The 70,830-nt window shown below is 52.1% G+C and overlaps 3 protein-coding genes across 7 annotated transcripts in view; all 3 read right to left on the minus strand.

Moving 5' to 3' along the window:
• Window positions 1-10,402: 10,402 nt before the first annotated feature.
• Window positions 10,403-29,449, minus strand: ACKR1 (atypical chemokine receptor 1 (Duffy blood group)). The gene is made up of 2 exons (XM_084613337.1): window positions 29,372-29,449; window positions 10,403-14,160 (listed from the first exon to the last, which is right to left on the minus strand). Exons 1-2 carry the CDS (start codon window positions 29,393-29,395, stop codon window positions 13,234-13,236), a joined length of 951 nt encoding a protein of 316 aa, XP_084469463.1. The 5' UTR covers window positions 29,396-29,449; the 3' UTR covers window positions 10,403-13,233.
• A 3,510-nt stretch (window positions 29,450-32,959) lies between these two features.
• On the minus strand, window positions 32,960-35,803 carry LOC311512787 (uncharacterized protein). The gene is made up of 2 exons (XM_084614156.1): window positions 34,654-35,803; window positions 32,960-33,371 (listed from the first exon to the last, which is right to left on the minus strand). The coding sequence occupies exon 1, from the start codon at window positions 35,694-35,696 to the stop codon at window positions 34,686-34,688; it is 1,011 nt and encodes a 336-aa protein (XP_084470282.1). The 5' UTR covers window positions 35,697-35,803; the 3' UTR covers window positions 32,960-33,371; window positions 34,654-34,685.
• A 29,777-nt stretch (window positions 35,804-65,580) lies between these two features.
• Window positions 65,581-70,830, minus strand: part of CADM3 (cell adhesion molecule 3) — a 146,466-nt gene continuing 141,216 nt past the window's right edge. For all 5 annotated transcript variants that reach the window (XM_084613750.1, XM_084613751.1, XM_084613752.1 and 2 more), the window contains one exon: window positions 65,581-70,830. This exon is cut by the window's right edge and continues 8,449 nt beyond it. The gene's annotated coding sequence lies outside the window, so the exon portion shown is untranslated.

Below are 70,830 nucleotides of genomic sequence, written 5' to 3' on the forward strand. Positions count from 1 at the left end.
TTTCAGTAAGTTATCAATGTTCCCCTAAAGCCCAGGGCTGCTCTCTTGCCATGTCCTGGTTTGCATATTACATTTTTAGAAAGACAAGGGGGATGAGGTAACATCTTTTCTTGGACCAACTTCAGTTGGCGACTGCCAACTAGGCTCAAAACAAGCCAATTTTCACTTGTTTTAAGTGGGCCTGGCTTGTAATTTCTTTGAGTTGCTTGGTTTTGGGCTTTCCCAGCTCTTTAAGCAGCTTGTTGTTTCTTGCTTCTTGTTTTGGCTTCCTGCTTTAAGTGGCTTATTGATTGTTGCTTGTTTGGGGCTTCCAATCCGGGAGTGGCTGCTGCTTTTTTTTGAATTTCCCATGGAAGAGCATGATTGGCTCCCAGTTGCACAATGCCTCCAACCAAAAGAAAGGATATGGAGGAGACTGATAGTCCCCAGGGCCAATGGGGAGAGGCCAACGCTCTAGGTCAGCTCTATTGGCAAGGCACTGCAGGCCAATGAGGGAAAGGATTCAGGGAACCAAGAGCCGCGGGAACCGACTCTCACTCCATCTGCTTTGGTTGGATCCCCCTCTCAGCACCAAGCTGCCAGGTACCCACTCGCTCCTCCATGCCAACACATGCTTAAAAAAATTAGGGAACTAACCAGACACTGCGCTTTACTTTGGTGTTCAGATATGTGGCTTTCTATTGCCTTCTTTCCATCTCCCTGCATTGGTATGTTGCCTACCTACCATAAACTCTTTGGGGGCAGGGACCGGGTCTTAATACCCTTCTAAAGAGCCTGGCATGTTGTTGATGCTGTACTGACAACTTTCATGTGCTTTAGCATTTGTGAGGGGAGGACTGCATGTGGTGCGGAGGAAGGGTCAGAGTTCCCTTTCGACTGCAGTACAGGAGGTTTAGTTCAAAGGAACCTATCTGTGGGAAACTTGGATTAGTGCTTTTGGCAGGTTTCTAAATACAACTAGAAGGGGCCAATTTACTTCTCTCCCCACAACCCTGTTTTTTAAATTAAAACCATAGCACCTTATCTGCAGGCCATGTGTTTACTTAGCACTTCTAGAGTGTGGGGAGAGAGAGGCGTGAGCGGTGGGCGGGGGAGCGGCCAGACAGGCACGAGGGGTGGGCGGTTGGGAGCCTAGGGGAGAAGCCAGAGAGGCACAAGCGGTGGGTGGGGGAGTGGCTGGAGAGGCGCGAGGGGTGGGCAGTTGGGAGCCTGGGGGAGAAGCCGGAGAGGTGCAAACAGTGGGCAGGGAGTGGCTGGAGAGGCGCAAGGGGTGGGCGGTTGGGAGCCTGGGGGAGGGGACAGAGAGGCACGAGTGGTGGGCGGGGGAGCGGCCAGACAGGCGCGAGGGGTGGGTGGTTGGGAGCCTGGGGGAGGAGCCGGAGTGGAGACAAGAAGACTTTTTTTCAAAGTCTTTTTTCAAAGTTGTTGAAAGAAAAATACCCCCAACATATTGAACCTATCCCTGTTTTCTGCAGTCTCTGTCTGGCAGAATGGTTACAAGTTCATAATATACCTTTTTGTTGTGTGTACTCTACATTATTGCTAAAAATACATTATGGAATTTTTTCAAAAACACCCCTTTTGAAAAAAGAAAAGGAGGACTTGTGGCACCTTAGAGACTAACAAATTTATTTGAGCATAAGCTTTCGTGAGCTACAGCTCACTTCATCAGATGCATCACGAAAGCTTATGCTCAAATAAATTTGTTAGTCTCTAAGGTGCCACTAGTACTCCTTTTCTTTTTGCGGATACAGACTAACACAGCTGCTACTCTGACCCCTTTTGAAGTGTGGCTTGTTTGGGGCTTATTTGTTGGGAGTGAAAATGGATCGGGCTTGTTTTGGGCTTGTTTTGAAGCAGGATTGGCTTGATTTTTGGCCTTGATTTGCTTTTTTATCTCGTGAGATTTGGAAACTCTTCTGAGACAAGCTTTCGAGCCACACAGAGCTCTTCTTCAGGTCTTACCCTGCTTCAGATCTGAGAGAAGAGCTCTGTGTAGCTGGAAAGCTTGTCTCTCTCACCAACAGAAATTAGTCCAATAAAAGATATTACATAAGCCACCCCCCCGCCCCCGTCTCTCTAATATCCTGGGACCGCACATTACAACTACATTGCATACACAATCATTTTTTAAAAGTTTATTTAAAAAAACTCCAAACTTTATTTGAGATGAATAAAAACTATGTTAACCAAAAGAACAGGAAAAGATGACAGTTTTAAATGGGGGGGGGAAGTCAGGAAAGGAGGGGGAAGGTCTTTGGACTGTTTCTTCAGGTAACCAAGGCAGAGGCTGCAGCCTTATCACTGAACTTCCTGCGCTCAGAAAGCCAGGGCTTTTGTCCTTTAAAAAAATCATTTTTTAATGTAAAAACCATCAGTTGTGGGTTTTATACTATACGCTGGATTGTAAAGCTTTCTTTACAATTTACAAGTGATAAGTCTTTAGAGCAGGTTTTGGTTGGCTGGGGTTTTTTGTATTCTGGGCAATTTATTTAGGCATAACTTTAAAAAGCAAACTAACTCTGTTTTTGAAGAGCTCCTTTAAACATTTTATTTTTTAATGTAAAACGTTTCTTTACATGAAGATTTTGTATAATATTTCTATTCCCAGAAACTTGTTTCTTCAAAATTTCTTTTTTGCAACTGGCAGGATTTGGTCCACATGGACTTGGTGGTGTCTGCTCACTCTGAATCCAGATTTCTTTCCACCTATCTACAAATATCCTGTGTCCAACTTGACAAGGTGTGATGAGTCTGGGACATCCCAAGGGCAGATGCGGTGAATATTAACAGCTCATGTCTGGAGTCACTGCTCTATGTATGGGCATGATGGGGCATGTGACATGGGGGAGTAGAGTGATTCATTCTAGACAGGTGCTCCGGCTCCATGCTGTCCCCATTCCTCCTCTGATTGTGGACACTGCTCCCGATATAGTTCTTAGCCTATAGGACTTCAGCACTGATTGGGCTTTTCAGGTGATGTCATATCTGCAGTTCAATTCCCCTTCAAGCACAAAGATGACATCACCAAGGATGCATTATGTAAATTAGATGGATGGGGAAAAGACATTGAAACCCCTTTCCCATAAGTTAAAAGGGACACAGTCAACTCAAAAATCGCTTGGTAAATTAACTCCTCTCTGTACACAGGTTACTAACAGAGTTGGGCCCAAAATTAGATTCAGAATTAAATTGGAAGAAGGATAAAGGAGTTTGAGGCGCAAGTGGTGTTTTCGTCCATCCTCCCCGAGGAAGGAAAAGGCCTGGGTAGAGACCGTCGAATCATGGAAGTCAACGAATGGCTACGCAGGTGGTGTCGGAGAGAAAGCTCTCTCCTGCTTTTGGATGCTATTTAATTTTACATTCTTTGAGCTACAAGAGGTGAGATGCTCCAAGGCTCAGGTTCGCATGCTAGGGATGGGGAGGCAAGTGCACATGGCTGGGCAGGAAGCCAGCTTTTGGGGCAACTGTTTTGAGACGCCCAAGGGGCGTCTGCTGCGTAGGAACCTGTACTGAAGATAACAGTAAAGGCAGCGGCATGTTACTGCTCAGAGACAGGGAAAAGCCTGTCATAATTGACCGAGGCTGCTATTAATCTCCGCTCAGTGGTAATTATTGCTTCTTCCTCTTTTCTTCCCTTTATTACTTTCTGAGTTGCTGTTAACATGATTTGAGTCTGAAGCATAAAGCGAATTGTGTGTTTGGCAAGTTTAACGCCCACATTTAATTCTCCAGTTCCCCCTAATTACACCCTATTGCACATCTGCACAATTATACCTTCAGGAGCCATGGGGAAACTGCAGCTAGTCCCCCGTTGCAGAGGAGACAAAGCACTGGGCATGTGAGCAAGGGCTGGATCCCAAGCCACTGAAGTCCCTGGACATTTGGACGTTAGCGCCAGTGGGGCTGGATCAGGTCCTCAGTGCTGTGCCAAAGGCCAGTGCCTGCGGGAGCAAAAGCAGCAGGGTGGAGGTGAAGGACCAGGCCCTGGAGAGGCAGCAGTAGAGCCCACAGCTAGCAACACATTCCCCAGATGCGGGCCAGATTTTTCCATCAAACTGTGAATTTTGAAAATATTCATCTAGCCCCAATCAGCACTAAGTGGCAGCCCCTCTAACCAGGAACCAAGACCCAGCCCCATCGGCAAGGAACTGAGACCCAGTACTTCAGTTTATCCTGCATATGTTTTATTGCTACTTTATTTATTGTTTTATTGGGTGTGGAGGGGAGGTGGGGGCAACAGGATTAAGTTTGCTCTCAGGGCAGACCAAGAGACATAGGTGGATGGGTGTTGCCTAGCTGTCTCACTGAGGCCAACCCATGTCTATGGAAAACCCAGTCACCAGGATACAGACACCTAGCAACCAAAGACCCAGAGGCAGGAGGATTTCCCTGCCTCTCAGCAGGGAAGCTGAGCAGAGACCCCAGCTCAGAACAAAGGACTTGGAGGCGTGAGGGGGGAAGTAAAGATTTGGCTTCTGGAAGGAGCCTGGCTCTCTCAGCTGGGAGAGGACTGAGGAAGGAAGTCAGAAAATGGGGTTCACTATATCTTGGCTTGTGAGTTGCTCTGGGCTGAGCAGAATGGTCCTTGCTTTCACCTTCCTGTGTCTGCGCTGACCTAGGGACTTCCTATGCTGGGTTCCAGTCATCTAATAAACCCAATTGTTCTGAAAACGCTGCTTGAGGGTCACTGCAAATACTGGCTGAGGTGGGTTAGTTCCTGCAGAGTGGGCAAGTCTCTCCCAGGAGACTGTCTCTCACTGGGCAGAGCTCACGACTGGAAGCAGGAATGCTGGAGCCCAGGGGTTCAGTCTCAGGAGGCAGTGAGGCCGTGTGGTCAACCCTAAAGGACAAGTGAAAGCTCTTGGGGGTCTGGCCTAACAAAGGGGTTCCTCCTAGATGCTGTTGTAAAGCAGGGCACATAGCACCAATCCTGGGGTCCGTGACACTGGACCTGGGTGTGGAAGATGCTTGGAAATGCAAACAAGTGTCATCGTCCCAGCTGTGATTCTGAACTGCTTTGTCAGAACTGACTGCTCCATCCTTGGCTTTGACTCTGGGTCCTTCATCCAGCTGGGGAGCCTTCCTCTTTGTCTCACTTGCGTATCCTTGTGGTGGTGCAGAACCAGGGCCTGCTCATCCTGGTTGGGGCTTCCCTGTTTACTCCTGCCCCAGCTCAAAGGACAGTGTCTACCTGCGCAGAACAATGCCTGCATGGCCAGGTGCCCCACATGCTCCCACACCTCTGGGCACACAGCTACGAGGCTGGGGTGTGGGATGGGGTGAACTGTCAGCTCGAACGGGCAGGGCCTGGAACAGCTGGTGGGACTCCTCCTTCTGTGCCTTTGTCCAAGTACCATGTTATAAACCTCCCCCTTCTGCACGCTGCTGGCTGGGTGCGATGGGGTTCAGGACAGGTTGCTGGGAGGGGGGCGGAGCTGGATCTCCTTGTCCCACGCGCGCAGGCTGCTTTGCCAGCACAACTCATGCACTGGAGTCATACCCTGGACTGAACCCCTCCCACCAACCTCCGACGTCTTCATCGGGATGATTAACAGAGAGAACTTGGGCTCCCAAACTGCACTCCCCGGAGAAGCTGATCAGTCCTGAGCTGGCATCAGGCAGGGCTCAGCTGTGTCCTGGCATAGGCTCTGGGCAGCAAAGATTCCAAAGTCAGAGGTTACAGCCGGGACTCCAGAGAGGACTGGCAGGCGGCAGAGGAGCAGGCCTAGCTGGGATGGGTGAGGTGGTGCTGCTCGTATCCACAGCCAGAAATCACCAGGGAGGTGACAGGACACCATCTCCCCGGATGCATCCCAGCAGCACAGCAAAGCTCAGGTATGTCGGGCATCCAGAGTCACTGGGGGAGCCCAGAACCAAAGGGCAGGGCCAACCCAGCTGAGAGAGCAGCACCCCCTGCTGGAGTGCAGGGGGTAATGGTGGCCAGGCAGCTCAAAGCGCCAGGCATGTTCCTCTACATCCCAGCACACAGTGCCCACCCAAAGCGGGTGCCAATGAGACTTGCAACAGGTGGGTGGGGCGCATGGGTGCCTCAAGGGCCCACTCCCCCCAGACGGACAGACAGACAAACAGTTGTGTATGGGGACAGATAAAGCATCACGCTTATCACGTGTGCCCCCACCCTACTCCGAGCCGCCCTTCGGCCCATGGCCCCAGCCAGCCCTTCCTTGCACATGGGGCCGTTGTTGGCCAAGGAGGGGTAGAGAGAGGTGCTGTCTGCTTCACCTATTGCCAAGACCCTGCTCTGCCCACCACCCTGAGCCCGCAAACAGCACCCTGCATGCCCCTGCCCCCACTCTGGCACTTCAGTGTCTGGCCATCCCACTCCCTGCAGATATTTGTGCTCAGCTATGAGATTGGCTTCTGTTTCTGACCCCCACAGTCACCTCCGTGGAGACAGACACAGCTGTGGGTGGTCCCTGGGGGCTGCAGAGCCATGGTGCGGCAGGCCGGAATGGGGGGCCAAGGCCTGGCTTTGAGACTGGGGAGTGTGGGTGTGCTGTATCGTCCTCCTGGGAACGGACACAGCCCATACCAGATGGAGTGCAGGGTTCCAGCGCTCATGCCTGCCTGCAGCCCAGGGCAGGGCGGGAGGGTTTGCCTAGGGGCCCAGGCCTTGCATCGCGCCCTCAAGCAGTGCTGGACAGAGGGAGGAGCACATGTGACCTTCAGCAGAGAAATCCTAGGGGGATGGGGGGACACTGCAGTGTGTGACCCCTGCCCTGCCCCACTGAGCCCAGACCCCACAGCGCCCCTCCTTCTCTGGGTGGGGGAGGACGATTGGTTGAGTTTTAGGAACCATCAGTTTGGTACTGAGCCAGTTCTCTCTGCTCAGATCAAACCCTCATTGGGCCTCGCTCACCCCGGGGATTCCAGTCCCCATCGAGCTGCCCTTGTGCATCCGGGCAGGGCTGGTGTCGGCATAGCTCACCCCGGTGCATCATTGCACTGGGGACTGGGACCCCTCTGAGCCCTCCTGCTCCAGCCCTGGCCAGCTCTTGGGACAGGCACCGTCATACCATCCCAGACGCCATTGTGCTGCCGTGGTTGGGGCAGTGACGGGGGAGGGGTGGGCAGGTACAGGGTGGGCATGGTTATAAATAAAGCCAGCCCACACACTGTCCTGGTACAAGCCCATAAGGGTAGAAGGTGCCTGCACTGGCGGAGGAGGAGAGCACCTGGCAGAGGTGACAGTAAGCCAGTAGGCCCCGGTATGGCATATCGGCAAGAGCCGGTGCACCGTACTGGGGTGGATCGGCTTCCCCAGGCACAATTTAAAGGGCCTGCAGCTCCCAGCAGTGGCTGGAGCCCCCGGCCCTTTAAATTGCTGCCAGAGCCCTGGCTGCCGAGCCCTGGGCCCTTTAAATCGTCCCCAGAGCCCCGCCGCCACTTTCCCAGGGCTCCAGCAGGCTCCGGGGACGATTGAAATGGCATGGGGCGGTAGTGGCGACCAGAGCCCCATCCCCGGAGCCCCATCCCTGGAGCCCTGGGGAAGCGGCGGTGGGACTCCGGGGACAATTTAAAGGGCCCAGGGCTCCAGCCACCGCTACCGCCCGGGCCCTTTAAACCACTGCCAGAGCCCCAGGCTACCACTGTTACCTCGGGAAGGAGGAAATAGGCACTTGCCGGTACAGGGTGGGCTGGGTCTGGCTCTGACCTCCCCCAGCCCTGCCCCTTCCGCCTGTGGACCGCCCCTTCCAGGGGCCAGAGCCGGCCCCAGCACAGCCCATACCGGTAAGTCCCTAGACTTACTTTCACCCCTGGCGCCTGGACTCCTTGGTGCCTGCCCAGGCCAGCTGGGGTCAGGATGAACCCAGAGCTGCTGGCTGGCAGGGCACTCCAGCACTGCATCAGGAACGGGAATGTGGCGTGAATTGAAATGCACAGAGCCGTCACTAACAACCTGAGGAGCTGGGCACAGCATGCTTTCGAGCTGCAATTCTGGTTAGGCTGCCTTACATGCTGTATTTGCATATTGCAGGCTTAATATGCGGCCTGGTAAAATACTTTAGAGAGAGAATCAGTCACAGACTAAAGAGAACAGGGAGGTTTTAAGGTGGCATTTGAAGATTATTGAGCTAATGTCTTAGTGTTGGGGGGGGCATGCTCTCTTGCCGCTTTCCCAGCACAGAGTCACAGGGATGGGGGTGTCGGGGGATACACACAGCCACGGGGATGGGGGGGATGCACAGAGCCATGTGGACGGGGGGATCCGGGGCGGGATGCACAGAGCCGTGGGGTTGGGCCAATGTGCAGCATGGGGGAAGTGGCTGGCGGAGGAGAAGCTGGGCTGGGCCGCAGGTGGGAAGAGGGAAGGCAGCTCAGGCTGGATTTGGAGCTGGTTGTGCCTGCTCAGCCTGGGAGGATGTTTGGGACCATCCAGGGATGGAGATGCAGGGAGCCTGTCGCCAGGGGAACAGCCCCCGTTACCCCAGGGCAGGACCCAGCGAGGCTCCTTGTGGCTTCACCTGTGAGGCGCTGAAGCTTTAGCTGCTGCTGTAAGTTGATGCAGCAGTGGCACTTTCCCTGCTCATTGCCAGGCCCAGCAGCCTCGGAGATTTTGGAGATTGTCTGATTGACTCATGGTTTTTGAATGCTTGGGGTCAGCCACGCTGGGTGACCCATGGATTGGGTGCTCCCCAGCCCCTGATCCCTGAGGTCAGGGGTTGGCCATTGGGTTATGCTAAGACTAGGGGTGGGGGGGAAGCTGGGACCTTAACCCGGACGAGGGACTGCAGATTCTGGTATGCCTTCCCCATGCTGGAGTGTTGCCTCCTGTCTCCGCCCCCAGGGAGATGGCTGCCGGCACACAGATGGAGTTGTGGTTGTACGGCTGCCTGCAGGCAGGCATTGGGCAGATGGCCGTGGTGTGAACTACAGAGGGGTCTGGCTTGGCAGAGGGGCTGCAGTTTAGTGTGGTGGACTGGCCAGTGAGCAGCCCCCTGTGGGGCGTGCCCATCCACAGGAAGCCCTCGCGCATTCTCAGGGACTGTGGGGGCGGGGGGTACTTCTTTAACCAGCCAGTCATAGTGCCCTAAGCAGCCCAAGAAATGGGAGTTTTAGGACAGGGCCAGCCTGTGGGGGCAGGGAATGTCACCCCCTGGGGGAGAAGCCCCTCATACCCACAGCTTATCACCTCTGCTCTCTGCACAGACCAGTGAGGGGCAGGAACATGGGGGAGGTGGTCCATTGTACACGTAGACCCCCGCTCCAGCCCTATGAGATCTCACCCTGGGGGGGGGGCATTGTACTCTTAGACCCTTCCCCACAGCCCCATGAGGCTGCACCCCAATGGGGCTCCCAGCAGGGTAAGTTCCCTCTTTCCCTTCCCCACCTCATTCCTTATCCACATCCCACATTGTGCTCATGCAGCTTTGCCAGCGTCAGCCCTGGGTTGTGGTTCCTGGTTCCATAGCTCCTCTCTCCCCTACACCCCTGTCCCCTCTCCCTGTCTGTCTGCCCCACTGGACCCCTTCCACTCTGTCCTCTCACCTCCCACCCTAACCCCTTCACCCCGCCCTTCCTCCCTAACACTCACTGCCCTCCCTTCTTCCCCCACATATCTGGGGAGAGCACCTCCACTGCTCAGCACCTGGGGGCTCAGGGGAAGATGCACTGAGCTGGGAGTCTGGAGACCTACTGGTTGCTGAGAGGATCTCTGTGCATTCCACAACTGAGCAAGGCCTTGGAGCCCTCTCCATGAGGGAGGCAACATTTTTACAGAGCCCGTACCCTGTGGCAAAATTGGACATAGACCCTTGGTCAGGAATACAACAAATCCAAGCCCCAGACTCGCTGCCATTCAGAAGGCATTTGCCGTAACTGTGTACTTGGCTACTCTGTTGGAAACCACTAGACAACACTTCCCTGCCAGAACCAGGAATAGATTATTATTTATTGTTTGAATGGCAGAAGCACCTAGAGGTGCAGTTAGGAATGGAGGCCTCATTGTGCTAGGTACTATGCACATCATGGGCTGCCCCAAAGAGCTTACAATCGATGTATGTGACAAGAGACGAGGGAGGTTGTGATGTTCCCCTCTGGTATTGTCTGGACCAGTGATCTGCTAGGTCACTCCAATCCTTGACTCTGGGAGCCAGCCTTACCCTGCTCTGCTGTGAGAACCCCCACTCCTGGGCTGTTCACGCACAGCCTCTGGCATGTAAGCTGCTCCTTGGATTGTGCAAATGAATTACACTAGCCAATACCTCTGGTCCCAGACACAAACCTAGAAACCTCTGTCTTGCAGTGTCCAGTTATGCCTACTGGACGTTACAAGCTTATATGAGTTCATCAATTTAACAAAGAAATTGATATGTACCAAGCTTCTTCTCCCAAGGGGAGTCTCTGACATGCTTCAAACCAAACGCACTGCTTCAGGTAGGATAAACAAACAGATTTATTAACTATAAAGATAGATTTTAAGTGATTATAAGTCAAAGCATAACAAGTCAGATTTGGTCAAAGGAAATAAAAGCAAAACTCATTCTAAGCTGATTTGAACATTTTCAGGGCCCTTACAAACTTAAATGCTTTTCACCACAGGCTGGCTGGTTGCCCTTCAGCCAGGCTCTCCCCTTTGATCAGCACTTCAGTCGCTGGATGGTGGTGGTGTCTGTAGGTGTAGGTGGAAGAGAGAGAGAGCATAGCAAATGTCTCTCTCTTTTATCATGTTCTTTCTTCCCACTTGGCTTTGCCCCACCCCCCCTTCAGAGTCAGGTGAGCATTACCTCATCGCAGTCCCAAACTGACCAAAGGAAGGGGGGTGACTCACTCGAGAGTCCAACAGATCCTTTTGTTGCTGCCTAGGCCAACGTCCTTTGTTCCTATGAGGCTGGGCTGGGTTTGTCCCATACAGGCCTTGATGAGGTGTGAACTGCCCCTCTGGTCTTGGAGAGTTTTTCCCTGGGTTTGCTTTAAGCCGTGAGAGTACATTTTCAGCCTCATAACTATAAACATGAAATTATAACCTATAACATTACTATAACATTAATTACTATAACATCAATGCTCAGTACATCATGAGCCTTCCGAAGACACCTGACATGACAAACTTTGCATTGGATACCTCACAATCATAAGGTTGAACATGGGGATGCTGGATGTTCCCCCGAGGTACAGAGCATCACAGAGGTTACACAGACAGCTCCGGGAGCACAGCGAACAGGGACTGTGCAGCAGTCACAGCCCAGCAGCCGCCCAGCTACCGTCCAGCCTTTCCTAGGCAGCAGACCTAGGTGGGGCTTGGAGAGGTTTCAGTCTGAGAACATTGTGGTTTTGCTTGTCCCCGGCATAAGGGCAGGCGGGGGAGTGAGTGAGAAGGTGCTTCTGGGATGAGCTGACTGATGGGTGCTGAAGGCTGCATCATTAACAGGGGGGAAGGGCGATGGCTCAGTGCCATCTAAAAGATGAGAGTTAGTTGGGCAGGCCATAGCTGGGAAGGGCTGATGTGTCGTTTGTGTTCAGTGCCGTGGCGGAGGTGGGGCCAGCATAGGGAGGCACAGGAGGGTGACCTGCTGAGCGCAATGAGCCAGGCAATGATCTGTCAGTAGTTTTTTGAAAGGGTTTAAGGGGGAAGATGGGGTTTGTCAAGGCCAGAGAGGAGGAGAAGGATGTGGTCATGAAGGTGAGAGATGATGAAGGCATGGGCCAGAGACACAGCTGTGTGGCCAAAGGACAGGCTGGGTCTTAGACATGCCTGGCTGGAAGGAGGGATATGATCCAGACACAGCATGGATGTCTAGAGAGAGGGACGAGTCAAAGGCAATGTCCAGGTTATGGGCGTGATGGTGATGGCAGGGGACCAAGAGAGCAGGGTGCTCGGAGAGCTTGGGGGACAGATTAAGTGCTCTGTTTTGGACAGGTTGAGATTCAGGGTTTGTCTTCAGGGCACAGTTAACTCGAGCTCCCTATGCTCTGGTGACTCCTCTCGAGTCAGCCCAGCTCACGTGAGAGCAGCCCCACTGTGCAGTAACCCTCCAGCTGCTGTGTCCACATTGGTGCTCCTGTGGGGCGCTATGGCTCCTGGGGGCACATCCCCTGGTTCTTAGCGCTGCTGTGAGCTGCTGCTCTGTGGATTCTTTCCCAGTGAACTAGGGGAGAATTTGTCTGTCCTTGCTGGGCCCACAGGGGAATTGTAGGAAGGTGCTGGAGGACTAGTAGCACTCGAGTGGAGCTGGCCTTCATCCACACGAGAGTGGTTGTGTTAGCTGCTGACAAGTTGTGTTTGCCCGAGCTGTCGCCTGTACCCCCGATGGCCCAGCTAGCTCCAGTTAAAAGCAGCACACTTGAGTGAGGGGTTTGTGTGAGGATGGGAGGAGAACAAGAGGCAGCGCTCCTGTTATAACTTGAGTTAACTCTGCAGTGAAGAGGTCCCGTCCATCGCCTGCAGGTTGTTGCAGCCATGTTGGTCTCAGGATATGACAGAGACAAGGTGGGTCAGGTAACATCTTTGACTGGACCAACATCTGTCGGTGAGAGCCAAGCTTTCGAGCTGCAGAGTCCAGGTCTGGGACAGGTTCTCAGAGCTCCGTGCAGCTCAAGAGCTTGTCTCTCTCACCAGCAGAAGTTGTTCCAATTAAAGATGATACCTCACCCACCTTCTCCTGCTTCAGTTGGTGGCAGGAAGCTCAGGTGAACAAGGGAGCTTGGTCAACTCAGTCCTATGGCTGTGAATGCTGCTTCCACAGCCCCGGGGCAGAGATATGGGGGTCTGACTTCCCCCTTGCCCACCGGCACCTTGTGTTGTCATTTCCACTGGTGGGAAGTGGGATGCAGCCGTTCTGCCTGGGTGGAAATGATGACAGAAAGTGCCAGGAATGGCAAGTCGAGCTCAGGCATTTCAGCATGGGTGCCTACATGGCCATGCAGAGCATGAGCTGGAGGACATGATGCTGCCCCCTGTGTTGCCAACTCTCATGAGTTTGTCATGAGTCTCATGCATGATAATTATTGTTTTCCTGGAGCCAAGTGGAGATGTGGTGACTTCAGCCTTTACTCTTAAAGAAAAAGTCTGTTTCCGGCCTTTGTGGCTATAGAGAAAGCAGCACTAAAGGCTCGAAAAGCAGAAGGCAAATAAAAAGTGCCCCAATATTATTTTTACAGAATCGCAGGATTTAAAAGCCAATCTCATGATTTTTGGTGAGCCTGACTCGTGCTTTTTGAACATTTGGGGTCGGCAATACTGAGCCCTGGCACATGTTGTGCTGGCATTCAGGGGGGGCCTGGGTCAGCATGCATCCTTTGGTGATACAGCCCTGCCCCGAGAAGCAGCAGGGGCCCGAGGCAGCAGTGCAGAATGCCGAGGCCCTCTGACAGCCCCAGGAAGAAGTCAAGAAACTCCTGGAAATGGCAGCTGGTGTAGAGAAGCTGCCTCCTCACCAGTAAGTCCAGGAGCAGGGCTGTCCCGTACGGCACCCAGAGAAGGAAGAACAGACACGTCACCCCAACCCGCAGGTGCCAGCCACTCCTGCGCCATGTCAGCACTGCCTTGGCCATGCCCAGTGCAGCAGGGAGCAGCATGAAAACAGCCAGGCAGGATGTGACATGGGCCAGGTACCACCAGGCGCTGTCCCTCATGATACAGAGCAACTGCGGGTGCCCCTCCGTTCCACTCAGCAAGGCAGCTGGCACTGCCAGGAGGACAGCTGCCACCCAGAGAGCCACGGCCATGCACCAGTGGTGCCGGCTGGGAACCCATTTGCCCCACATGGCACTGCCTGCGCCGGCAGCCACCAGCAGCCCCTCAGCGAAGAGGCTCCCATGCCACAGCATGTACGCCACCTTGCAGAGCCCGTCACCAACGACCCATCCTTGGCTGATGCCGGCAGCAAAAAATGGCAGCATGGCTGTGAAGATGGTGGTGCCAAGCGTCAGCTGGAACAGGGAGGCTCTGCCAGGGGGCCAGCTCCAAAGATTCCGGCAGTTGGCCAAGGCCACCACCAGGGCCAGGTTACTCAGCAGACCTAAGGCACAGACTACAGCCAGGAAGTTGAAGGCATAACTGCGAAAGAATGAACAGTAGCCACTGTGGCAGGGCGCAGAGGCCAGGGTGTCATAAGTCAGTTCAGAGTCATAGGAGTAATTCACCATCATGTCCTCAAAGCTGTAGCTGCTCATGTTCAGTTCCAGGTGGCTGGCCTGGAAAAGAGAAACATCAGGTAGTTCAGCCCTGTGCCCCACCCGGGCCGGCATTCCTTGACCATTGGGCTGCTCTATGTGCCCCAGGGGTTCACTCACTGGGTGATGGGGGTGCATTCTTTGGCCACCAGCAAGTCCCAGGAATTCACCTATTGGGTACTGGAGGATGTGGTTCTCTGGACTCCAGGCAGCTCTGTGGGTAGCAGGGTTTACACGCCGGGTGCTGGAAGGAGGCATCAGGGAAGGGCAACAAAAATGATTAGGGGACTGGAACACATGACTTATGAGGAGAGGCTGAGGGAACTGGGATTGTTTAGTCTGCAGAAGAGAAGAATGAGGGGGGATTTGATAGCTGCTTTCAACTACCTGAGAGGTGGTTCCAGAGAGGATGGTTCTGGACTATTCTCAGTGGTAGAAGAGGACAGGACAAGGAGTAATGGTCTCAAGTTGCAGTGGGGGAGGTTTAGGTTGGATATTAGGAAAAACTTTTTCACTAGGAGGGTGGTGAAACACTGGAATGCGTTACCTAGGGAGGTGGTAGAATCTCCTTCCTTAGAAGTTTTTAAGGTCAGGCTTGACAAAGCCCTGGCTGGGATGATTTAATTGGGGATTGGTCCTGCTTTTGAGCAGGGGGTTGGACTAGATGACCTCCTGAGGTCCCTTCCAAACCTGATATTCTATGATTCTATGATTTTATGATGATTCTTGGGACACCACATGAGGCCAGCATGGGAGTTGAGTAGGGATTACTGTTTCTCACCCCAGATTCAGAGTTTATTGGGCCATGTGGCTGTGGGCCCTGGGTAGTGTTGTCCCCCCAATGAACTCTTGTGCTGATGGAGTTGGGTGGTGCCTTTTGCTGGGGTGATGGCTCTGCTTACCGCTGCAGTACCAGGCCCTTCCACCTCCAGGCCCACTCTAGGGAAAGGGGCAGGAACTACTGTGGCACAAGGACCAGGGGTTGGTATGAAATGCATGTGTGAGCAAAATTTGGAATTTCCATCCCCTGGAAAATTCCAACATCCCTACATTCCCCATATCCTCAAACGAGGCAAAAATGATTAATTTTTCCCATGGAACAGACATTCTGAAGAATTTCAGTTCCAAAATGTGGCAATGTTTTATTTCAGCATATACAGTCAAAATGAAACAGTTCAATATTCCTGAAATCAAAATGCTTCATTGCAACATTAAACTGCATTTTCCCATAGTGACACATTGCATTATGGGAGTTGAGTTCAGCAGCCTGATACTGCTATTCTCCCTTGACCCAACTACATTCCTGGAATGCAACCTGAATCATGAGATTCCCATGATGCACCATGCAGCTCAGTCAGATTGCCTTATGAGCAAGGTAGTCCTCCAGGGAGTCTGGCTCATAGAAGAGAATGGGAGTCAGGACTACATCTCCCATAAGTAGGGCCCTACCAAATTCAGGGTTCGTTTTGGTCAATTTCATGGTCATAGGATATAAAAAAATCTTAAATTTCATTATTTCAGCTATTTAAATCTGAAATTTCACAGTGTTGTAATTGTAGGGGTTCTGACCCAAAAAGGAGTTGTGGGAGTGGGGGGTTGCAAGGTTATTGTAGGGGGCTTTGCGGTTCTGCTACCCTTACTTCTGTGCTGCTGCTGGTGGCAGAGCTGCCTTCAGAGCTGGGCACCCGGCCAACAGCTGCCACTCTCCGGCTGCCCAGCTCTGAAGGCAGTGCAGAAGTAAGGGTGGCAATACTGCGACCCCCTCTAAAATAACCTTATGACCTGCCTGCAACTCTCTTTTGATCAGGACCCCCAATTTGAGAAACGCTGGTGTCTACAGTGAAATCACACAAAAGACCAGATTCCACAGTCTGTGACGTGTTTTTCATGGCTGTGAATTTGGTAGGGCCTACCCATAAGGCAACGTGACAGTGGGAAATGGTATAATGGCCATTTAAACCAGTGAAACGTTCCGATTTGGCTCGAAATGACCTGCAGTGAGCATTTCAGTTTACTCGACAGAAAATTTAAATTTTTCAGTACAATCAAAATTTTCCTGCAGAGAATTTCAATTGTTGTGGAAACTGCATATTTTTCTCAGAAAATCATTGCACCAGAATATTCCCAACAAACTCTACTTTACAAGGCGCGCCATGGAGATCCCTGCTCCATCCTGGAAATCTCTGCTCCATTGAGCAGGTTGTTGATCGCATAGACATAGGCCTAGATTGTGCAACACTTCCTGCTGCTGGCAGCACTCTGTTCATACCTGTGAGTGACAAGTGTTGCACAATCCAGCCTGTGGAACCTTCTGGTTGTGCCATTGTGTTTGGACAAGGAGTTTTAAAGGCTGCACTCCTATGTCTTAGTCTCTGACCAAGTTCTGCACTGAGGGCTCAGAGGGAGCCTCCTCACACCCATTTGTCACATCTCAGTGGTGCCAGCTTAGCTACTTTGTCAGTAGATTTAGCGACTTTTTGGTTTCCCTAGTGATAAAATAAGTGTCAAAGTCACCAGTGACAAATCTAGCGACTTTCGCTGCCAATTACTGTGACATTCAGAGAAAGTCACCAATATGTATAGTTACAAAATCATTCACAAGCAGCTCAGTAGTGTTAATAAAATCCATTCCATGCTCTTCTTACTACATTCTGCTGCACACCAAGTCAATGTCATTATGTCTCAATTGAGCATGTCCTCAGAAGGAATTGCATTCCAGGGCTTCTTGGGCTGAGATCACAGTATTCTGCAGGTGAGGAAAAGAAGTTTGTGGAGGCTAATTGAATACTTTGCTAAAGCCAGGCGCACTTTGGAGAGAGCAGCACATTAGCCAGGGCTCGTTTTTACCCAAATGTTCTTTCTTGCTGCTCCGTAGTAGGTAGCACAGCCTGTGATGCAGGGAAAGATGGGTAATGAAGCGGGCTGGGTGGGCGAGGCAGGTTAGCCAGTGAGGAGAGGAGCATGGATGGAAGGTGGGGTGGGATGAGACAGGGCCACGTGCCCCAAGGGGATGGGGGTCACCGTGCCTCCAGGAACAAAGCCCTTACTACAGGATCAAAGGTGGAGCTAGCTTGATTTCGGCTCTCCTTTACTCCTTCCCCTGGCTGGCCTTAACTGCCCAGCTGGGGGGGATTGGAAAGGGGTCTGGCTAGCAGATTTTTGTTTACTTTCAGAGTCATAGAATCATAGAATATCAGGGTTGGAAGAGACCTCAGGAGGTCATCTAGTCCAACCCCCTGCTCAAAGCAGGACCAATCCCCAACTAAATCACAACAGGTTAGTGAAAGGGAGAGCCCAGAGCTGAGGGGAAGAGGGCTTCACCGGACCTCGGTGCTGCAGGGAGCCAAGAAAATAGATTTAAAAACAAAAATCTGCTAGCTGGACCCCTTCCCAATCCCTCCGCTTCCAGGGTTTGATTTCTGAAAATAGTTGGGCAGCTAACCCCCGGCCAAGCCAGGGGAAGGAGTAAAAGGGAGCCAAAATCAAGCTAGCTCCACCTTTGATCCTGTAATAAGGGCTTCATTCCTGGAGAATTCCCATTGGGGCACATGGCCCTGTCTCATCCCACCCCACCTTCCATCCATGCTCCTCTCCTCACTGGCTAACCTGCCTCGCCCACCCAGCCTGCTTCATTACCCATCTTTCCCTGCATCACAGGCTGTGCTACCTACTACGGAGCAGTGAGAAAGAACATTTGGGTAAAAACAAGCCCGGGCTAATGTGCTGCTCTCTCCAAAGTGCGCCTGGCTTTAGCAAAGTATTCAATTAGCCTCCACAAACTTCTTTTCCTCACCTGCAGATTACTGTGATCTCAGCCCAAGAAGTCCTGGAATGCAATTCCTTCCGAGGACATGCTCAATTGAGACATAATGACATTGATTTGGTGTGCAGCAGATGTAGTAAGAAGAGCATGGAATGGATTTTATTAAAACTATCAAGCTGCCTGTGAATGATTTTGTGACTATACTCACCTGGGCGCATATATATATAATTCTTTGTTGAATTCTCTGGACATTTTGTTTAGTGACATTTTTGACTCCTTTTGAGTGCTTAAACAGCTATATCTAGCAACTTGTCAGGGTTTGTCTGGTGTCTTCCTGCTCTGTGGAATTGGCAACCCTGCAAGAGTCTGATTCCAGCTGCTGTGGGGTGGAGTTCGATTCCTGGTGCCTCCTCAGTTATGCCCCATCTACCTGGCTGTCCTGCTCAGACACAAATATAGGGTTGTTTCATAGCGAGACGTTTCTCTGTACGAAGGCACATCGCTTGGGGGGCCTGCCTGAAGGAGCCCCCATGGGCCCCCTGAAATGTCCCACCTGGCCCTGCAGCTCCATCACTTTAGGACTCTCACAGACAGCCCTGCCCTGCCCTACCCCTTTTTTTGCCTCTGTTTTCACTAACAAGGTCAGCTCCCAGACTGCTGCGCTGGGCATCACAAAATGGGGAAGAGATGGCCAGCCCTCTGTGGAGATAGAGGTAGTTAGGGACTATTTAGAAAAGCTGGATGTGCACAAGTTCATGGGGCCGGACGAGTTGCATCCGAGAGTGCTGAAGGAATTGGCGGCTGTGATTGCAGAGCCATTGGCCATTATCTTTGAAAACTCATGGCGAACCGGGGAAGTCCTGGATGACTGCAAAAAGGCTAATGTAGTGCCAATCTTTAAAAAAGGGAAGAAGGAGGATCCTGGGAACTACAGGCCAGTCAGCCTCACCTCAGTCCCTGGAAAAATCATGGAGCAGGTCCTCAAAGAATCAATCCTGAAGCACTTGCATGAGAGGAAAGTGATCAGGAACAGCCAGCATGGATTCACCAAAGGAAGGTCATGCCTGACTAATCTAATCGCCTTTTATGATGAGATTACTGGTTCTGTGGATGAAGGGAAAGCAGTGGATGTATTGTTTCTTGACTTTAGCAAAGCTTTTGACACGGTCTCCCACAGTATTCTTGTCAGCAAGTTAAGAAAGTATGGGCTGGATGAATGCACTATAAGGTGGGTAGAAAGCTGGCTAGATTGTCGGGCTCAACGGGTAGTGATCAATGGCTCCATGTCTAGTTGGCAGCCGGTATCAAGTGGAGTGCCCCAAGGGTCGGTCCTGGGGCCGGTTTTGTTCAATATCTTCATAAATGATCTGGAGGATGGTGTGGATTGCACTCTCAGCAAATTTGCGGATGATACTAAACTGGGAGGAGTGGTAGATACACTGGAGGGGAGGGATAGGATACAGAAGGACCGAGACAAATTGGAGGATTGGGCCAAAAGAAATCTGATGAGGTTCAACAAGGATAAGTGCAGGGTCCTGCACTTAGGACGGAAGAACCCAATGCACAGCTACAGACTAGGGACCGAATGGCTAGGCAGCAGTTCTGCGGAAAAGGACCTAGGGGTGACAGTGGAGGAGAAGCTGGATATGAGTCAGCAGTGTGCCCTTGTTGCCAAGAAGGCCAATGGCATTTTGGGATGTATAAGTAGGGGCATAGCGAGCAGATCGAGGGACGTGATCGTTCCCCTCTATTCGACACACTACAAGAAGGATGTGCATAAATTGGAGAGTCCAGCGAAGGGCAACAAAAATGATTAGGGGTCTGGAACACATGACTTATGAGGAGAGGCTGAGGGAGCTGGGATTGTTTAGTCTGCGGAAGAGAAGAATGAGGGGGGATTTGATAGCTGCTTTCAACTACCTGAAAGGGGGTTCCAAAGAGGATGGCTCTAGACTGTTCTCAATGGTAGCAGATGACAGAACGAGGAGTAATGGTCTCAAGTTGCAGTGGGGGAGGTTTAGGTTGGATATTAGGAAAAACTTTTTCACTAAGAGGGTGGTGAAACACTGGAATGTGTTACCTAGGGAGGTGGTAGAATCTCCTTCCTTAGAGGTTTTTAAGGTCAGGCTTGACAAAGCCCTGGCTGGGATGATTTAACTGGGAATTGGTCCTGCTTCGAGCAGGGGGTTGAACTAGATGACCTTCTGGGGTCCCTTCCAACCCTGATATTCTATGATTCTATGATTCTAAGTCCTTATATTTGTCTCACTCTCACACAGTTTCTGTCTCTTGTTCCTTTTGGACTCCAAAAGGTCACAAATCCCTGTCCTCTCAGTGTGTCCTTCGTGCTGGCTTTTGTGCCAGTCCACTGGTCTGCTCCCAGGTCTTCAGTTTCCTGCCTGGCTGACCTTTTCCTTTCCCCGTTTCCACAGACACTTTTCCCCTGGCTGCATACATGGATCCCACATTCAAAAACATCTGTCTGCAGTGACAGCAAGGCATAAACCACTAGGAGCCAGGTTTATTGGCTGTTTATAGTTGCCTTTGCATTCAATGTTCTCCTGCAATATTCACACAAAGTAATTGTGTTTGTGTGGATGTGGGCAGTCCTGGCTTGAAAGGTGCAGTCACACATCCTAGTACCTCCTGTTGGATTAATTACTGTGGTGTCATGCTTTTGGACTGCGGTTTTTGGTAACACCCAGCTGTGCGAATAAGCAGTGTCCCATCTAGACCACATGTAGGTACAGGGCCAAGTTCAAAGACAAATCCAGTCTGATGTAATTTACCCTTTCTCTCAGCCCCTTCAGCACGTCACCCCAACTCCTAGCCTCCACTCCCATGCCCCTCTGCTTCCACATCACCTCTGACCATGGCTCTCTCAATCTAACCAGCTTGCATTGTAACCCACCCCAGCTGAGTCCCCCTTTCTCCTTGGTAAGGAGGTTGGATGGTGCCTGAGTCAATGTGAGGAGCTGTTTTCTGCGTAGGGTGACCAGACGTCTGGATATAAGGAGCTTTGTCTTATATAGGACCCTGTTACTGCTCCTGACCCCTGTCCTGATTCTTCATACTTGCTATCTGGTAACCCTAGTTCTGCCCTCAATTACACCGGTCCAGTGCCACAGTGCGGAGCTGAGGGCCAGGGAGTCTAAGTCACAGCTCCTTGCATCTCACCTCTGAACATCAGCCTCTGGAGAAGTGTGGAACGGGCTGGGGAGAGATGGCCAAGGGCCTGTATCTGGACTCCCATCAGGAAGGACTAGGGAAGGGCAGTGTGGAGGTCTCCAGGCTGTTTAAGGAGGATGGAGGAGTGGGAGAGGTCTCTGTGGTCAGAGCAGAGGGTGGGGCTTCTGGGCTGTACGTGAAGAAGAGTGTGAGATGTTGTAGCCACTGGGCCATGCTGGGGAGCTGGGATGAGGGGGGAGGGTTGAGTCTCTGGTCTAAGGCAAGACATTTGTGCCCCTAATGAGAGGCTGAGCTGGAGGATGGGCCATGGGCTCTATGTGTTTGGGACAGGGGGCTCATGGCCCATGCTGGAAAGGCTGGTGGGTTCAGGAGAAGGCTGCTGTTTTGTGGGCGGAGGCCAGGCTGGGCCCCGGGCAGAATTATAGCTGTGACTGAGATGAAGCTGCCTTGCTAACATTTATTATTACAACCACTGTCTCGTAGCCAGGATGCTTAGAATTAATGGAGCTTATTTACAACTGTAAGCAGAGTCAGGATGAGCTCCACCCTGACATCTGGTGGTGAGGTGTGGCAAGTTGTGGAAAAGAACTTCAGGGGTCGATCTCATTTGCATAGGCACACCCACCCTGCCTAGAATGAGGCCATAGCCGCCCAAATGGTCACTTTGGCTGCTGTGGAATCCTCAGTGTCTCTGTTATTGGGGCAGGAAGAATAAATTATTATTACCCTGATTATGGGAATCAAGGACAGTGGAACTGTACTTGGCCTTTTGTTATGCTGGAGGGACTCGCCATCAACTAAGTAGCACTTGCTAGGCAAGGGACATGGGTTCCAAAACTCTGTGAATTGAGAGAGGTTGGGGACAGGTATTAATGCTTGGTGGTATGGGTCCTATATGCTAATTGTGCTTCTGCTTCTCTCCACTGTGGAATATCAGAGCTAATTTTGATTCCATTAGGAGGCTACTGAGCTGAATTCACCTTGGGCTAATGGTACACCAGTGCTGAGGCTCTCCTACTACAAGCTGAAATCACAAAAGAGCTAAACTTACTAAGAGCTGAGATCACTGAGTGTTGTGTTAAGTAGTGGGGGAGCCTGAAGCTATATGGTAGAGCAGTTTGCGGGACAGCGAGCGGAGCGGCTGGCAGAGCATTTCAGTTTGCGGAACGGCAAGCGGAGTAGAGCGGCTGGTGGAGCAGAGCAGTTTGAGGGATGGCGAGCGGAGCGGCTGGCGGAGCGGAGCCCCATGGAGAGGTGGGACATCAGCTTTGGACCACGTAAGGTGCCCCTTAACACCACCACCCCCCCAATCTTCACCGAGGTTGGGAGGTAAAACTCTGCAGATAAATTTTTGAACTCTGGGGCTGCCCTGACCAAGGACAGAGACTTTGGGGTCGTTGGACTTTTGGGACTTTGGGTGATTTTGGATTGCTGTACTCAAGAACCAAAGTGAAAGGACATGCCCCAATTTGCTTGGGGTGGGTTTTGCTCATGGGTTGTGTTATGAATCCTGTTGGTGGTGTTTCCCCAAAATAATGCCACATTTTTTCTCTCTGTTATTAAAAGGCTTTTTGCTACACTCAGACTATGTGCTTGCGAGAGGGGAAGTATTGCCTCTTGGAGGCACCCAGCAGGGCTGGTGTATATTTGTCCCAGGTCACCGGGTGGGGGCTCGAGCCTGTTTTGCATTGTGTTATTGGAATGGAACCCCTAGATACTGAACTTGGCCCTTGTTGCTGCCAACTCTGACAGGCAGAAGGGTTACACGACCGTCACTATGTCTTAAGCAAGTGTGTTATCTGAGTGTAACATTCATTATGTGTGAGGCAGGCTAGGCAGGGCTGGGCTTGGGCGTTCACCTGCTGGCACAGTCCAGGAGAGGGGGAAGGTGGTGTGAGGGAAGGAGGGGCAGACAAACACCATGAAACAAGCAGTGATCACCTGGCGTCTGATGCTGGGTGAGGAAAAGGTGTCTCTTGGCTACACTCGAGCTGGAGGTAACAGCTATAAATCCCTTTCATTACGCATAGGAAATAAGGCCTAGAAGTGGCCTTTTCCTAACATCCCATTGCAAGCTGAGCTCTGTCAGGCAGCAACTGGGTCTCTTTCATTGAGCAGATGTTTTGTGACATGAGCTGGAACCTCCTCGAGTCAGTGATGGACAATCATTGACACCGGTCTCTACAGCACCTTAGAGCCCAGCTAATCACCAACTGAGTGGGGCAGCAAAGTTTGTTTTTTAACCCTCATTCAACACCAATTTGTGTTACTGTAACTGCAAAGCATGACGAGCAGTGTTTTCACTTAACAGATGTTTGTCTAGAACTTTAACTCCATCATCACAGAGTTTTTGTTCGATAATTTTCTTAGTTTTTGGAAAGATTTTTAACTGTAGAGAGTGAAACCGTCATGTAGATGGTGCTGTTGGAATTTGGACCTAGGAGCAAACTGGCTTCCAGCAGCGCAGGCTGTGTGGACAGTCATGGAGTGCGGCTAGGAGACTCCATTTCCTTAGAGCACAAATCACCAGTGTAGTGCTCTCTGGGTACCTCACAATGTTAATGCTTAGACATGGAGCTGGAGTCACCTCCTCCACCCAGTTCCTCAGGTCTCTCCACCCTAACAGGGCCAGCTACTGTGGCAGAACTGGCTGCAGGCAGGAAGGCAGCCATACAATCAGGAGTTTCCCTTGCCTCTCCCTAATTGGCCTGTGATTTATGACCTGTGACACAAGACAAGAACAATGGCCTGGCAGGGCCCCTCTCATCATCCACAGTGGGAACAACTGGCCTCATTTCCCAGCACAAAGTGAACCCTCCTTAGCCGGTTGTTGGGCTCAGCCCAACGGACAGTGGGGAAATCCAAGAGGCAGATTCCCCTCCCTTATGGGCCTCGCCCCTCAGACTGGATTGCTGAGGCTGTTTGAGATAGGAACAGAACAGCTTGGCAGTGAAGCATGGGGGGCCAGCAATGCCTGGCACTGTGGGGAGCAGGGCAGCCGTGGGTCCCACAGAATTGGGTCTGGGTTTGGCTGTTTGGAGTGTCTCTGGATACAGAGTGTTAGAGAGCCCAGGGCAGGGATCTCACCACCAAAAGCCCTTCAAACAAGTCCAGACTGGAACGGGACATTCCCGAAAACAGCCCCTCTGCGCTGGCGTTGCACGCGACTGTTGCGGGATCACGGGCCCAGTCTGGTGGTCTGACTGAGGGCTAGTGATCTGCCTGCTCTGTGTGGGATCCAGGCCTCAGTCTTCCCCTTGGCTTCCTGTTTCTCAGCAGAGGAGGCCACAATGAGGGAGAGAGTGAGGGACCAGGAGCAAGGGGAGGTGGGGGGAGAGGGACAAGGCAAGCACAGGTGAAAGGGGAGCCTAGATTCAAGGGGGGCCCAGGGACAAGGCAGGCCCAGGGGTGAAGGGGACCCAGGTGCAAGGGTGGCCCAGGGATGAGGGGGGCCCAGGTGTTATTGGGGGGCTCAGGGATGCAACAGGCCCATATGTAAGGGGGGTCCAGGGGCTGGGGGGTTCAGGTGTAAGGGAGGCCCAGAGACGCAGCAGGCCCAGGTGTAAGGGGCACCCAGGAACACAGGCCCTCTTTGACTACAGTAGGAGCTAGATAAAGATGAAAGAAAGCGGAGGTGCTCTACTTAGCAGGGAAAGAAAGCTAATAACTGAGGACAGCAAGAAAGCTGGGGTGTTTTATGCCAATTTTTTTTCAGGCTTCATTAAAAAGATTAATGGTGACCAGATATGCAACAGGACTACTGTTAACAAGAAGGGGGAAGGAACACAAGCTAAAACAGGGCAAGAACAGGTTAAAGAATATTGTGATAAACTGGATGTATTCAGGGCCTGATGAAATTAAATGACAAACTAGCTGAAGAAATCTCAGAACCATTAGCAGTTACCTTGCAGAGCTCATGGAGGACAGGTGGGGTCCAGGGGACTAGAGAAGGGCAAACATACTACCTATGTTTAAAAAGGGGAACAGACGATCAGGGGAATTATAGACCAGTCAGCCAACTTCGATACCTGGAAAGATCCTCAGCAAGTTTACACTAAGCTAGGGGGAGAGGTAGATCTACTGGAGGGTAGGGATAGGGTCCAGAGTGACCTAGACAAATTGTAGGATTGGGCTAAAAGAAATCTGATGAGGTTCAACAAGGTCAAGAGCAGAGTCCTGAACTTAGGACGGAAGAATCTCTTTCACTGCTTCAGGCTGGGGACCGACTGGCTAAGCGGCAGTTCTGCAGAAAAGGACCTGGGGATTACAGTGGATGAGAAGCTGGATATGAGTCAGCAGTGTGCCCTTGTTGCCAAGAAGGCTAAGGACATATTGGGCTGCATTAGTAGGAACTTTGCTAGCAGATCGAGGGAAGTGATTATTCCCCTCTATTCGGCACTGGGGAGGCCACATCTGGTGTACTGTGTCCAGTTTTGGGACCCCCACTGTAAAGGATGTGAACAAATTGGAGCAAGTCCAGCGGAGGGCAACAAAAATGATTAGGGGGCTGGAGCACATGACTTACAAGGAGAGGCTGAGGGAACTGTGTTTTTTAGTCTGCAGAAGAGAAGAGTGAGGGGGGATTTGATAGAAGCCTTCAACTACCTGAAGGGGGGTTCCAAAGAGGATGGAGCTAGGCCAGGCTGGGGCAAACTTTTTAGCCTGAGGGCCACATCGGGGTATGGAAATTGTATGGCGGGCCATGAATGCTCACAAAATTGGGAGTAGGGGTGCGGGAGGGGGTGAGGGCACCAGCTGAGGGTGCTGGCTATGGGGTGGGGCCAGAAATTAGGAGTTCAGGGTGCAGGAGGTGGCTCTGGGTTAGCGTGTACGAGGGTGAAGGCTCTGGGGTGGGGCTGGGGATGAGGGGTTTGGGGAGAAGGAGGGGGCTCCAGGCTGGGACTGAGGGGCTTGGAGGGTGGGAGGGGGATCAGGGCTGGGGCAGGGGGTTGGGGTATGGCAGAGGGGTGTGAGGGGTCTGGCTGGGGGTGCAGGCTCTGGGGGGGGCTGGGGATCAGGGGTTTGGGGTGCAGGAGAGTGCTCTGGGCTGGGACCAATGGGTTCAGAGGGCAGGAGGGGGATCAGGGATGGGGCAGGCTGTTGGGGCATGGGGGTGGGTGAGATCTCTGGCTGGGGGTGGAGCTGGTGATGAGGCACTTGGGGTACAAGAGGGGGCTCTGGGCTGAGATCGAGGGGTTCAGAGGGTGGGAGGTGGTTCAGGGCTGTGGCAGGGGATTGGGGCGCGGGATCAGGGGTGCAGGGTCCGGGCAGCGCTTACCGCAGGTAGCTCCCGGAGGCATGTCCCCCTCTGGCTGCAAGGCACAGCCAGGTGGCTCTGCGCGCTGCCCCGTCTACAGGCACCACCCTTGCAGCTCCCATTGGCCGTGGGGGCAGCGCTTGCAGACGGGGCAACGTGTGGAGCCACCTGGCTGCACCTGCGCGTACTACATAGGAGCCGGAGGGTGATCATGCCGGCTGCTTCCTGGGAGCCGCGCAGAGCCGGGCAAGCCCCCGACCCCGCTCCCTGGCTGGAGCGTGGGAGCCGGGCAAGCCCCCGACCCCGCTCCCTGGCTGGAGCGTGGGAGCCGGGCAAGCCCCCGACCCCGCTCCCTGGCTGGAGCGTGGGAGCCGGGCAAGCCCCCGACCCCGCTCCCTGGCTGGAGCGTGGGAGCCGGGCAAGCCCCCGACCCCGCTCCCTGGCTGGAGCGTGGGAGCCGGGCAAGCCCCCGACCCCGCTCCCTGGCAGGAGCTGAGGGCTGGATTAAATGGTCTGATGCGCCGGATGTGGCCCACGGGCTGTAGTTTGCCCACCCCTGAGCTAGACTCTTCTCAGTGATGGCAGATGACAGAACAAGAAGTAATGGTCTCAAGTTGCAGTGGGCGCGGTCTAGGTTGGATATTAGGAAACACTATTTCACTAGGAGGGTGGGGAAACACTGGAATGTGTTACCTCAGAGCTTTGATCTCCTTCCCCCAGTGAACCTAGCTTAGGGGGAAGGGAAGGGTTGGGGGGGATTCTGGCGGCTGGGGAGGGGTGAAGTGGGGCAGAATGAGAATGTGGGGAACAGCCAGGGAAGCCTAGGGGTCAGGAACAGATGGGGGAGGCTCAGCAGAGACTCGGGTAATGTGGGACCAGAGAGGAAAGCAAGGCAGGACCAGCTAAGAGACAGGGGAGAATAATAACAGGGTGGAGGAAATGCCAGTGAAAACCGGCTGGAGCTGCAGCTGGTGGGGAAGGAGGGACCCTGGGGAAGAGCAGGCTGGCTCTCTGGGGCTTGTTTGCCATGCTTGGCCCCAGGGGGCAGAGCTGTCCAGCCTGTGACACTGGGGCCCCGCTGGCATCCAGGCGAGAGGGGAGAACCAAAGCCAGCCCTGGAGATGGGGTGAGTGTGGGCCTAGGCACATGCTCTTTCATGGGAAGCAGCCAGTCCTATGCCCAGCTGTCCCCTCTGCCTGCCCCACAGGGCGCAGGAGCAGCAGCATCAGGAAGTCGTGTTTTCAGAGCTAATGCTCTGATCATCATTTTTACAAAGCCATTTTCCTGGGGCAAAGGTCGTAAATCATGGTCAGTGCCTGGCTCAGGGCCCCAGGACAAGGCTGCAGCCAAGCTGCCAGGCAGGCTTGATGCTGGATGCTTCACAGATGCCATGGCTCATGCAGCCATGATACCAGCCAGCCAGCTAGCCATGCTGGGCACAGCTCTCAAGCTGGTGATAGCAGCTTCCAGCTCTAGTGCTGCAGACAAGAGCCAGTCTGCCCCACATGATGACCACTCACTGACAAGGGGATCAGGCAGGAGCTGGGGGATCTGTGATCTGTGTACCAGCCAGCTGCCTGGGTTCAGTTTGCAAGTACAAATGATACTGCAACCCCCCGAGCTCCTGTGCTGGATGGGAAGAGGGGGAACGATGCCTCTGGATAAACAGCACCACTCCCAGGTTGTCATTGTTGGTGTTCATCCCCATGGAATCCACTCCTGATGATTTAGGAGTGGCCCAGGACTGGGATGGCTGGGGATTGGGATTGAGACGCATGGGAAGCCCAGGGAAGCAGGGAGCATCCCTCTCCAGTGTCCCCTGTTTGGAGAGATGTCACTCATTTTTGTCTCACCTGCATTCCCCCCAAGCTCAGAGTCTCCTCACTTTATTGGAGGAAATTGTCATCAGAAATAATGACTCTTGCAGAGGAGATTCTAGAGCTACTTTCCCCAGGAAGGAATCCTGCAGTACCTTCCCCTTCCTGCAGGGAGAGCTGGCGTGCTCCTTGATTTGGGTCTTTGTCCCACTTGGAGCAGGGAGCGGAAAGCCCCCGTCACAAATCATAGGTACAGGGCGTCTCTTCCCTGGCACTGGCAGGTGGAGGGGGAGGCAGGAGGAGAGCTGAGGGGGGAAATGCTTTCCCATCCCATGGAAGTTTTCAAGAGCTAATTTTTTCCCCATTCCACATCAGCTGGACATCAAGCCCTGTCAATGTTTTCCTGGAAAAACCAGAGAGCGAGCGAGAGCAGCGTTCAAATATCCAATAGTCCAGAGGTTCAGCTGCTCTGCTGGAGACCTGGGATCACATCCCAGCATTGCCTGGCTTGGTGCAGGGCCTTGAATCTGGGGCTCCCCTCAGTACCCTAACCCCAGGATCTGTCCTGACTTAATTACTCCGACTAAGCAGAACAGTGCAGACAGCCATACTGGAGAGAGGTCCTATAGCCCAGGTTCAGATGTGGGCCTGGGGAGTGCCCGAAGCACTGGGCTGTCAGCAACTGGGACAAGGCCCTGTCTGGCTTTGACCAGAAATTTTATTCTGGAGCTGAGAAACCTTCCTGGGCAGTTTCACAGATGCCAAGACAGTCCCAAGGAAAGTCTCTGTTTCCACGACTCACCATTTTCCAGTGAAAACCTGTTTTGTCAGAAAGCCCTGACCAGCTGTACTCAGGAGTGAGGAGCGTTAACCCAGCAGGTGCCTGTGTAATGCCGACAGACCCTGGTCATCAGCGGGTGGGATCAAACTGGGGACCTCTGAAGCTAGCCTTAGTGCATGAGCCTCTACCACATGAGCTAAAAGCCACCTGGCTGTTAGCTAAGGCTGTAGAGCAGACCCATTTAACTCACTCTGTAAGTGGTCTTGGTGCCACTAGATGGGACAGAACACCACACCCAGAAGTTGTGTGGGTTACACCTGCACCACTTCACACTCTGCCTTTACTCTCAGCCCCTCACCTTTACTATGGGAGCGAATCTATTTTAGGAGGACAGTGGAGGTAGGCAAAGGAGCCCCTGGACTCACCACAATGATGATGCAGTTCCCCATGATGTCCGCGTGCTGTGCGAATTGTGGCTGATACAGGAGAGCTCTCTCTGCCTCTGTCTGTCTCTCCAAGGGGAGGGGACAGGCTGCTGTTACAAGATAAGAGCTGGGACACCAAAAACAAACTTTCTGCTCCTGTAAAACCCCCCGAGTGAAGGAAACAGGAGGAGGCAGGGCTGCCAGTAAGTTCCTGGAGCCCTCTGGGCAGGAAACACTCCTGGAGGGGACCAATGTACTGGATATCCTGACAGGGTCCCCAGTGCCAAGGAATGCATCTCTTTTCCAGGCTTCCTGTCTGAATGCTTCATATACATGTTCCAGGCCCTGAGACAGAAGCATGCCAGAGACCTGACCCGACTGACTCCATATCTCAGACTACACGTAGCACCAACCTACAGCCAGATTGTAGCCAACCCCACATGGCATCCTTCGGGGTCCAGTTCACTGGCCTGCATGGTGTGGGCACCTGTCCTTCCCTGCTCCTCCCAGTCTCACGGCCCTCCCATTCCACCATCACCCTCACCTCTCTGGCTTGTTCGATTGCTTCTTACCTTAGAAATGTCAGAACTAGTGATCCTTGGATCCCCTGGTTCAGCTGGAGGACTCATGGCTGGGCTTACCTGTGTATCAGGAGCTTTTTCTCCCTGTTACTCAAAGGGGGTGGGGGGGGCAGGGTTTGGATTTTTAACTCAGACCTCCTTTTTCCAAGTGTGGATTAGGCATTTGAGTTACACAGGCATCTATAAAAGCAAACTCAACCCAAAGTGTGTCAGACAGTCTGACTACGTCTCCCTTCCCCACTCTGCTGCTATCTCTTATGTGCCTGGGCAGATCAGATTTGCATTTCTTATGTCAAAAAGACAAACTCTCAGGCCTTCATCATCCTTATAATCAAACAGGAGACATAAAGGCATAGGCCCCTCTTCATCCCATTGCTGGTCAGCTCCTCAGTAACCTGGCTGGGCAGTGTCTGTCGATAGTTGCTTTCTGGATTTAGCTGGAGCACCCAAGCTATTCAGCAGCCCCTAGGCTCGGGATCCTAGCACTGATTTTCTGCAGCTATACCCTGGAGAGCTCAGCATCTCCTTGGCTTTTCTCCCAGGCTAGAGCAAGACAGGTTCAGTCACCGGATGTCCCTCCCCTTTGTAAGCTCCTGGAGGGGAATCTTCCTATATCTCTCCCCCTCTGTGCTGAGCTGCGCACAGACTGTGCTCAGTGCAGTGCATGGTCCATTTGGGGCAGGGGGGTGAGGGCTGTGTTGGCCAGGGGTAGGGCCAAGAAGCGGGTGCCTGTTGCCCATCCTCACAGCTGTTACTCAGGAAGGGAACAAATACCCAAGTCAGTGACCTTTTCTGTGTTGTTCCCCACCCCTGCGGGAATCTCTGAGGGCTGCTGTAGTCTGGAGGGAGCCCACCAAAGGTAGAGCCAGTGTGGGATTACAGCAGGCCCAGGGCCCCCTGTGGATCCCTTAGGATCCAGCAGATCTCCAGGAATCATTACCCTTCGCTGGGTCTGTACTCTTTTACTGACATTGAATAAAGCGATGGCTACCTGCTCCCTAGAGATTAGCAAGAGCCAGTAAATAGATCTTGAGATTTATCAAATAGCTTCAAAATGACACAGATCTAGGCTCAGATTCCCCCCACCCCACCATACTCTGATGGGGTGTAATCTCCCTAGTGGGCAAAGAGGAGGGTGTGGTTCCTCCACTAACTCACCCCACTTATGAGCCTACCAAAGCCTCCGAAAGGGCTCTGGGCGCCACCAAAAGTAATGACTTGTAATTAGCCTTCAAATTTCTGAGGGGTGGAAAAAGAATGCGGCTGTTTCGTGGATAACATGCTGTAGTATTTAGTAATTACACACTAAGCAACTGTGTTATTTTGCAATAATTTTATTAAATAAATGAAATGACTTATTCTTTAATTACCAGAGAATACTAAATAATTCACCAGTTAGCACTGATCAGAATGAGTGACTCTTATTGTGAACTACTCACAGAACAAGTAAACCTGTTTGTAAAAAGCTGAATTGTTAATTCCCAGTCATCAGCATAATATTGCAACATGTGCAGTGAAAAAGCAGCAACTAGGCAATAGCCCAAACAATAACTACCTATCAAACAGCTCACCCTAACTATTACACATGACATATAACAACCGTGATAAAAGAACCATTACGGTTACCATTTAAAGCCCTCAGAAATCAGGAAATGCCAGAATTAAGGCTGCTCATGTCACCTGAATTCTGCCCCTGTGTGCGTCTGCATTAAGAAAAGGTCTTTTCCAGTATTGTGCAGGGATTCTGCAGCAAAGCCAGGGACAGAATCCAGCTAGCTTGGGCCCCAATCCAGAAATTTAACCACAAGAGATGTCTTTTTCTTCAGACAGTTCCCTCTCTCACTCACTGTCCATCCTGTGCACTGAATGAGGCAGGAGTTCTATGGAAAAAATAGCATGTGATTATAAAGACTGTGACTTAATGCAGACACTCAAAGGGGTAGCGCTAAGATTTCATGGGCAACTGTGCATTGGCATTTCCTGACTTTTGAGGGCTTGACTTTGCAAACTTAACATCCTGCTCACGTATTTTGTAGGTAATTTTCCAGCTTTTTAAAACTAAAACAGAAACAAGAGGAATCCCGTCATGTGGAATCCTCAGGGTTGGATGCTTTAGACACACAGGATCCACCTCTAGCACATGCACTAACAGTGTGTTAGGTGAGAAAAATTAAATATGAAGCAGTTATGCCAACCGAACCAAAGTCAGGCCAATAAAGGTTGCTGGGAAAGTCCCTGAACGAGATAAATAGAATAAAAGAATACTTGTTTAAGTTGCAGGGAGTAAGAAAAAAGGGGAGGCCTGCATTCCTGCATTTTTGTACCAGATGTTCTGGGAGCTGTCTTGTTGAGATACAGAGGCGCTGTGTTCCACTCCTTGTTTTTGTGTTATGTCTGTTCTTAATGCCTCGTCTCCTGGTTGACACCCATACTGATAAGAAAGTGAAGCATTATGATTTGCTAAAAGTTATAACAGTAAGGGGGTAGAAGTGCATGCATAATAGAGAAAGAGGATTTGAACTAACAAAGGGGAGGGGTAGGCTGCTTTATGAATAAATCTGTGATGCGACAGAACTGTCTATAAAAAACTATTAGTTTTACTTAGAGGCTGCTGGTTCTCTTTGGAGACGGGCTGCTCTCTATTGTTCTGTGCACTCTTCCATAAAGAGAGAGAAGAATGAGGGGGGATTTGATAGCTGCTTTCAACTACCTGAAAGGGGGTTCCAAAGAGGATGGCTCTAGACTGTTCTCAATGGTAGCAGATGACAGAACGAGGAGTAATGGTCTCAAGTTGCAGTGGGGGAGGTTTAGATTGGATATTAGGAAAAACTTTTTCACTAAGAGGGTGGTGAAACACTGGAATGCGTTACCTAGGGAGGTGGTAGAATCTCCTTCCTTAGAGGTTTTTAAGGTCAGGCTTGACAAAGCCCTGGCTGGGATGATTTAACTGGGAATTGGTCCTGCTTTGAGCAGGGGGTTGGACTAGATGACCTTCTGGGGTCCCTTCCAACCCTGATATTCTATGATTCTATGATTCTATGATTCCTCTCGTGTAAGTGCTTCAGGATTGATTCCTTGAGGACCTGCTCCATGATTTTTCTGGGGACTGAGATGAGACTGACTGGCCTGTACTTCCCAGGATCCTCCTCTTTCCCTTTTTAAAAGATTGGCACTACATTAGTCTTTTTCCAGTCATCCGGGACTTCCCCCGTTCGCCATGAGTTTTCAAAGATCATGGCCAATGGCTCTGCAATCACAGCCGCCAATTCCTTTAGCACTCTCGGATGCAACGCGTCCGGCCCCAGGGACTTGTGCACGTCGAGCTTTTCTAAATAGTCCCTAACCACTTCTTTCTTCACAGAGAGCTGGCCACCTACTCCCCATGCTGTGATGCCCAGCGCAGCAGTCTGGGAGCTGACCTTGTTTGTGAAGACAGAGGCAAAAAAAGCATTGAGTACATTAGCTTTTTCCAAATCCTCTGTCAACAGGTTGCCTCCCTCATTCAGTAAGGGGCCCACACTTTCCTTGGCTTTCTTCTTGTTGCCAACATACCTGAAGAAACCCTTCTTGTTACTCTTAACATCTCTTGCTAGCTGCAGCTCCAGGTGTGATTTGGCCCTCCTAATTTCATTCCTACATGTCCAAGCAATATTTTTATACTCTTCCCTGGTCATTTGTCCAACCTTCCACTTCTTGTAAGCTTCTTTTTTATGTTTAAGATCCGCAAGGATTTCACCGTTAAGCCAAGCTGGTCGCCTGCCATATTTAATATTCTTTCGACACATCAGGATGGTTTGTCCCTGTAACCTCAATAGGGATTCCTTGAAATACAGCCAGCTCTCCTGGACTCCTTTCCCCTTCATGTTATTCCCCCAGGGGATCCTACCCATCAGTTCCCTGAGGGAGTCGAAGTCTGCTTTCCTGAAGTCCAGGGTCCGTATTTCTTCCCTGTGTCAGGATCCTGAACTCAACCAACTCATGCTCACTGCCTCCCAGATTCCCATCCACTTTTGCTTCCCCCACTAATTCTTCCCAGTTTGTGAGCAGCAGGTCAAGAAAAGCTCCCCCCCCAGTTAGCTTCTCTAGCACTTGCACCAGGAAATTATCCCCTACGCTTTCCAAAAACTTCCTAGATTGTCTATGCACCGCTGTATTGCTCTCCCAGCAGATATCAGGATTAAAGTAGCCCATGAGAACCAGGGCGTGTGATCTAGTAGCTTCTGCGAGTTGCCGGAAGAAAGCCTCATCCACCTCATCCCCCTGGTCCGGTGGTCTATAGCAGACTTCCACCACTACATCACCCTTGTTGCTCACGCTTCTAAACTTAATCCAGAGACACTCAGGTTTTTCTGCAGTTTCGTACCGGAGCTCTGAGCAGTCATACTGCTCCCTTACATACAGTGCTACTCCCCCACCTTTTCTGCCCTGCCTGTCCTTCCTGAACAGTTTATAACCATCCATGACAGTACTCCAGTCATGTGAGTTATCCCACCAAGTCTCTGTTATTCCAATCACATCATAATTCCTTGACATCACCAGGACCTCCAGTTCTCCCTGCTTGTTTCCAAGGCTTTGTGCATTTGTATATAGGCACTTGAGATAACCCGCTGATCGCCCCTCTTTCTCAGTATGAGGTAGGAGCCCTCCCCTCATAGACGTTCCTGCCTGTGCTTCCTCCCAGGATCCCGCTTTCCCACTTACCTCAGGGCTTTGGTCTCCTTCCCCCAGTGAACCTAGTTTAAAGCCCTCCTCACTAGGTTAGCCAGCCTGCTTGCAAAGATGATCTTCCCTCTCTTCGTTAGGTGGAGCCCGTCTCTGCCCAGCACTCCTCCTTCATGGAACACCATCCCATGGTCAAAGAATCCAAAACCTTCTCTGCGACACCACCTGCGTAGCCATTCGTTGACTTCCACGATTCGACGGTCGCTACCCCGGCTTTTTCCTTCCACTGGGAGGATGGACGAGAACACCACTTGTGCCTCAAACTCCTTTATCCTTCTTCCCAGAGCCACGTAGTCCGCAGTGATCCGCTCAAGGTCATTCTTGGCAGTATCATTGGTGCCCACGTGGAGAAGCAGGAAGGAGTAGCGATCCGAGGGCTTGATGAGTCTCGGCAGTCTCTCCGTCACATCACGAATCTTAGCCCCTGGCAAGCAGCAGACTTCTCTGTTTTCCCAGTCAGGGCGGCAGATAGATGACTCAGTCCCCCTGAGGAGAGAGTCCCCGACCACCACCACCCGCCTCCTTCTCTTGGGAGTGGTGGTCGTGGAAGCCCCAACCTCAGGACAGAGCATCTCATGTCTTCCAACCAGCGGAGTCTCCTTCTGCTTTCTCCCCCCAGATGTATCATCTGGTCCACTCTCCGCAACGATACCTGTGGAGAGAACATGAAAACGGTTACTTACCTGTGTCTGTGTTGCTGGTACCCGGACATTCCGCTTACCTCTTCTGGAGGTCACATGTTGCCAAGCTTCTTCACTGGCCTCTTGGCTCCGCTGTGCAACCTGCTCTAAATCTTTAGAGCTTTGTGCCCGTAGAAGCATATCCTGACTTTTGTCCAGAAAATCCTCAGATTCTCGTATGCAACGCAGGGTCGATATCTGTAGCTCCAGATCTTCGATCTTCTCTTCCAATATGGATACTAGCTTGCACTTTGTACAGACAAAGTCGCTTCTGTCCTGTGGAAGAAAGACAAACATGGCACATCCAGGGCAGGTCACAATAGCTGAACCCCCCCCTTCCATATCACCTTCCTACTATGAGCTTCCTCAGAGAAGTTGGCAAGATGTAAGCCTCACTGGGCTCCCTCCAGGTGAACTCCCAGGCAAACTCCTGCTGTGTGCTGCTCTGCTGTTCCTCGCTGCTCTGCTGGTTTGCAGAGCTCTGACTATTTTTAAACAGCCAGGCTTCCCTGAAACAAACAAACAGACAGCCCCAATACCCGCCCCCTGCAGGCTACCACCCAATCAGGCACTCGCTCAGGCTTTCAAACTGCCCTCCCAGCAAACACACACTCTGGATACTCACTCAGCAAACATGCACTCGGATACTCACCAATCCCAGGCAAACTCCTGCTGTGTGCTGCTCTGCTGTTCCCCGCTGCTCAGCTGGTTCCCCGCCGCTCAGCTGGTTCGCGGAGCGTGAGTCAGCATGTCTCAGCGTGTGTGTGTGTGTGTGTCCGGCTGGGATCATACATCTCAGCTAATCCATGCTCTGCCAGGGTAGGTGCCTTGGGCACCGCTGGTGCCTCGGTCCCTCCTGGGCTCTGCCTGTGAAATGCTTTGGCCTAGGTCTGTTTACTGTGTGTGGTGTGTGGGTGCTGTTCAATGAGCAGTTCTGCAGCAGGGCACACTGGGTAATTCGGGGGTCCCTTCTGGCCTTAAGCTCTATGGCTCTATACAACCCACAGTTGGCTCACCACCCAAGATGTGCCTGAAGTGGCCAGAGGTTTCTGCTCCAACGATCAGCAGGAGAAGCTGCAGTTTAAATGGCAATCATTAGGCTTCAGAGTGCACACAGCATTGAGAGAGGCTGTTCCCAGCTGCCTGGCTGCACCAGGATGACACCGAATCTCTATCACCCTCAGGAGCTTTTGTTTGCAAACATAAAGGTTTCAAAGGTGTTAACAGAAAAATAGAAGCTCTGCCTGGCCTAGCAGCCCCCAGAGACAAGCAGACAGCCTGGCCAACACCAGCGCTGCCAAGGGACTTGGGAGTGAAGGTGTCCTGAGCAGGGCCGGGGGATTGACAGATGATTTTTAAATTTTTATTCCTATTTATTTCCTTTCCTTTTTCGAACAAGCCCCTCCCACCTCCCTATAGCAGGTGCCTCCAGCACAGCGGGCCAGGGGAACGCCAGCCTGGGCTAGAACCCGCTCTGGGTGCAGCCACAGACCTGCCACTGTGCTAACCCAGGAGCCTGGCTTGCCACATAGGCCTGGGCTCCCAGCAGGGCAACCCAATAACAGCCTTGAAGCTGCCCAAGAGCCCCTGTGATTGATGCTCCCAGAGGAGCCAGCGAGCACCAGAAACCTGCGCTCAGGCCGGAGAGGTAAAAAGTGCTACAGGAATTCACAGGATAAATAGCAGTAATAATGACAGCGGATGCTCAAGAGCCACTGAGCAATGCTCCTTGCTGGGACAGGCTGCAGCAGCCAGCATCGCCAGCAGCAGCAAAGCTGCCTCCAGCAGGCATGCAGGGCTGGTTCCCAAGCTCCTGTTCTCTGGGAAGAACCCTCCACTCAGTGTCAAGTGGGGCTTCGCCCTGACCAGATGGCAAGTGGGAAGCCCAGGGTCAGCCGGTGGGGGGCTGCCTGCCTCTGTTTGCAGGATTCCTGAGAGGAATGGGACAGGGTGCCCAGTTAAAACTCTAATCCTGCTAAAAGCCTGGACCCTTCTGGGGCTTTTCTTCATGACCCTGCAGATTAATAAGTCCCTTCAGTGTGGTGTGACTGCCCATCACTCACTGGCCTCAGAACCCAACCTCCCCTGGCCTGCAGGGGACAAATCATCACCAGACCAGAACCGGGAGTTTAATAACAGAATCAACAGGAGCCGAGCTCTCAGGAAAGATGCAATAACTGTCATTCCAGACAATAACTAGCAGAGGATGGCTGTGGAGACCCCAGAGCAGGCCTGTGGGCACTAGGGCAGTACTCAGTGGGGATGCCACAGGGGTGGAGCCATGGGACATGTCCATCCCTCCAAATGGTGAGGCAGATGAAATACATGGGTTAAGGTAACAGTGGTGCTAGCTCTGCATTATGACACACGCACACAGGGGGACACACACCTATTCGCACTCATGCACACAGAGTCACACGCACACAGGGGGACACACACCTATTTGCACTCATGCACACAGAGTCACACGCACACGCGGGGACACACACCTATTCGCACTCATGCACACAGAGTCACACGCACACAAGGGGACACACACCTATTCGCACTCATGCACACAGAGTCACACGCACACAGGGGACACACACCTATTCGCACTCATGCACACAGAGTCACACGCACACAGGGGGACACGCACCTATTCGCACTCATGCACACAGAGTCACACGCACACAGGGGGACACACACCAATTCGCACTCATGCACACAGAGTCACACGCACACAGGGGGACACACACCTATTCGCACTCATGCACACAGAGTCACACGCACACGTGGGGACACACACCTATTCACACTCATGCGCACAGAGTCACACGCACACAGGGGACACACACCTATTCGCACTCATGCACACAGAGTCACGCACACAGGGGGACACGCACCTATTCACACTCATGCACACAGAGTCACACGCACACAGGGGGACACGCACCTATTCGCACTCATGCACACAGAGTCACACGCACACGTGGGGACACACACCTATTCGCACTCATGCACACAGAGTCACACGCACACGTGGGGACACACACCTATTCGCACTCATGCACACAGAGTCACACGCACACGGGGACACACACCTATTCACACTCATGCACACAGAGTCACACGCACACAGGGGGACACACACCAATTCGCACTCATGCACACAGAGTCACACACACACAGGGGGACACGCACCTATTTGCACTCATGCACACAGAGTCACACGCACACAGGGGGACACACACCAATTCGCACTCATGCACACAGAGTCACACGCACACAGGGGGACACGCACCTATTCGCACTCATGCACACAGAGTCACACGCACACGTGGGGACACACACCTATTCGCACTCATGCACACAGAGTCACACGCACACGTGGGGACACACACCTATTCACACTCATGCGCACAGAGTCACACGCACACAGGGGACACACACCTATTCGCACTCATGCACACAGAGTCACGCACACAGGGGGACACGCACCTATTCACACTCATGCACACAGAGTCACACGCACACAGGGGGACACGCACCTATTCACACTCATGCACACAGAGTCACACGCACACGTGGGGACACACACCTATTCGCACTCATGCACACAGAGTCACACGCACACGTGGGGACACACACCTATTCGCACTCATGCACACAGAGTCACACGCACACAAGGGGACACACACCTATTCGCACTCATGCACACAGAGTCACACGCACACAAGGGGACACACACCTATTCGCACTCATGCACACAGAGTCACACGCACACAGGGGACACACACCTATTCGCACTCATGCACACAGAGTCACACGCACACAGGGGGACACGCACCTATTCACACTCATGCACACAGAGTCACACGCACACAGGGGGACACGCACCTATTCGCACTCATGCACACAGAGTCACACGCACACGTGGGGACACGCACCTATTCGCACTCATGCACACAGAGTCACACGCACACAGGGGGACACACACCTATTCGCACTCATGCACACAGAGTCACACGCACACGTGGGGACACACACCTATTCGCACTCATGCACACAGAGTCACACGCACACGGGGACACACACCTATTCGCACTCATGCACACAGAGTCACACGCACACAAGGGGACACACACCTATTCACACTCATGCACACAGAGTCACACGCACACGGGGACACACACCTATTCGCACTCATGCACACAGAGTCACACGCACATGGGGACACACACCTATTCGCACTCATGCACACAGTCACACGCACACGCGGGGACACACACCTATTCACACTCATGCACACAGAGTCACACGCACACGGGGACACACACCTATTCGCACTCATGCACACAGAGTCACACGCACACACGGGACACACACCTATTCGCACTCATGCACACAGAGTCACACGCACACACGGGGACACACAGCTATTCGCACTCATGCACACAGAGTCACACACACACATGCATGCACAGGGCACGTGCAGGGAAGGACACACATACCCATGCAGAGACACTTGCACACAATCACAGATGCGCCCGTGCACAAGCTGGGACACCAGCACACACACATGCACATGTACATGGAGAGACGTGAGCAGACATGTAATGAGCCCACCCAGGTTATCTGCCAGGTTTAAGTCTGGGACTTCAGCACCACAGCACCAGCCTCGCCCACTGGGAGTGCAGGTGTGACTAGCCTGTTCTCCATGCAGGCTAATCACTAGAGGAGGAGGACTCACACTTTACAAGTGTGGGACAAGTGGCGTTCAGCCACCCGAGATTGAGCACTTTACAAGTGTGTTTCACAAGAGCGTATGTAAGTGCATGCACAGGGAGATGCACACAGAGCCCTTCACATACATGTGCAAACGCACAGCTACATGCAGCTCAGTTCCATAGCAGCTCCCTGGCCGAAGATGCTCCACAGTGTCCCAGCGAACAATGGGGCCGGCCCCTGCAGCCTGCAGGGGAGGGGGCGAGATGTCCCAGGGTGGGCTTTGTGGGGCGGGGGCTGCTCCGTGGGGTGAGACCATCTCTGCCCCTCCCCCCAACTCCCCTTGCTGCAGTGCTGAGAGGGGACCTAGCTCTGTCTTGCACTGCCTCGGGTGTCTTGAACCTGTCTCCTCTGCCCCCTGCGTCGCAGTGGCTCCTCTCGAGGTTTGGCCTGTGCTCTGTGGCTCCCTGTTCCCAGCTCTCACTGGTGTCCCTGGCGCTAACTGGTGACAGTTGGCCTTAGCTGGGCACACGTCCCTGCAGTGCAGGGCTGTGAGTGGCATCGCTGGGCAGGGTTCTGCAGGCCTGGGGCTTGCTGGGATGGGGGTGGGAGTGACTCATCCGCGGGGGAGATGCTGGGCTGGCACCCTGAGCAGTTAGGGGTCACGGCCCTGCCGGCTGGTAGGTGTCAGCAGGTGAGTGGGGAGCTGTGGGAGTGGCAGAGTTTGCTCTGGAGTTTTGATAAACTAGTGTCTACCCCTCTCCGCCCCGGCCTCCCCCAACCCAGCCTACCCCTCTCCAACCCCCAACCCCAGCTGAGCCCTCTTGGACCCCCGCAACTTACCCCTCTACAATTCCCTGAGAGGTGGTTCCAGAGAGGATGGTTCTAGACTATTCTCAGTGGTAGAAGAGGACAGGACAAGGAGTAATGGTCTCAAGTTGCAGTGGGGGAGATTTAGGTTGGATATTAGGAAAAACTTTTTCACAAGGAGGGTGGTGAAACACTGGAATGCGTTACCTAGGGAGGTGGTAGAATCTCCTTCCTTAGAAGTTTTTAAGGTCAGGCTTGACAAAGCCCTGGCTGGGATGATTTAATTGGAGATTGGTCCTGCTTTGAGCAGGGGGTTGGACTGAATGACCTCCTGAGGTCCCTTCCAACCCTGATATTCTATGATTCTATGATTCCCTGCCCCAGTCTACACATCTCCAACCCTCCTGTCCCAACCTACCTCTCCCCAAACCCCCAAACTCAACCTACCCCTCTCCAACCCCCCACCCCAGCCTATCCCCCCAGCCTACCCCTCTCTGACCCCCCACCCCAATCTATGCCTTTCTGACCCCTGCCCCAGCCCACCCCTCTCCAACCCCCCAGCCCAAGCCTACCCCTCTCCAACCCCAGCCTACCCCTCTCCAACCCCCCTACATCAGTCTACCCTTCCATGACCCCCAGCCTGAGCCTATTCCTCTCCGACCTCCTCATAGACTCATAGACTTTAAGGTCAGAAGGGACCATTGTGATCATCTAGTCTGACCTCCTGCACAATGCAGGCCACCGAATCTCACCCACCCACTCCTGCAATAAACGTCCCACCTATGTCTGAGCTATTGAAGTCCTCAAATCATGGTTTAAAGACTTCAAGGTGCAGAGAATCTTCCAGCAAGTGACCCATGACCCACGCTGCAGGGGAAGGTGAAAAATCCCCAATCTGCCTCTGCCAATCTGCCCTGGAGGAAAATTCCTTCCTGATCCCAAATATGGCGATCAGCTGATCCCTGAGCATGTGGGCAAGGCCCACCAGCCAGATACCCAGAAAAGAATTCCCTGTAGTAACTCCGATCCCACCCCATCTAACATCACATCACAGGCCATTGGGCCTATTTACCACTAATAGTCAAAGATCAATTAATTGCCAAAATCATGTTATCCCATCATACCATCTCCTCTATAAACTTATCAAGCTTAATCTTGAAGCCAGATAGGACTCCTGCTCCAGTCTACCCCTTTCCAACACCCCGCCCAACCTACCCCTCTGTGACTCCCCACCCCAATTTACCCATCTCCAACCATCCTGCCCCAACCTATCCCTCTCCGACCCCTCACCCCAGTCTATCCCCCCAGCCTACCCCTCTCCAACCCCCAGCCTACCCCTCCACGACCTCCCACTTGAGCCTACCCCTCTCTGATCCCTGCCAACTCATCTCCAACCCCCTGCCCCAGTCCACCCCTCTATGACCCACCTCCCCAGCCTACTGCTCTCCACCCCCCCACCCCAACCTACCCCTCCATGACCCCCTGCCCCAGCCTACCCATCTCTGACCCCCTGCTCCTTTCTGATCCCCAGCCTACCTCCCCAACTCCCCCCCACCTCAGTCTACCCCTCTCTGACCCCCCACCCCAGCCTACCCCTCCAAAACCCACTTCCCCAGCTTCTGGCCTCTCCAACACCCCGCCTCCACCCCCTTCAAACCTCCCACCCTGCTGGGAACCACCCGAAGGGGTGACATACAGTGGTGGGGTAGGACACCCAGCGGTTATCGCACTGTCAGGGGCAGGTAAGAGCCAGGCATACATTGCAAAGCCCGGCCAAAGGCTGCTTTCTCCCTGGGAGCTTTAAATAAAGCGGGGTCTGAAAAGGAACCAGCTGTCAGAAGGGGGAGGGTCTAACCCAGCTCTCTCAGGGGGGAGGGAATCACCCGGCGGGGGGGGGGGAAGATTCTCACCCAGCTGCCAGAGGGGGGAGGGGGAGGAGCTAACCAGGGCACTAGAATCAAGGCGGGGGGGCTGAGCCTGGCCCTTCTCCTTTGCGCTGACGATCCCAGCCCCGCCTCCCTGCCTGGCTGGAGCCAGCGTATTGCAGCGCAGGCCGGCAGCGCCGCGCCGGGCTGTCGCTCTCCTGGGCGGGGTCGCTGCTGGGCCGCGCGGGGCTGGCAGTGCCGCTGGAGCATGGCGCTACCCCCGCCCCCCAGAAGCCGCTGCTGAGCCCCGCACGGCCCCCGCACCCCGTTGCGCAAATCGCTGCAAACCTGCCCTGCAGCGCCCCCTGCTGGCCTCCCCGCCCACCCTCGCTGCTGCACTCCCGGGTCCCTTCGGCCCACAGCCCCGCTGCTCCAGGAAATGGGTGGGAGGAGGCCGGCACCCGCGCAAGCCGCACTCTCTACTGCCTGCAAGGTGCTTGGAGATCGGTGGCTGCTAGGTGGGCCCCGCTGGTGCAGATATGGTTATAAGGCCAGAAGGGACCGGTGTGATCAGCTGATCTGAGCCCCTTTACAGCAAAGGCCGCAGGGCTTCCCGGAGTTAATTCCCATTTGAACTGGAGCGTAGTGTTTAGTAAAACGTCCAGTCTTGATGTTCAGTGATGGAGAATCCACCGTGACCCACAGTGGTTCTTAAAAACCATGGTTAAGTCGCCTTAGCCTTCTCTCAGTTACGCTAAAGAGACTCAGCGTCTGGAGTCTGTCACTAGCAGGCAGGTTTTCCAACCCCTTATTCATTCGCCTAGCCAGAGTCAGCCCTACCTATTTTGCTGCCCCAAGTAGCAGCCGCCGAATTGCCACCGCCGCAACAGTGGCCGAGCTGCAGCTGAATTGCCGCTGCGGAACACGGACTGCTGCCCATTCTCATTGCCGCCCCAAGGAACCTTCTCCAGTTTATCAACATCCCTCTTGTATTGTGGACACCAGAACTGGCCACGGTGTTCCAGCAGCAGTCGCACAGGTGCCAGATATAGATGTAAAATAACCTCTCTGCTCCCATTTGATATTCCTCTGCTTACACAGCCAAGAGTCGCATTAGCCCTGTGACGTTGCACTCTGTATGATTTTATGAAAGTATGCTGATGAATGTGAATATAATATAACTAAAATATGCTTCATGCAAAAGGTCTCTTGTCAGGTATCATTACAAAGTTTATAATCTACTGAGTGTGGTCATCCTGTTTGTATAAATGTATCACTCTTGTATCTGAAACTAGAAATATGAAATATAACTAAGAGGTCCTATTATAGTTATGCAAAGTGTGGGCCATTAATGGTGGTTTGGAAGCTTAATGGCTCCCATTTGCCAGGACAATTGACTGTAGATGGCTCTAATAAATTGGTTAGTCTCTAAGGTGCCACAAGTACTCCTTTTCTTTTTGCGAATACAGACTAACACGGCTGTTACTCTGAAATCTGTTTTACTTGTAAGTCTTCCTGTATACCTGTGAGCTGGCAAATGAGTAATGAAGTCTTAGAGTGACGTGATCATGTCACCTGAACTGGAATCCATCTTTAACCTGAGAAGGAGGGGTGGGAACCCAGAGTGACAAAGGATTCCCACCTTATGCAAAAGATATATAAGTGGGTGGAACAGAACAAAGGAGGCAGCCATCATGAGAAATCCCCTAGCTACCACCTGAGCTGGAACAAGGGCTGTACCAGGGGGAAGGATTCTGCCCAGACTAGGAGGGTGTCCGGTCTGTAAAAGAAACTTATTGAAACATCTCTAAGGGTGAGATTTTTATTTGTATTCAGTTTTTATTACTGTACTAGACTTAGACTTGCATGTTTTATTTGATTTTGCTTGGTAATTCACTTTGTTCTGTCTGTTACTACTTGGAACCACTTACATCCTACTTTCTGTATTTAATAAAATCACTTCTTACTTATTAATTAACTCAGAGTATGCATTAATACCTGGGGGGGGAGAGCTGTGCATACCTCTCTATCAGTGTTATAGAGGGTGAACAATTTATAAGCTTTATACAGGGTAAAACAGATTTATTTAGGGTTTGGACCCCATTGGGAGTTGGGTATCCGAGTGTTAAAGACAGGAATACTTCTGTAAGGTGCTTTCAGTTAAGCCTACAGCTGTTAGGGCACGTGGTTCAGACCCTGGGTCTGGGTTTGAAGCAGGCTAGCGGGTCTGGCTCAAACCAGGCAGGGCACTGAAGTCCTAAGCTGACAGGGCAGGAAAGCAGGAGCAGAAGTAGTCTTGGCATATCAGATGGCAGCTCCCAGGGGGTTTCTGTGATCCAACCTGTCACAAGCCCTTTTGGCCACAGTATCACACTGGGAGCTCGTGTTCGGCTGATTATTCACTAGCACCTCCAAATCCTTTTCAGAGTCACTGCTTCCCAGGATTGAGCCCCCCCTCCCATTCTGTAAGCATGGCTGACATTCTTCAGTCCTAGATGGATGCATTTACATTTTGCCATCTTAAAGCACATATTGTTTGCTTGCACCCCAGACAGAAGGGTTGGGCTGGCTGATCTGGCAGAGGGCTGAAAGAGGATGGATGAGAAGCCTAGGTGTGATGGAAGACGTGGGGTACAGTGAGAACAAGGACTATGCACTGGGGTTATATGGACTATGTTTTGGGACTTTTGTTATAGACTATTTGCACAGGGTTTTTGTAATAAACTGCCCCCCAGGTGGGGTATTGTAAGTAAGAGTCTGAAGTGGAGTCCTTTGGGTTGCTAAAGAGGGAAACTGAGGCGAGAGTCCACATGTACTGCTCCCTATGGCCATGAGGGGGCGCCAAGGAGGATGCCACTCATTTACAATCAGTGACCTGTCCTCTTCATTGCTTACTATGCCCCCAATCTTTCTTTCATCTGCAGACGTTATCAGTGATGACTTTATGTTTTCTTCCAGGTCATTGATGATAAATCATGTATGGGTAAGAACTGATCCCAACAGAAACCCAATGGAAACACAGCTGCTAGATGATGATTCCCTGTTTACAGTTACATTTTTAGAACTGTCATTTAGCCAGGTTTTAATCCATTTAATGTATGCTGTGTTAATTTTGCATCAGTCTAGTTTTTAATCAAAATATTGTGCAGAATGCTTTACGGAAGAGTAAGTGTTTTACATTAATGCTATTACTACTTTTATAATCAAATATAAAATCTCATCAAAAATAGATATCAAGTTAGTTTGACAGAATCAATTTTCCATTATCCCATGTTGATGTGCATTAATTATTATTAATTTATTATTTTATTTATTTTATTAATTAAGTACTGTGTAAACCATTCCGTTATTTTGTAAACCATTCCATAATTTTATTATTTTATGGACTGTGTTTATTATTTTATGGAATGTGGAACCATTCCATAATTTTATTATTTTATGGAATGTGTAAACCATTCCATAGTTTTATTATTTTATTAATTAAGTCCTGTGTAAACCATTCCATTATTTTGCTTGGGATTGACATCTGGCTGAGAGGCCTATAATTAACTAGGTTGATCCCATTTACCCTTTTAAAATATTGGCACATTAGCTTTCTTCCAGTCTTCTGGAACTTCCTGACTGTTTTAAGAGTTATTGAAAATCAACATTAATGGTCCTGTGAGCTCCTCAGTCAGCTCTTTTAAAACTCTTGGGCACAGGTTATCTGGATCTCCTCAGATCCCTTCCAACCCTGATATTCTATGATATTCTATTCTATGATTTTAAAATGTTTAGCTTTAAAAGCTACTGTTTAACATCGTCCTGAGTTACTGTTGGAATGGAATGGGTTTCATTGATCTATGATATATCTGCACCACCTATTTTTTGTTCCCAAATATGGAACAGAAATATTTATTGAACACTTCCATCTTTTCTGCATTATTGATAATTCTACCATTTCCATTTAGTAATGGACCAATACCATAGTTAGAATTCTTTTTGTTCTTAATATACTTAAAAACCCTTTCTGACCATAGAGGGCTCCTGCTGTCCTTTTACTCCCCTTATTAATTTTCTACAATTTCTAGCTTCTGATTTATATTCATTACTATTAACTTCCCCTTTTTTCTTTTTGTTATATATTGTTTTATTTTAATTGTAATTAATTAATTTTATTGCCTTCCTACTTATCTTCCAAGCCAGTTTTTTTTTTTTTAAATGAGTGTGGGCTTCTTTCTCAGTTCGGGGATTGTGTCTTTTTGAGCATCTAGTTCAAATCTTCAAAAGTTCCCACTTATCATTCACATTTTTCAGTTTAAATTCTTTCTCCCAATTGATTTGGCTCATAATTGTTTTCAGTTTTGTGAAACTGGCCCTTTAAAGCACCAAGAATATATATATATCCCTGGTCTGAACTTATTCTGTTTGCACATAACAATCAAACCATGATCCCTTAAATCTAAGCTACTACCAATTTTTAGTTCTGTGATCAGTGTAATGTAGTGCCCATCTTTAAAAAAGGGAAGAAGGAGGATCCTGGGAACTACAGGGCAGTCAGCCTCACCTCAGTCCCTGGAAAAATCATGGAGCAGGTCCTCAAGGAATCAATTCTGAAGCACTTAGAGGAGAGGAAAGTGATCAGGAACAGTCAGCATGGATTCACCAAGGGCAAGTCATGCCTGACTAATCTAATTGCCTTCTATGACAAGATAACTGGCTCTGTGGATGAGGGGAAAGCGGTGGACCTGTTGTTCCTTGACTTTAGCAAAGCTTTTGACACGGTCTCCCACAGTATTCTTGCCAGCAAGTTAAAGAAGTATGGGCTGGATGAATGGACTGTAAGGAGGATAGAAAGTTGGCTAGATTGTCAGGCTCAACGAGTAGTGATCAATGGCTCTATGTCTAGTTGGCAGCCGGTATCAAGTGGAGTGCTCCAAGGGTTGGTCCTGGGGCCGGTTTTGTTCAATATCTTCATTAATGATCTGGAGGATGGTGTGGATTGCACCCTCAGCAAGTTTGCAGATGACACTAAACTGGGAGGAGAGGTAGATACGCTGGAGGGTAGGGATAGGATACAGAGGGCCCTAGACAAATTAGAGGATTGGGCGAAAAGAAATCTGATGAGGTTCAACATGGACAAGTGCAGAGTCCTGCACTTAGGACGGAAGAATCCAATGCACCGCTACAGACTAGGAACCGAATGGCCCGGCAGCAATTCTGCAGAAAAGGACCTAGGGGTCACAGTGGACAAGAAGCTGGATATGAGTCAACAGTGTGCCCTTGTTGCCAAGAAGGCCCAATGGCATTTTGGGATGTATACGTAGGGGCATTGCCAGCAGATCGAGGGACGTGATCGTTCCCCTCTATTCGACATTGGTGAGGCCTCATCTGGAGTACTGTGTCCAGTTTTGGGCCCCACACTACAAGAAGTATGTGGAAAAATTGGAAAGAGTCCAGCGGAGGGCAACAAAAATGATTAGGGGCCTGGAACACATGACTTATGAGGAGAGGCTGAGGGAACTGGGATTGTTTAATCTGCAGAAGAGAAGAATGAGGGGGGATTTGATAGCTGCTTTCAACTACCTGAAAGGGGGTTCCAAAGAGGATGGCTCTAGACTCTTCTCAGTGGTAGCAGATGACAGAATGAGGAGTAATGGTCTCAAGTTGCAGTGGGGGAGGTTTAGGTTGGATATTAGGAAAAACTTTTTCACTAGGAGGGTGGTGAAACACTGGAATGCATTACCTAGGGAAGTGGTGGGATCTCCTTCCTTAGATATTTTTAAGGTCAAGCTTGACAAAGCCCAGGCTGGGATGATTTAGTTGGGGATTGGTGCTGCTTTGAGCAGGGCGTTGCACTAGATGACCTCCTGAGGTCCCTTCCAACCTTGATATTCTATGATTCTATGATCAGTTTTTCTTCATCTGTCAAGATGAGGTCTAATAAAGAATTCCCCCAAGTTGGATGCCACGATTCTGAGTTGGGAAATTGTCATCTATAATATTTAGAAATTCCAAGGATGTTTTAGCAGCAGCAGCATGAGACCTCCAGCTTATGTCACTCAAACTGAAGTCCCGCATGATCACACAGCCTTTTTGCCTATATATTATAGACAGGCACTTAAGGAACCTGCACATCTCCTCCAGCACACTGTGCTCTGAAACTCTCTATTGATGCACAAAGAGGTGCACACTGCCTGGTGCTGCCTGCAGAATTGTCCTAGAGATTCATGGATTCTCAGGATTGAGCCAGATCTGGGATCTTCACTACATGATACCTGGTGTGATGCCATCAATGGTTGGTTTCAGAGTAGCAGCCGTGTTAGTCTGTATCTGCAAAAAGAACAGAAGTACTTGTGGCACCTTATCCCTGGTCTACACTAGGACTTTAGGTCGAATTTAGCAGCGTTAAATCGATGTAAACCTGCACCCGTCCACACGATGAAGCCCTTTATTTTGACTTAAAGGGCTCTTAAAATCGATTTCCTTACTCCACCCCTGACAAGTGGATTAGCGCTTAAATCGGCCTTGCCGGGCCGAATTTGGGGTACTGTGGACACAATTCGACGGTATTGGCCTCCAGGAGCTATCCCAGAGTGCTCCATTGTGACTGCTCTGGACAGCACTCTCAACTCAGATGCACGATTGTCTGCCGTTGCTCTGACGCAGGGAGGGGCGACTGATGACACGGCTTACAGGGTTGGCTTACAGGGAGTTAAAATCAACAAAGGGGTTGGCTTTACATCAAGGAGTATTTCAGGCAGGACTTCACGGAGGGTTCCAATAAGAAATGGTGCACCTAAGTTATTGTTCTTATTGGAACAAGGAGGTTAGTCTGGCCTCTGATTGATACATGGCTAGATTTACCTCGCTGCACCTTCTCTGTGAGTGACTGCAGAGTGACTTAGAGGAATGACTCCCTTAGATGGGGAGCGGGAGGGGGGGGTTTGCAAATGAGTACAAAACAAATCTGGTCTATTTCTTGTTTTGATCCACTCCATCTATCTTTTACATCTTTGGCTGGCAGCAGATGGTGCAGAAGGACTGCATGCCATCCACATCTCATGGCTGCTTGGCAGAAGATGGTACAATAGGACTGCTAGCCATCCTCATCTCTTGCCTGCCCAGCAGAAGATGATGCAATAGGACTGCTAGCAATCCATATAACCTGCCTGCTCACCATAAGATGGTTCAATAGGACTGACTGCAGGACTAAAGAGAATGACCTGATCAAGTCACTCCAAATTTTAGTCCCTGCGCCCATGTCTGCCCAGGCGCTCCTGATCGACCTCACACAGGCAGCCAGGAGCACCTCGGACATGACAATGACGGCTACCAGTCCTATTGCACCGTCTGCTGCCACAAGGCAATGGGTTGCTGCTGCTGTGTAGCAATGCAGTAGCGCGTCTGCCAGCACCCAGGAGACATACAGTGACAGTGAGCTGAGCGGGTTCCACACTTGCCGTGGTATGGTGTCTGCACAGGTAACTCAGGAAAAAAGGCGTGAAACGATTGTCTGCCCTTGCTTTCACAGAGGGAGGGAGGGAACAGGTATCTGACGATATGTACCCAGAACCACCCATGACAATGTTTTAGCCCCATCAGGCATTGGGATCTCAACCCAGAATTCCAATGGGCGGCGGAGACTGCGGGAACTGTGGGATAGCTACCCACAGTGCAACACTCCGGAAGTCGACGCTTGCCTCGGTACTGTGGAAGCACTCCGCCGAGTTAATGCACTTAGAGCATTTTCTGTGGGGACACACACACTCAAATATATAAAACCGATTTCTAAAAAACCGACTTATATGAATTCGACCTAATTTCGTAGTGTAGACATACCCTTAGAGACTAACAAATTTATTTGAGCATAAGCTTTCGTGAAGTGAGCTGTAGCTCACAAAAGCTTATGCTCAAATACTTTTGTTTGTCTCTAAGGTGCCACAAGTACTCCTTTTCTTTTATCAATGGTTGGTCACTCTGGCTGGTGCAATGGTCCTCAGCAGCCTATGCATCCTGTTCCCTAGTGTGATTTGTGGGTCAGTACCCCATCTTGTGCTTTATCTGTTAGGACATTGATCCCTAAGCATTCAACGTCATTTTCTTCTGAATTGCCAGTGGCTTGGAGACAGGCAATGCCATTTTTGACAGAGTGCCACTCCCGCTCCCCTTTTGCCCACATGAGCTTTCCTAAATAGGTTGTAACCAGTGAATTTAATATTCCAATCATGCAAATCAGCCCTCTAGGTTTCCGTAATACCAACTAGATCAAATTTATGGGCTTAAAAGAGCAATTCCATTTCCTCGTTTGTTACCCAGGCTCCTAGCATTAGTGTCTAGGCAATTCAAGAATTTATTTTGTTTCTTGGTTAATTTTGTTCTCAGCATCTCGATTTTGTGCTAACAAAAGTCTATTTGTTCTCCCCTTTTATTAGTTTAACACCCTCCAGACTAAGGTGAGGTGAATTTTTTGGCAAATAGAAATTTTGCTGAAAAAAATGCATTTCTCAGGGCTCCAAAAATATTCATGAATTTGGATCAAATTTATTTAATAGTTTTGCTGAAAAAATCTGAAAATATGTTTAAAAAAAGTCAAAGCATTTTATTTCAACTTTTAATTTTGAAACAGCATTTCAGTTTCATATTTGGCAAAAAAGGGTGCAAAACACCTGAAAATGGCAGAATCAAAACGAAAAACTAAAAAAAAAAGTTTTGCGTTTACCAGAAACGTTTCAGTCCATTCAAAACAAACTGCTTTTCTAAGTTTTTCTGAATATAAAAATGAAATTGGTTTTGGTTCGAATTGAACTAGATTTTTTCAGATTTAGGGGTTTGGCCCTGAATCAAAAATCCATTATTTGGTCAGCTCTATCCCTGACTGCTCCAGCCAGGGCAGACGCCATGCCGCTGCTGAGCTCCAGGTCTACTACTGCTGTTGGGAACTCAGCATGGACATACATTGCTCAGGGAAGCCCTGACATCAAAGGTATCTACTTCGGCAACCTAAGTCCGTCCCATTGCAGCCTCCTTTTCCGTGGTGCCCTTGCTCAGAACCACAGGGAAAGGCTGCCCCAAGCCACCTCCCCAGGACCCTGCCCAACCAGCACAGGAGAGGAGGAAGGATAGGTTCTACAGGTATCATCAGCCAGCCTGGTCATAGGCTTATAAACTCCAAGACAAATTGGAGGATTGGGCCAAAAGAAATCTGATGAGGTTCAGCAAGGACAAGTGCAGAGTCCTGCACTTAGGACAGAAGAATCCCATGCACTGCTACAGGCTGGGGACCGACTGGCTAAGCAGCAGTTCTGCAGAAAAGGACCTAAGGGTTACAGTGGACAAGAAGCTGGATATGAGTCAGCAGTGTGCCCTTGTTGCCAAGAAGGCCAATGGCATTTTGGAGGGTGTATAAGTAGGGGCATTGCCAGCAGATCGAGGGACGTGATCGTTCCCCTCTATTCGACACCGGTGAGGCCTCATCTGGAGTACTGTGTCCAGTTTTGGGCCCAACACTACAAGAAGGATGTGGAAAAATTGGAAAGAGTCCAGCAGAGGGCAACAAAAAAGATTAGAGGACTGGAACACATGATTTATGAGGAGAGGCTGAGGGAACTGGGATTGTTTAGTCTGCGGAAGAGAAGAATGAGGGGGGATTTGATAGCTGCTTGCAACTACCTGAAAGGGGGTTCCAAAGGGGATGGCTCTAGACTCTTCTCAGTGGTAGCAGATGACAGAACGAGGAGTAATGGTCTCAAGTTGCAGTGGGGAAGGTTTAGGTTGGATATTAGGAAAAACTTTTTCACAAAGAGGGTGGTGAAACACTGGAATGCGTTGCCTAGGGAGGTGGTGGAATCTCCTTCCTTAGAAGTTTTTAAGGTCAGGCTTGACAAAGCCCTGACTGGGATGATTTAGTTGGGGATTGGTCCTGTTTTGAGCAGGTTGGGGGTTGGACTAGATGACCTCCTGAGGTCCCTTCCAACCCTGATATTCTATTCTAAAACCTGAGATGACAAAGGAAAAGCCAATTGCCAGGACACTGAAACCTAGCAACCACCAACCCAGAGGGAGATGGCATTCCCCACCTCTCAGCAGGGAAACGGACCGAAGACCCCAGCTAGAGAGCAAATGATGGGGAAGTGCAAGGGCAGCAGGTTTGTATAATTTTTGCTGGTGCCCAGAATGGGTTCAAATCCTGCCTCCCCCCATACCTGCTTAAGGCTCTGGGAGGAAGTTTGGGTGCGGGAGGGGTACGGACTCTGGGAGGGAGTTTGGGTGCTGGGTGCAGGCTCTGGGCTGGGGCAGGGGGTTAGGGTGCAAGAGGGGGTGATGGGTGTGGCGTCTACCCGAAAGCGACCCACACACCCCTTTGGCAGTGGCTCCTAGGGAGCTGCGGAGTCGGTGCTCGGGGTGGGGACAATGTGAAGAAACACCCCCGACCCTGGGCTGCGGGGACATGTGGGCTGCTTCTGGGAGTGGTGCAGAGCAAGGGCGGGCAGGAAGCCGCCTTCACCCCACTATGCTGCCAGTGGTGGCAGCAGCAGCCGGGGACCCCCGAGCCCTTTTAAATCGCACTGGGGTGGCAGATGGGGCCGGGAGATGCTCCGGGGGAGGCACACAGGGGTGGCAGGTGAGGCCGGGGGAGAGGCCCGGCCCTGAACATTAGTCGAGTTGGGCCCCTGAGCCCTGAATATTCCTGGAGCACAGGCCCCACAGCCCATATATCTCGCTGCTCCTGGGAAGGTGTGAGTGGGGGGATAGGAGCTGGCTGCTGGAAAGTGTCTGGGCTCTCATCTGGGAACTTACTGAGATGGGACGGAGAGAGACAGACAGAGCTGGAACCTGGGCTTCACTACAGATCAGCTGGACTCTGAGCTGACCACAATGGTCCATGCTTTAAACTTCCTGTCTCTGTGCTACCCTACGGCCTCCCGCTGCTGTGTTCCAACTGACTAATAAACACAAACACTGTGTCACTGCAAATACTGGGTGAAGTGTGTTAGTCTCTGCTGGTGGCCATGTCTCTCCCAGGAGTCTGTCTCAGCTGGACTTGCTGCGCAGAGCTCACGGTGTGAAGCAGGAGTGCTGGAGCCCAGAGGTTTGGTCTCGGAGGTGGTCGGTCTAAGAAGCGATAGTGATCAATGGCTCCTTGTCTAGTTGGCAACCGGTGTCAAGTGGAGTGCCCCAGGGGTCGGTCCTGGGGCCGGTTTTGTACAATATCTTCATAAATGATCTGGAGGATGGTGTGGATTGCACTCTCAGCAAATTTGCGGATGATACTAAACTAGGAGGAGTGGTAGATACGCTGGAGGGCAGGGATAGGATACAGAGGGACCTAGACAAATTGGAGGATTGGGCCAAAAGAAATCTGATGAGGTTCAATAAGGATAAGTGCAGGGTCCTGCACTTAGGACGGAAGAACCCAATGCACTGCTACAGACTAGGGACCGAATGGCTAGGCAGCAGTTCTGCGGAAAAGGACCTAGGGGTGACAGTGGACGAGAAGCTGGATATGAGTCAGCAGTGTGCCCTTGTTGCCAAGAAGGCCAATGGCATTTTGGGATGTATAAGTAGGGGCATAGCCAGCAGATCGAGGGACGTGATCATCCCCCTCTATTCGACATTGGTGAGGCCTCATCTGGAGTACTGTGTCCAGTTTTGGGCCCCACACTACAAGAAGGATGTGGATAAATTGGAAAGAGTCCAGCGAAGGGCAACAAAAATGATTAGGGGTCTGGAACACATGACTTATGAGGAGAGGCTGAGGGAACTGGGATTGTTTAGTCTGCGGAAGAGAAGAATGAGGGGGGATTTGATAGCTGCTTTCAACTACCTGAGAGGTGGTTCCAGAGAGGATGGTTCTAGACTATTCTCAGTGGTGGAAGAGGACAGGACAAGGAGTAATGGTCTCAAGTTGCAGTGGGGGAGGTTTAGGTTGGATATTAGGAAAACCTTTTTCACTAGGAGGGTGGTGAAACACTGGAATGTGTTGCCTAGGGAGGTGGTGGAATCTCCTTCCTTAGAAGTTTTTAAGGTCAGGCTTGACAAAGCTCTGGTTGGGATGATTTAATTGGGGATGGGTCCTGCTTTTGAGAAGGGGGTTGGACTAGATGACCTCCTGAGGTCCCTTCCAACCCTGATATTCTATGATTCTATGATTAAGCAGGTTCCAGACCCAGCAAGGGTTCCATGATGGTCCAAGAGCAACATAGGCAGCAGAAGAGGAGGTGCCCCAGAAGTGGGATTCAGGGAAACCCAAAGTGGGGGGAGCAGCCAATCCTGGTAGACCCCTGCTGAGGTATTGCAAGGATTGGAGGTGCAACCTTGGTGGAAAAACAGGGCGTAAGTAGGGAGGATGCCCAAAGCTTGATGAAAGGTTTGCCCAGGACAGAGGATCTAACTCATCCCCCCTTGCCAAGAAGGCAGCCTGGAGCTCAGGCCTGGAGAGTGAACTAAGCGACTGACCTTTCAGAGGAAAGCAGTCACAGCCAGCTCCTTGGAGGGCCAGGGGGTGGTGACAGATGGGCTCCCCCTCCAGGTACCAGTACGCATGTCCTGCTGTACTCTCCTGGGATCAGACTCCTCTGACCCGCAGTGGGAGTGGAAGGTGGTGGGTAATGAGAAGACATTCATGGGGTGGAGAGATTCTAGGACAGAGAGACACCTTGTCAGACCCTGTGTGGTGCAACCCCACCAGATGCTGCAGGGCTGCGTGGCCTGGCTTAAGGTTCTAAATGTGAAGCCATTCAACCTGCAGATGGCTCAGATCCAGGGGCAGACCCAGGAGAGATAAGGGTGGCTGGTATTTGGGGTTCTTCAGGATATCATCTGTGACATTCTTTTGGGAAATAATTGTATCACTGTAAGACAAGATTCAATCCCTGTTTCTGTACCAGCCAAGGCTTTGAACCACACTCAGAATGAATGTGTCAGTGCAAATGCAAATAGCTTGGCTGGTAGGGAGAATGAGGGGTGGTCGCCCCTCTTGCTTGCAACACAAAGGAAAGGCTGTTATGCTCAGGACACCTTTTTGTCTACAAGCAGACACCTGGATCTGTGTGGGGCAGAGGAATGGCTCCTACCCATCTCCTCATGGAAGATGTTCCCTCCCCACTCTAAACTCTGGGGTACAGATGTGGGGACCCGCATGAAAGACCCCCTAAGCTTATTTCTACCAGCTTAGGTTAAAAACTTCCCCAAGGCACAAATTTTTTCTTGTCCTTTGATGGGTTCTGCTGCCACCACCAAGTGAGTTAGACAAAGATTCAGGAAAAGGACCACTTGGAGTTCCTGTTTCCCTAAAATATCCCCCCAAGCCCCTTCATCCCCTTTCCTGGGGAGGCTTGAGAATAGTTGACCAACCAAATAGGTAAACCAGGTGAGCACAGACCAGCCACTTGGGTTTTTAGGACACTAAAAACCAATCAGATTCTTAAAAAACAGAACTTTATTATAAAGAAAAAAAAGTAAAAGAAACACCTCTGTAAAATCAGGGTGGAAGGTAATTTTTCAGGGTAATAAGATTTAAAACATAGAGGATTCCCCTCTAGGCAAAACTTCAAAGTTACAAAAAACAGGGATAAACCTCCCTCTTAGCACAGGGAAAATTCACAAGCTAAAACAAAAGATACTCTAACACATTTCCTTGCTATTGCTTACTATTTCTGAAAGTTTAGATGTATCATTCAGCAGGAGCTGGATTACTTGCTTAATCTCTCTGTCTCCAGAGAGAACACCCAAGCCCAAAACAAGAACCTTCCCCCACAGATTTCAAAGTATCTTCTCCCCTTATTGGTCCTTTTGGTCAGGTGCCAACCAGGTTATCTGATCTTCTTAACCCTTTACAGGTAAAGGAGGGATTTTATGCTACCCTTAGCTGTAGGTTTATGACAGGAGATGTGAGTCACATGGGCTCAGGCATAATCTACCCTGGAGATGAGGGCAACTGGCTAACCCCCAAAGGGAAATGGGGTCCTGGCATGTGTCACGGAGTCCCCGGGCGATGCTCTGGAACTGCTCCCTGCGAAGCCAGTCAGGACTCTGGGGAAGTCTCCATTCTGTAAGCAGACTGTCTTCAGGACACACAGCTCACACAACTTCCACCTTCCTGGGTCTGACCTCAGAGCATTCAGCATCCTCTGCTCCTCTGTGCGCTTCCCACAGTGAGTCCGCCCAGGCGGGGTCCTGGGGAAGCCAGAGGGTCCTACACCCCAACTTTGCAGTCAGACGTGACTCTCAGCCAGCCAGTAAAACAGAAGGTTTATTAAACGACAGGAACATGGTCTAAAACAGAGCTTGTTGGTGCAGAGAACAGGACCCCTCAGCTGGGTCCATTTTGGGGGGCAGTGAGCCAGACAACCATGTCTGCACTTCACTCCATGTCCCCAGCCAGCTCCAAACTGAAACTCTCTCCAGCCCCTCCTCCTCTGGGCTTTGTCCCTTTCCAGGCCAGGAGGTCACCTGATTCCTTTGTTCTCCAACCCTTTAGCTCTCACCTTGCAGGGGGGAAGGGCCAGGCCATCAGTTGCCAGGAAACAGGGTGTCAGCCATTCTTTGTGTCCAGACCCCTGCAAACACCTGCCCTCTAGGGCTCTGCAATGATCATACACCCTTATCCCACCACCTAGATACTTAAGAACTGCCTAGGGGAAACCAAGGCAACCCCACAATATTCAGAGGAAACATTAAGAACAGTCCCGCTTCGTCACATCTCTCCCCCCTTCGAGACCGAACTGAGCAGGGTCACTTTAGCCTGTGACCTGGGGAAGTTTGAACCCACCAACGTTCCCATGGATGACCCAGCATCTCTCCCATTCCTTGGTGGGAGTTACACCAGACCCTTCCAGTTTTACACCCTTCCAGTTTCACGCCCTCCCTTAGGTCGGGCGTGGTCGATAGCACTCGCATGCTGCATGTGGGAAGGTTTATGCAGCCCGCGCCCTTTTGCCATCCCAAAACCCCCGGGAGTCAAACTGGGATTGGGTCTTCTCCCAGCGCTCCAGTCTGGTTAAGAGCCCTCATCTTGACCTGGGCCACATAATGTTCACTTACAGAATTAGCATGGAGACAATCCTTTCTCAACAACCTTGTCTCCCCAACAAGCTGGCTAAACACAGCCACTTGGTTATAGGACTGTTTAACTTTCTTAACAGCTTTCACTCCATCTGAGACCTTCTCAAAGCTATCCACACTGGATCTTTCAACAGGAAAGTCAGTGGCTTCATTCACAACAGAAAATTTCTGGCTGTTAGGAACTGAAACTTTCTTGATTAAAACACTTTCACACACCTTCAGTTGCAGTAAACTGCTTGCAAAGACTCCATGAGGATTCCTTTCCCTAGGGGCTTTTCTGTGCAACAATTCACCCCTCACAGAAAATCTGCCCTTACCCTCTTCACCTAGGGCTTGCTCTAGAGGAACACTTTCCTGAGCAACAACAGCCTCTTTCTGGATCTCACTTACATCCAGAATTACCTCTGGCCCATCCGGCGGATTCCTACACAATCCCCTTTCAGGCAAACTTACAGACTTCCTAGATAAAAGGCTAGAAGCATTCTCCTTCCCTTTGCCACACACAAGTTCAGGAATCTTTTCCTTCTTGCTACAGGTTTCCACACCCTCAGCAGGTAACACAATCAAATCACCTTTCTGCTCTCCTTGTGCCCTGGCTAGGATCTCACACTGATTAGACGGAGTTGCTACACCCTTTCCTAACAACACACTAGCAACAGGCAAAATACAAGCACCAGAATTGTCTGAGCTCTGGGATTTTGCATAGACACTAACTGGATGCGACCTAGTTACCGTGCCATTCTCCCGAGCAGACACAAACTTAGGACCCTTCCCTTCCTGGGCTTTAGTTGAATCCAGAACCAACTCTGAGACAACTGCACTATTCTCAGCCATCACAGGCTGAAAGGCCCCTTCTGTCTGCTCCACAGACAAAGACGAGCCGGACACACTTTCTCCTTTACCAGACACACAGCTTGGGATCTCATTCCCCTGGTCCCAGCACACAGGGCTGTTCACAGACCACTGCTTGGAGACCAGGGTAGCTCCCTCCATAGGCAAGTCCATACCCCTGACAGACACAGGCACATTTCCTTCACTGTCACAATTCTCCACCCAGGTAACAGGTAAGGTCCAGGGACACTCATCTTCCACTATGCTCGCCTTCCCAAACTGCTGACTAGACAAAGCCAACAGCTCACAAGGCTGCCTAGGCTCATCCAAACTTTCCTTACCAAGCACCTTGCCACTCCCAACAGATCCCCTGCCCTGCCTGTGTCTCCCTCCCTCAGCTGGGGTCTCAGCTCCCACTGTGCTCAGCGCTGCCCTTGCTGTCCCAGTGCAGGTAGGCAGCGAGCTCGAGCTCGCTGCTTTCCTCACTGCATCAGAGCCACCCTGAGCCCCCTCTCCAGTGTGCAAGGGGGCGGGGAGCATCTCTCTGTCCCACCCAGCCCCAGGGCTCTGGTTACAGGCAGGTATGTAGCCTAAGCCTAGCAGCTCCTCCCACCTGCCAGCCAGGTCATCTGCATTTTCACTGACCATTTCCCTCTCCGCCAATTGGTTCTCTGGATTCAAATTCAGACCGTTGACCGTTACAGGAGCAGGGCCTGGATCCTGTCCCAAAGAGACATAGTCACCCCCCAACAGGGTCTCACAGCCGATATCCTGGAGAACCCCAATGACTAGCCAGCCCCACCCCTCCTGGGTCTGCACAGGGATCTGGGCCATAGGCAGGGCGAGGAGCTTCATCTTTGGGACCCTCACACAGCTCACACAGCCCCTCAGCGTCTGAGGCTGCACCACCAGGGGCCTGACAACAGTTCTCTCTGTCCCAGGATCTCGCCACCCCAGGAATGTCTCTCCATTGACCATCAACTTCCACTCCCACTGGGGGTCCGAGGGGCCTGAGCCCAGGAGACTCCACGCGGACATATAGGTTGGGACCAGGAGTGGGAGCCTGTCCACCTCCCCACCCATCTGGCTGACGGAATCTATGGCCTGGGGACCCAGCAAAGGAGCTAGACACCGGGGCTTTTCCACAGGATCCCCCTGGTTTAAATCGCCAGCCTGCTGAAAGGCAGTGAGGTGGGAATCCACATCCCCCCGTCCTTAACCAGGGGCAGCAATATAGTACGGGGTCTATCCCCACTCACCCCTGGGAGGTCCCCTATGCCTCTCTGCTCCACCATCGCCAGTCCATGGTGCTGCTGCTTCTGCAGCTCTTTCCTGGACTCTCGCTGTCTCTCACAGTCTGCTTGCTCTCTCGGACTCAGCTCCAATCCCGTCCGTCTCCGATCCCCGGATGGGGAACCCGATCGTGAAGACCCTTGTCTGGTCGGGGACAGGAGTCTTGGCGAGGCCTGGCTCCCACTCCAGCTGCTCCCAGATCCTGCTATAGCTCCATCAGGGGTCAGGAATCTGTTCCTTAGAGCAGTCATCCTCCTCCAGCTGCACGATTAACTGTGCTTTGGTGAACTTTCCAACGCTCAACACTCTCTTCTTGCACAGGGTTACAATGTCCTTCTTAAGGAGATGGTGACAGGCCATCACTCTGCTCTTCCCAAGTTGTTGTGGACTCACAGGCCTGTGTGCTCTCAGCTCCCCATGGTTTCCAGGGAGAACCCCTAGTGTGCCAGCCATTCTCAAGGTCACCACCTCTTTGCCAGGGTCGAGCTGCAGACTCCTCCACCCCTGGGACCACTCGTTGCAATCCCCAGGGGAACCCTGTTACTGCAAAAGTCCTTCTCTCTCCCAGGGCCAAGCTGCAGGCTCCTCCACCCCTGAGACTGCTCACCGCAGTCCCTGGGGGACCCCATTACTGGACAGTCCTTCTCGCTGGTCACACACTCCCAGTAGTTAACCGCCCCTGAAACAGCTCCTCTCTGAGCCTTCAGCACGCCTGGTCCTCGTCAATCCCCCTTCATTTTACTGCTCCCCAGTCACTTACTGCAGGAAGCACCACCCACGGGGTGCAGTACATCCCACCTCTGCCACCAGTTGTCATGGAGTCCCCGGGCGATGCTCTGGAACTGCTACCTACGAAGCCAGTCAGGACTCTGGGGAAGTCTCCTTTCTGTGAGCAGACTGTCTGCAGGACACACAGCTCACACAGCTTCCACCTTCCTGGGTCTGACCTCGGAGCATTCAGCATCCTCTGCCCCTCCATGTGCTTCCCACAGCGAGTCCGCCCAGGCGGGGTCCTGGGGAAGCCAGAGGGTCCTAAACCCCAACTCCGCAGTCAGACGTGACTCTCAGCCAGCCAGTAAAACAGAAGGTTTATTAGATGACAGGAACATGGTCTAAAACAGAGCTTGTAGGTGCAGAGAACAGGACCAGTCAGCCGGGTCCATTTTGGGGGGCAGTGAGCCAGACAACCCCATCTACACTTCACTCCATGTCCCAGCCAGCCTCAAACTGAAACTCTCTCCAGCCCCTCCTCCTCTGGGCTTTGTTCCTTTCCGGGGCCAGGAGGTCACCTGATTCCTTTGTTCTCCAACCCTTTAGCTCTCACCTTGCAGGGGGGAAGGGTCCAGGCCATCAGTTGCCAGGAAACAGGGTGTTGGCCATTCTCTGTGTCCAGACTCCTGCATGCACCTGCCCTCTAGGGGTCTGCAGTGATCATACACTCTTATCCCACCACGTAGATACTTAAGCACTGCATAGGGGAAACTGAGGCACCCCCACAATATTTCAGAGGAAACATTAAGAACAGTCCCGCTTCGTCACAGCATGTGCAGAGCCCTGGGTGGGGACACCATTGCAGAGGGGGCCTGCCAATGTAGAAGTGCACCTTGCACCCCTGCCTCACCAGTCCTTGGGACAGCAGAGCCCCAGAGATATGGCTGGTTAAGATCAAATTTGCAGGGGGACAAACCTACACTGATCCCCTGCCAACTGCTAAGGGGGCAAACTTCCTACTCCAGCTACGGGGTCAGGACACCCAGGCTGCAGCCAAGAGGTCTGACACCTGGAGGAATATGGGTCACTGCCCTCCTCACTCCCTGGCAGACGAGGGAGAGGAGGGAGTTGCAGGACCCCAGCATAGTTTCAAACCCAAAGGTTTTGGGGTGACAAAAGGGAGAAGGGCCACTTGAAAATGCCTCACATGCACCCTGTGAGTGCCATCAAACTGCCCACACCGAAGCGGGGATGGGGAACTGCTCTGAGCTGTGCACTGGAAACCCGATGTTTGGTTGGTTAGGAACTGGGCTGGAAGAATTGTTGGAGTGCCTGGGAGTTCAGCTCCCCAGGGGAAGGGAAAGACATTGGCCATCTCTGGATAACAGTTGTGGGTTGAATTTCCCCAGGTCACTGGTTGAAGTGACCCTGCTGAGTTTGGTCTCGAAGGGGGCAAAGACGTGATGAAGTGGGAATTTTTTGTAATATTTTTATAACCCCTATGTGTGCCTCAGTTCCCCCTGTGTGCCACATGGTTACCAGTGTGTGGCGGGGAGGGATTAAGTGTGCTCTCAGGGCAGGCTAAGAGACATAGGGGTGAATGTGACCTAGCTGTCTGAGCCTCAATGGGTCACTAAGAAAAGGACCGGTCAAGGCTGCCCCCATGTCGGTGGGACATGGACACCTAGCGACACATGACCCAGAGGGAGGGGAATTTCCCCACCTCTCAGCAGGGAAGTTGAGCAAAGACCCCAGCCTGTGGACTAAGTAGGCGTAAGGGGTGAGGTGCGGGGGTGATAAGAACGGGCTGCTGGAAGGAGTCTGGGCTCTCTGACGTGGGAATCATAGAATCATAGAATATCAGGGTTGGAAGGGATCTCAGGAGGTCATCTAATTCAACCCCCTGCTCAATGCAGGACCAATCCCCAACTATATCATCCCAGCCAAGGCTTTGTCAAGCCTGACCTTGAAAACCTCAAAGAAAGGAGATTCCACCACTTCCCTAGGTAACGCATTCCAGTGCTTCACCACCCTCCTAGTGAAAAAGTTTTCCCTAATATCCAACCTAAACCTCCCCCACTGCAACTTGAGACCATTACTCCTTGTTCTGTCATCTGCTACCACTGAGAACAGTCTAGATCCATCCTCTTTGGAACCCCCTTTCAGGTAGTTGCAAGCAGCTATCAAATCCCCCCTCATTCTTCTCTTCCGCAGACTAAACAATCCCAGTTCCCTCAGCCTCTCCTCATAAGTCATGTGCTCCAGCCCCCTAATAATTTTTGCTGGAACTGAGGAAGAAGGTGAGAATAAGAGACAGATGGAGCCTGAACCTGGGGTTCACTACAGTGTGGCTGGGCTCTAGTCCAACCAGACTGATCCATACTTAACCTTCCTGTCTCTGTGCTAAGCTAGGGACTCCTGCTGCTGTGTTCCAGCTGACTAGTAAACCTGGCTGTTTTGACAACCCTGCTTGAGTGTCACTGGGAATGCTGGGTGAGGTGCATCAATCCCTGCAGAGTGGACCAGCCTCTCATGCTGTGAAGCGGGAGTGCTGGAGTCCCAGCAGTTCAATCTAGGAGGCAGTGTGGCCACGTGGCCAACCCTGAAGGGAAGGGAAGACTCCTTGGGGGGTCTGGCGTGGCAAAGGGGTCCCTCCAACCAAGAGACAGGTCTAAGGCTGGGAGTGTAGCAGCAATCCTGTGAACTTGCTTTGCTTCCATCAAGCCCCCTGATGTGTACAGTACCTCATGGCTGCAGGGTCCTGTGGAGATTTAGGAATCTTTCACTCCTCAATATTTCCTCCATCCTTTCACTGGTGCTGCACTCAGACTTACCGGATGGTAACTCCAGGATGGCTCTGCCATGTGCTGTGGAGCTGAGCTAGGCTAAAGTCCTCCAGTTCTCTGAAGCCGCTATGGATTTCCAGGATTTTCAGAGGGGTCGGTGATGCCTTTAACAAACTAAGAAGCAGATCCTCTGCTGAGCCACTGAGCTGTACACACTCACCCTGTCCACCTAGTCTTTACTTCACCTTCTGCCTCTTCTGTGCAGATGTGGAGTTTTCTTTCCTGCTAGATGGAGAGTGAAAGGATAAGAGGCACTGGGGAGCCTCCATGTGTTCTCTTGCCTGTCTTTTTTGTTGAAGATCCTTCGGATCCCATTTAGCCCCTCTGCTGCCCTCGGCTCCCCGTGCCCTCTGCTGCCCTTGGCTCCCCGTGCCCTCTGCTGCCCTCTGCTCCCCGGGCCCTCTGCTGCCTTCAGCTCCCCATTCCCTCTGCTGCCCTCGGCTCCTCGGGCCCTCTGCTGCCCTCAGCTCCCCAGGCCCTTTGCAGCCCTCTGCTCCCCAAGCCCTCTGCTGCCGTCTGCTCCCCAGGCTCTTTGCAGCCCTCTGCTCCCCATTCCCTTTGCTGCCCTCGGCTCCCTGTGCCCTCAGCTCCCCTCTGCTCCCCATTCCCTCTGCTCCCCTCGTCTCCCCGGGCCCTCTGCTGCGCTTGGCTCCCCGGGCTCTTTGCAGCCCTCTGCTCCCCATTCCCTCTGCTCCCCTCTGCTCCCCTCAGCTCCCCAGGCCCTCTGCTCCCCATTCCCTCTGCTGCCCTCGGTTCCCTGGGCCCTCTGCTCTCCATGCCCTCTGCTGCCCTTAGCTGTCCCAGTGCTGGGTTTGTGTGGTCCTGCCCATTTCACCCCTCATTGCGTGTCATCTCAGGCCTTTCAGCCAGGCTCTGGCACTGGTGATTTGCTCCTCATGCTCTAAGACAGGAACAGGCAAACTTTTTGGCCTGAGGGCCGCATCCCATTTCTGAAATTGTATGGAGGGCCGGTTGCGGAGGCTGTGCCCCATCCAACCACCCCTTCTCCCTGACCACCCCTAACTGTCCCCCCCCCCAACTGCCCCCCGCCACCCCATTCACCCCCCCACCCCTTCCTGACTGCCCCCCCGGGATCCCTGCTCCCATTCAACCACCCTGTTCCCCACGCTCTGACTGCCCCGACCTCTATCCACACCCCAGGCCCCTGACCACCCCCTTAACTCCCCTGCCCTCTATACAAGCCCCCCACACCCTGCCCCCTTACCACGCTGCCTGGACTACCGGTGGCTGGCAACGCAGCTGCACCAGGAGAGGCAGCCGCCCAGCACAGCACAGAGACCGGATCAGGCCGGGCTTGGCAGCTGTGCTGCCCCAGGACCTCGCAGCCCCACTGCCCAGAGCATGGCGCTGGCGGCAGAGCGAGCGGAGGCTGCAGGGGAGCGGGGACAGCAGGGGAGGGGCTGGGGACTAGCCTCCTGGGCCAGGAGCTCAGGGGCTGGGCAGGATGGTCCTGCGGCCGTAGTTTGCCCACCTCTGCTCTAAGAGCACTGCTGGTGAAGCAGGGATCTGTGAGGCTACCTGGGCAGCTGTGGCCATGTGTTTCGCCAGCAGTCTCTGACCTGGCAGAGTCAGTCTGTGAGGTGGAATTGGCTTGACCCCCCTGGAATCACCATGGGCAGGTCCCAAAGGCCCAAGTTCTGTGCAGCCAGTCTATGTGAAGTCACTTCCAGCAAAGTGCTGCGAGGCCATTTCCAAGCAGGCCACCCAAGTCCCGGCACTGCGCTCAGCTAAGCACTGGGCTGAGTGACCAACGGCAGGTCTGAGCAGACATGAATGTGCCCATGTGTGAACACCGGGCCCAGCAACCTGTGTCTGTGAGCGAGTGTAACACACTGCCCAGGGCAACACATGTGCTCGCGGGAGAGAGAAACTGTGTGTGAGAGAGACACAGGGCATGTGGGAGTGAAGGAGAGGAGCCTGGCTCTCAGCATGAGGAGTAGTTATGGCAGTGGGTGCTGCTCCAGGAGGAGATGGAGGAAGAGCAGATGGTGGGGAAATGGTGCTGTGTCACACTAGCATTTGAGGGGCAACCCGTGCCCAGGTAGCTCTTGCTCGGCGCTGGGTGCCCCGCAGGGAAGCAGAGAGACGCAGGCAGAGTGACATGTACAATCCAGATATATTGATAGGACTATTTTCTGAGATTAGCACAGGATATTAGAAAGGTTATAAAGTAACACTGACGTTGGTTGTATCCCCTTTATGTACATACAAGAACACAGCACAATACTCAACGGCCGCCCTCCACCCTGCCCCACTGCTCACCCAAACCAAGTGTTCTGAGCATGGTACAAATATGGCTTTCCGGTAATTTTGAGAGCTCAGCGCCAGCTGGGACGAACACAGAGCCTGTTCCGAAGGGGAGGCCAGCTGCCAAAGTCAGCAACGCAGGAATCTCCTCCCCCCAGCCAGACGGGGCACTGTGGGCACTAAGCGCAGATACAGCCTGGCATGCGATGTGGAAAAGGGCCATGCTGCTGTCATCCACCCTGCCCTCAAGTCAGAACCTGCATGGTCCAATGCTCCCCCAGCACTGGGCAGATTAGTGGTGACCCCACCAGCGGGCAGACCAATGATGAACCCAGCCATGGGCAGTCATGCCCACCACCCTCCACTCCTCCTGGCTTCCAACCTGCTCCTCACATTGCTGGATCTGTTCCTTGTTTCTGCAGGAGCTGGGCTCAGGCGAGTTCCCGGGGTCAGTATGGAAATGGAGCCACAGGAGTTGCTGGTCGGTTTGCACAGGAGAACCCCTTGCTTCACTTAACCCTGGAGCAGCTGCTGTTGGGAGAACCCCCACCTCTCACCTGTGGACCCTGCTGATCTCACTGCCTCTTCCCAGGAGCCTGTACCTAAGGAAAGCCAGCTGTGCAGATGGCACGAGTACGGGCTCTGGGGCAGTAGAGCTCAGACTCCCAGGCTGCCCAGGGGTACATGCTGGGATACAGGGGGCGGTGACAGGAGGCTATTGGGAAGGACAGGCCCTGGGACATGCAAAAACTGAATCAATGCTTTCCCTGGGAACTGGCCATTATTTTCTATGTATATCATGGTAGCATCCACTTTACACCAGGCTCTTTCCAACCTGGGCACCACCTTTGCAAGTGCCCTTCCCTCCCTCCTGCTTCGATACAATGGGCTTCCCTGAGCCCTCGTCTCCTGCCACCCTCCTGTCCTACACCCTCTCCTCCTTCAGGCCCCCATGCTAAGAACAGACAGCATAGCTCCTGCCATCCAGCCTCCTGCCCCAGCCTGTGTCCCCACCACACCACTCCACCCAAGCCTCTTTGCTGTCCTGCCCACCCAATGCCCAGAGGCAGCAGCAGCTCCCTTTACAAAGGGTTTACATTGCTGGGTGTAGATACGGAGCCAGCGGAGCTGGAGGGCACCTCAGCTAAGGCCACAGGGAACCACCAAGGGGAACCAAGTCCTGCCTCCTGTCATGTTCAGGATGTGCCCTGATCTGCTCAGAACATCCTCTGCTGGCCCAGCATGCAGGGGGTTGGGTCTGGGGCTTTCCTCAGCCCTGTCCAAACCCCACCAGCCTAAGGCCAGACCAATGGCCAGGCCTCAGTGCTTCCCTTCTGGGTCATGGCAAGGAGGATCTGGCCTCGTCCCCTCAGACCTCTGCCCCAGCTGTCCTGGGCCTGCTATAGAGACCGCTGCTCCCAGGAGCCCCAGTTAACCTGTCCCTCGCCTACATGAATGTGTGGCCCCCACTGATTGCCCCACTAGTGCCTCCCAGGCTGCTGGAGGCCTCTCTTCCCAGCAAGGCCACTGAACAAACCCCTGTTAGAGTGTGCAGGCAGGAGCAGGGCAGGAGGCTGGATGGCAGGAGCTATACTGCACCCTGGGCTGAGATGGGTTCCGTCAGGCTCAGGGGTGCAGCACCCTGGGGGAAGGCTGGTTGTTCGGAGAGGTGCGGGGGGAAAATCAGGCTCCTAGTGGGAAGCTAGGGGCAGCTGCACCTGGCGAGCTCCCAGCCTGCCTCACCTGAGGGCACAGACCCAGGGGGGCGCTGTAGAACACAGAGCCCCCTTGCCGGTGGCATCTTGGCTTGGGCCAGGAGAGTTGGTTGCTTGGAGCTCATTGCGGGTCACAGCCAGGGGTCCCAGTGAGGAAGTAGCTGTGGGACCAGGAGCCGTGGAACAGAGTGGCTTCCTTTGGCTACTGCGTTCCCCGGCTGTCACTCACCTGCCCTCACTGCCGGCCTCTCATGGAAGGAAACTTTCTGGCTGGCTGCTCATTTCTGTAGCAGAGCGAATGGCGGGTTGGCTGCAGAGCCAGAAGCCGCTGAGCTCATCTGCCACTGCCACCCCATAGATCGTGCGATGGGTCGTGTCTCATTGCTGTGCATGGCTGTTACCAGCCCCGGTGGCTGCACACTAGGCTGAACAGAAAAACTAGCCGGAGAGAGGCGGGGATTGTCCAGACATCCCAGTCACATCCTGGCCCAGGAATTCACCCTCCACACCCGCTGCAGGAGCTAGCACCACAGGGACTGTAGGGAAGCCCCGAGGACCCCACAGGCTCATGGTGATGGGGTCTGTGTTAAGGTGACTGGTGGACTACGCCGCAGCAGGTCTGACACCTGGGCCGGAGCCAGAGCAGCTGCAGCAGCAATCACATTCCTTATGTGCCACAGGAAGCCTTCAGTGGCCTCTCTGGGCCATAGTGGGTCATGGTGAAGGCCTCAAAGACAAAACCTGCCAGTGCAGGGGTGAGGGACTGATGGGTCCATTCCCAAGTCTCAGGGCAGCAGGAGCTGCTGGGGGTGGTGGAGCAGGGAGTGGTGTGGAGACCACATCGGTTACTGGGCTGCTGTGGGGACAGAGCTGTCCCATTCTCATGAACCGCTGGCCCTTGTGCTCAGTGACAGGCCGGGTCAGGGTGGGATTCACACTCGCTCTCTAGGGGACTCACCAATAGCAGGGCAAGGAATGGACTGCCTCTGGGGCAAGTCTGACCCAAGGGAGGCCCTAGCTGGCTGGGCTGGGGGGCGGGGGGGCCCAGGGGAGGCCCTGGCTGGCGGGACTAGGGGGACACAGGGGAAGCCCTGGCTAGCCAGGCTGGGGAATCCAAGGGAGGCCCTGGCTGGCTGGCTGGGCTGGGAGTCCCAGGGGAGGCCATGGCTGGTGGGGCTGGGGGGTCCCAGAGGAAGCCCTGGCTGGCTGGGCTGGGGGGCCTAGGGAAGGCCCGGGCTGGGGGAGACCAGGGGAGGTGATCCAGCATTTGACATGGCGCATGGCATTTGATGGCATCGCACATAGGGCATCCAGCAAGTGTGGCATGCAGCTCCTGCTCCTGGCTAGAGTGGCCACTGCAGCAGCTTCTTGCCACCCCTCCGCCCGCTGGCAGTGGGAGTCCAGGAGGAGGAGGCGGCAGCTGTTAGGGAGGTGAAGGACAACAGGAGAGGGGCTGGGGGCACAGAATGGGGGATGGGTCCAAAGGGGGGTGGGAGGCTTATAATAACAACCTTCAGCACCCCGCCCCCAGGCTACCACCCATGGGGCCTCTTCCCCTAGCACCCCAACTCCCTGCCATACCTGGTCCCCACTATCTCCCCAGGCCCCTGGCTGTTGCTGGATTCCCTCAAACCTTCTTGTGTCCACCAAGCTGCTCACATTGCCCAGGGCACCTAAAGGGGTAATGGTGACTTGTGCTCCAGGCAGGGCTGCACAGGACTTAGCAGCAAGGAACTGGAGAGGGGCGGTTGGAGGGCTGGGCTGTATGGGTGGATGTAAAGGACCTTTGATGTTGATTGTTCAGTGCAACAATGAGCTGGCCCCAGGAGCACATGTGAGGTCAGCGTGCCTCTAGGGAGATCCCCACTGTCTCTGTGGGGTCATGACCTGGAGACCCCACTCTTTTCATTGTGTCATTACGGGAGACTTTAACTTTCCAGGTACAGATTGGAAAATAAATGTTCCTAATACTGGTAGGGCCCGGCTATTCCTGGATGTGATATATGAGAGGTTTCTTCATAAAACTGTCACTGAACCACGAGGTGATGCAATTTCAGACCTGGTTTTGGTAAGCAGTGAGGATACCATAGACGAGCTGGCTGTAGGACATAACCTTGGATTGAGTGATCACATGTTGATTCAGCTTAAATTAAATGGAAGGATCATCAAAACCAGGTCCTCAGCTATGGGATTTGATTTCCAAAAGGCAGATTCTAAGAAATTTAGGGAATCAGAGACTGGACTGACAAGCTCAAGCATTTCAATTCAGAGGTTTGGAATGTCTCCAAATCAACTGTACAAAAATGATCTGCAATTTGCATCCCAAGCAAAGGGAGAAAAGTTGTAGAGAAAGGCTCCAGCCCCAGCTGGATGAATAACCACCTCAAAAAGGTTAGGAGGAGTAAGCAGAGAGTCTCTAGGGAATGGACAAAGAGCTAGATCAGCAAAGAAATCTACCTCGCAGAGGTTAGAAAATGTAGGACTAAAAAGAATTGCTAAAAGTCAAGCTGAAGTAGCTCTTGCCAATGAAATTGAAATAAATAATAAGAGATTTTTTTAGTTCTATAAATAAAAAGACTAAGGAAGGAGGAGGTTGGACTGCTGTGCAGTGTGCCTGGGAAAGAGATTACAGATAATCGAGATATGGCCCCAAAACTAAATGAATACTTTGCCTTCGTTTTCAATTAGGATGATAATAGGGAACACGTGCATGAAGTCAGATGGAAATGAGTATCTTAGGAATGGACATTACCACAAATGTGGTGGAATAAAACTTAACAAGCTTAATGTGCTCAAATTAGGGGACCTGGATAATTTCCACCCCAGAATACTGAAAGAACTGGCACATGAGATTACTAGTCTAGAAGCAAGGATTTTGAATAAATCGAGCTGTTTGGGGGCAGTACCATGTGACTGGAGAACACCTATGTTTAAGAAAGGGAAAAAAAGTGAGCCAAGCAATTATAGACCTTTTAGTGTGACCTCAGTAGTATGCAAGGCTTTAGAACAAATTGTGAAGGAAAGAATAATTAACTTCATGGAGGTAAAAGATGGAGGGGATGGAATGCAACACGGGTTTCCGAAAGGTGGGTCGTGCCAGACTAACTTGATTTTTGCCTTTGAGAAAATAAGTGATTTCCTTAGATAAGGTACGTGCAGTACATCTGATCTCCTTGGCCTTTGGTAAAGCAGTTGACATGGCACCACATAGGAAAGTATTACTTAAATTAGGGAAGATGGGGATCAGCACAAGCATTACAAGGTGGATAAGAAACTGGCTAAAGGGGAGAAGGCAACGGGTTTTGCCGAAAGGTGAATTATTGGACTGGAAAGAGGTGACTAGTGGAGTGTCTCAAGGATAAGTCTCAGGACCAATCTTATTCAA

The sequence above is a fragment of the Lepidochelys olivacea genome, assembly GCF_965140295.1.
Source record: "Lepidochelys olivacea isolate rLepOli2 genome assembly, chromosome: 24".
In the NCBI taxonomy this organism is placed as follows: Eukaryota; Metazoa; Chordata; order Testudines; family Cheloniidae; genus Lepidochelys; species Lepidochelys olivacea.

Coding starts and splice junctions, on each gene's coding strand:
- ACKR1 (XM_084613337.1), bottom strand. CDS start 29,395: ATGGGGAACTGCATCATCATTGTG. Junction 14,161..29,371: donor GGAACTGCATCATCATTGTG/GTGAGTCCAGGG, acceptor TCTCTTTTCCAG/GCCAGCCACCTGGAACTGAA.
- LOC311512787 (XM_084614156.1), bottom strand. CDS start 35,696: ATGGAAGGGGGGGGTTCAGCTATTGTGACCTGCCCTGGATGTGCCATG.